The sequence below is a fragment of the Pseudorca crassidens genome, chromosome 15 (genome assembly GCF_039906515.1).
Source record: "Pseudorca crassidens isolate mPseCra1 chromosome 15, mPseCra1.hap1, whole genome shotgun sequence".
NCBI lineage: Eukaryota > Metazoa > Chordata > Mammalia > Artiodactyla > Delphinidae > Pseudorca > Pseudorca crassidens.
In genome coordinates, this window is record NC_090310.1 from 51,037,587 (window position 1) to 51,109,675 (window position 72,089).

General features: G+C 41.0%; 2 pseudogenes; one reads left to right on the forward strand and one right to left on the reverse strand.

Moving 5' to 3' along the window:
* Window positions 1-8,599: 8,599 nt before the first annotated feature.
* On the reverse strand, window positions 8,600-52,102 carry LOC137208033 (thioredoxin-like protein 1 pseudogene; annotated as a pseudogene).
* A 10,341-nt stretch (window positions 52,103-62,443) lies between these two features.
* LOC137208034 (large ribosomal subunit protein uL6 pseudogene) lies at window positions 62,444-64,149 on the forward strand (annotated as a pseudogene).
* Window positions 64,150-72,089: the final 7,940 nt, after the last annotated feature.

Genomic DNA, 72,089 nt, shown 5'->3' on the forward strand with positions numbered 1-72,089 from the left:
CTGGAATTAACACCCTAGCCACGTGGCATCTAACACGTACGTTGCTAGACCATTTCTGTTGTGAAGATTTTTAAACGCATTTCCACTGTCACAGTAGGCTTTTGAGTGAATCTGCTTATCTGCCCTGTTTGGGGTACTGTGGAGAGGTACACAACAAGGAGTAGGAAACGGCACCATTTACTCTGGCAAAGCTCGGTAGGAAGTAAGTCTTGGGCTGCCTGAGAAACAGTGAACCCTCAAGCAGTGATTTTGAACCGATTCTTTTCAGTGACCTTCACCTCCTTCTTTCCTCACTTCTGACCACCCACCAACACTCACTCCAACACACAGACCACTTTTTGACCTTGGCCTGGAAACCTGACCCTCATCCTTGCCTAGTTTTATCAGCTGAGAGGTTGTATCAGTGTCCTGGCCATACACCTGGACCCTGACTGCGTAAAGAGGCCACAGCTGTTCATAGAGGGGGGTAGCCATCTCCCAACATTGGGGAAGGAGAACCATTGATGGCAGCAAGGTGAAAGCAAACTGGGCAGCCAGGAGAAACAGGGAGGCCACAGGTCAAGGCAGCAGCAGGAGTTCTACTCTTCGGACTTAGGGAGATGACTAAGTATACACTGTGGTTTTATAGCCCGCAAACTTTGTCACCTGCCCTAAGTAGCTCTCTGACCAGCCTGTGGTACCCCTTTCCCTTTGCCTGTTTCAGAACATCTGCCATTAGAGCCAACCTTTTGGGTTTGGAAATAAATCAGACAATAGCTTTGGAAGGCCACTGTTAACTGTACCTTTGACATCTGGCATCTGTAGGGGTGGTGAGGGGGGAGCTGCAGGCTTCCTTGGAGTCTTCCTATGTCAGCACCAGGCAGGCAGAGCCCTGGGTATTTTCCAGCCACCTCCAGCTGGATTTGGGGGGGGCATAGAGACTAGATAAGTGTCACTGATTTGAACCCTGAGCTTTGCTGATCCGGAATCATCCTGGCTGTTGGACTGGCACAGGGCTCAGGGTCAAGGGAGAGTATCCAGATGTCTCCAAGCCACGTGAGCAGGTCTGCAGCCTGGAGCTGCTTTCTGGAGGGGCAGAAAGGGACGGTGAAGCCCTAGGGTCCTCAGCCCCTGCAGGTGTAGCCAGGCATGCCCTGAGCTGTACCTGTCTCACATTACTGCACCCAGCTTTCCAGCCAGCTCTGCAGTCTGGCTGGCTTTGTTTGCTGCAGTGCCGTGTCCCCTCTGGCACAGGTGGTGCGGATGCTCTGCAGGGCCCAGCAGAGGTGCACCAGGCAGCCTCCAGTGTCCCTGCGTAGCTGAGAGCACTGCAGTGAGGGCTCCGGCCAGCTCTGGGCTGGCTGCCAACAGCCTCTTGCAGACTGCGTCACAGCACAGATCTCTTGCTTGCAGGCAAGGGAGGAGTATGGAAAGCTTGGGACTTGAAATGTCTCTGGTGCTGCTTCATCCCCCTTTCCACACCCCTCTGCTGTTTCACGTGGTTCCTCATTCCTTTTCCTTTCCTCCACCTTGCCCCCTCCCCCGCCCCCGCCCTTATCACGCTGACACATTTGTGTCCTTCTGACGGCTTTTCATGTCAACCTCCAAACAAAATGATTCACACCATAGTACATCCCATCAGGACAGCGCTTTCTAGGGAGAAACAGGCTGGCTGACCTTATTATGCGTTAGGCATGTCAATGGGTTTCAGCGTGAAGCAATGAAAATTAGCAGTTTCCATCTAGAGGCCTTTCCTGCATGGAACCAACAGGGTTCCCTTGCTACTCAAGTTCACCTTTCTGTATCTTGATTTCCCCATCTGTAAAATGAGAACAGTTACTCCTCCCTTCTTTGTTTTACCAGGCCTTTGAGTATCATGGGGAATATTAGAAGGTTTCATAAACTTTAGTGTACAGGAAGTTACCTGGGGAGCTTGTTAAAATGCAGATCCTGATTCCATAAGTCTAGGGTGAGGCCTGAGATTCTGCATTTCTAACGGACTCCTGGGCTAATGGATGCTGCCGATCTGTGTATCACTCTGAGTAGTGAGGGGCTAGTAAATAAGAGGACAATTTGAACATCATGAAGCACCAGAAAACTGTAACATTTTAATTATTCTATGTGCTTGTCTTTCTAAAAAGCACATTTGCATCTTTAAAAGAGTCTTCACATCTTTAATTCAGATGAATGTCATTATTTTTGGCATCTTAGAGAGCTACTAGAGAGAAGATGTAAAGCTAAGAGGGACTGACTATCATTTCTGTTGTCACTGAAGCTGCCTCTTCCTTTTTTCTCCCCTTTCCTCCTCTCAGAGCTGGGATTGAATATGGATTCAAATGCAATTTCTTACCTAAGCAACCGATTGTCAGCAGGTGAGCAAGGGTGTTGGGTCATTCCCCAGGCCAGATGAGGGACAAAAGAGGGGTTGATTGAAAGCCATTGTTTTCTCAAGAGAAAGAGTATATATGGGCATCAAAAGGCATGCAGAGTTGGCCCTCCATATCCAAGGGTTCCACATGCTCAGACTCCACCAACTGTGGACTGGTAATACTCAGAAAAAAAAAAATACAGAAAGTTCCAAAAAGCAGAACTTGAATTTGCTGTGCATTGGAAATATTATTTACATAGCATTTACATTGTATTAGATATTATAAGTAATCTAAGGATGATTTAAAGTATATGAGAGGGAGGATGTGTGTTGGTTATATGCAAACGCTGTGTGCCATTTTATATAAGGGACTTGAGCAACTGTGGATTTTGGTATCCAGAGTGGGTCCTGGAACCAATCCCCTGAAGATACTGAGGGAGGACTGTATAAGAATGTTTATAGCACCACTATTTATAAAGTCAAAGCCGGAAAGAACCCAAATGTCTAATAGTAATAGAATAGAATAAATAAATTGAGCTGTATTCATACAATGGAATACTACAGAACAATAAAAAATGAATCAACTACTATAACATGTACCCTCATATATAGATCCTATAGGTGAAATTTGTTATCAAACTCAAATTTGGCTGTCCAAGAATCCAATACTGAGAGACAAGAGTTGGGCAAAGGGAAAGGTAGCTTTATTGAGGAAGCTGGCCATCCTGGGGAGAAGGTAGACTCATGTCCCAAAGAACCAACTCCCAACTCCCCAGGTTTTGCTTGGAGATTATATAGGGAAAGGGGGAAGGGGGCTACATGCTGGGGAGGGGGCAATATTCTATTTTCAGAGATAATTGTCTCAACCTTGCAATTCTAAGTAGCCATCAGGTCTTGCTTGCAGTTGGAACATTAGCTGAGCCATAAGTTTCTGGTCAGCTGGGGGGGACCCTGCACAGTCCTGCTCAGTTTCAAAATGATGATCAGGGCTTCCCTGGTGGCTCAGTGGTTGAGAGTCCGTCTGCCGATGCAGGGGACACGGGTTTGTGACCCGGTCTGGGAGGATCCCACATGCCGTGGAGCGGCTGGGCCCGTGAGCCATGGCTGCTGAACCTGCGCGTCCAGAGCCTGTGCTCCACAACAGGAGAGGCCACAGCAGTGAGAGGCCCGTGTAAGGCAAAAAAAAAAAAAACCCATAAAAAATGATGAGCAGACATAAGACATGCTGTATGATTCCATTTACATGAAGTTCAAAAACAAGCAAAACTAACTAACAGGGTTACTTCTGTATGAGGTAGCAGTGTTGACAGGGAATGGACATAAGGGAGTTTCTAGGGGCTAGAAAATGCCTTCATATTGGTCTGAGTTGAACTCTTAAGATTTGTACAAATTACTGGATGCTTATTACATCATGAAAAAGAAAATTTAAAGCTACAAAAGAGAAAGGCTAGTTCTAATTTTACCCCCACATTTCACATTTTTGGGTCCTGCTCTCCTTCTCTCCTTTATGACACATATTTTATTAAATGGAAACCCCTATAGGCCATACTAGTCAACTTCCCTGATTTGCTCTCTGCTGGCTTCCCAGGTACCTCTGCTGGACCATGTAACAGAAGTAGAACCTGCCTTCTCATCACTTCCCCTGTGACTGCACAGAAGGCTTTAGGCTGTGTTGTTTGTTGCTCACAGGTTCTCCTCTGAGCTTGAAGCCTGCCCCTGCCTCCGGTGCTGTGTCCTCTGGTCACCAGAGCCCTTGCTCTCTCTAGGGCTCTGAGCTGCAAACCTGCCTGCCCAAGTCCAAAATCAGATATGCAGAGCTCTTTGTACTTGGAAGTTTAATGCTTCCCTCCCACATTTGGGTTTATCCAAGAAGGGTCTGAAAACTGTGGGGCATCTGTTGTGAAAGTATCTGTTGCCACAATAATGCTGCCTAACAAGCCACTCCAAAACCCAGCGTCTTCAAACAACAATCACTATTAGTTCTCAAGGTTATGGTTCAGGTGGGCGGTCCTTCTGCTTGGGGCTCTGCTGACCTCTGCTGTGCTTGCTTGTGAGTCGGTGGTCAGCTGGAGGATGACTGCTCAAGAATGGCCTCACCCGCATGCTTGTTCGTCAGCTGGCTGCTGGCTGGGGGGATGGCACGGCTGTCCCTCATCCTCCAGCAGACTAGTCTGGATATTGTCACATGGTGATAGCTAAGGGTCTGAGAGAGAAGGGTGCTCAAGGGCACTGGAGGTGAGGCTTGGAGCTGGAAAAACATTCCTTCTGCTCTATTTTACCCATCAAAACAAATCACAGACCAGCCCAGGTTCCAGGGGTGGGAAACACAATCTGCATCTAGCTTAGAGAAACTGCAAAATCACATTGCAATGAGTGTGCAAGGGGTGGAAAATCAGGGCCATTTTTTGTTTTTTTTTTTGTATTCAATCTACTACATGTGGCTGGGGTATGAAAACAGAGGCATTGGAAATCAGGTCTTTTCCCTTCTGCAAAGCATCTGTGGGGTAGCAGCTGCTCTCCAGGCCTCCTGTAGCCTTGACTCTGACCCCACAAAACCAGTCAAACCTGTTCTCCAGCCTTCTTTTATGCTTTATTCCTTTGGGGCTCAGCAGACTTTTAATCCTGCTGGTCAAATAAATGTGTGGAAACCTGAGTGAGCACATAAAAAGGAAATGTTTTACGTCAAGTTTCCCAGAAGAGCCCAGAAAGGGGATTTTCGTCAAGTGATTTGTTGTGGAAAGAATCTCAGGAAAGGGGAGGGGACTAAGGTGTGGGTGTGTTCTCCCACTCTGAGACAAGGAAGCTGGGCTTGTTTGCCCCATATCTGTCAGTCATTGGCTATGGCTGCCCCTGGGTGAGGGGAGACACACATCTCCATTGCTGTGGCTTCCATCAGCCTTGGGAAATTTTCTAGAAGATGTAGTCATGAGCTCTTAATAGCAACACTCAGAGCAGCTGGGGAATGGGAATGTGATCCAGGAAAGGGGGTTCTGGGCTGGACCCCAAGAGCATTTGCTAACAGAGGCACTATTTAGAAACTGAATTCTGAACTCAAAGAAGATCTAGGGAAAATTTAGCAGAGACCTGATAACTGTTTCCCAATTTTGATGAGTTGTAATGACACAAAGAGGAACCCATTCTGTACATTCTGTAGGCAGATCTAAGATCCATAATTGGACTCTCAATAGAGGCAGATTTGGGCTTAACAGAAGGGGAGAACATTGCATAATTTGAGAATTCTGAAAATGAAAAGGAAGGCCCTGGGAGTGGTGAATTTTTGAAAAAGAGATTGGGCAACATTCGGTGGGAAGATAGTATAGGATATTAGTTAGGTTCTCAAAGAAAGAAACCGAGGGATGATGACTAAAATCCCACATCCTTGAGTTCTTGATGTTCTGGTCAGAGATTCAAGATTCAAGATTCAAGAGATTCAGAGATTCAGAGATTCAAGAGATTCAAGGGAAGAGTATAAAGGGGACATTCATTCAGGGCAAATACACTTCTTCTATTAATACAGAGCTTTGGCCTCAATCCGTTGTTTATCACCCCCAGCTCTGCCTGACTGGGCCACATGCCAGCTGAGAGGTAGATTGAAGGGAACTTCATGAAGTCAGAGTGAGCCCTGGTGAACATGCAACATCAGCTAAAAAGGAGAAGAGAAAGGTGGACGTTTAAAGAAATGTCAAAATAGACCCCAAGAAGAACGGTCACCCAAAACAACATTGCCCAGTCCTGCCTTTGAGTCTTATTGGAGGTAGACCCTCACATATTTGGGTGTTTGGCTTAGCACAGAGTCCAGTGGAATTTTCTCATGCCTCTAGTCTGGCTGCACAATAAAATCACTTGGAGACCTTTTAAAAACCTTATTGTTCAGCTTCTCTCCAGAACAATAAAATCAGAACTTCTGGGGGTGGGAGACATATCGGTAATTTTTAGTTAGAGCAGTAATCCTCAGACTTTAGCATGCGCCAGAGTTATCTGGTGGGCTTGTTGAAATATAGATTTCTGAGCCCCAACCTCAGAGATTCTGATTCAGCAAATCTGGGAAAGGCCTAAAAATTTGCCTTTTTAACAAGTACCCAGGTGATGCCAACGCTGCTGGTCTGGGAACCACATTTTAAGAACCCACCGATAGAGACAGACAGAAAGAAGGAGGAAATCCTGTCTGTGATGGTTTCAGTGTAAGGCTGCCTCAAGTGAGGGCTTGATGTGGGTGACTCTTCCATGTCCTTTCTTGAATTCCCTAGTTCTGTGGCTGTTCACACTGGCCCCAAAACCTGGATATTATTTGTATTCAGCTGTGGGGTGCCATATAGTCAGACTCTCAAAATGGTTGGGTAAACATTTTCAAGATATCCTAGGTATTCAACAGTGGGTAGAAACAAACCCATGTTGGGCCAAATAGGTGTTTGAAACCTTATCTTCCCCTGAAGATACCAGGGTATTTCTTGGGAGTTATCTCACATTTGTATTGAGTTTCAGGCCCCAACGACTTCCTTTGGCTGCATCTGCTTGCTAAGAGCTCCCCGCCCCATCCCCACAAAGCTTACTTGAGGGAAAATCTTTTCTCCAATATCAATAAGTTTGGAAGATACTTAGGTGACATTGTCACATATGCCTCTTTTGAAGACTCTCTCTCACTGTCTACTAATAATTGCTAACTTCCCAAAGAAGCCAGGAGAGATTAATTTTCTGTATGAGCTGATTTATGACTGGCCACCTCTGAGAAGATAGCCTGAGTCACTCTCCTTGACTCGTGCTCACTGCAGAATATTCAGGGATAAAAATCTTCTCTTTAAACACAGAAAATGTATGGGCAAACTTCAAGTTCCTCCATCTAAATTCGCAATTAATCTAGAGACTAGATAGGAAAAGCAAATAAAGACCATTTACAGGGCAGCAAAAAGGGATGCCCCAAATATGGGTTTTCTGGCCCTGTTCCCAGGTTGTGACCATGAAGCCTTTGCTTGTCACGTTCCCTTGTTTCCCCAAATAAGGATGAGGGTGACTCTGCTCCAATTATAAGGCCTAAGTAGTTTAAAATTTAAGATGTTTTTGAGAATCCATACAACAGGAGGATAACTATAATATTACTACTACTACTATCATTTATTGAGCATAAGTCACTGTTTTAATGACTGAATCCTGAATTCTTAGAAGTCATTTAGTCCTCCTGATGCCCTTGGGTGATGAATTCAATTACTCCTCCACGTTTTAGGTGGGTGATCTGGGCAAAGAGAGGGAGCTGACTTGAACTCAATCACAGCTGTTAAAGGGGTGAAGCCAGGATTAGAAGCTCAGCAGGCTGACTTTAGGGCTCTTGACCTCATGATGTACTGAACAAAACAAAACAAATCAAAAACAACCTGACACAGGGATGAACTAGTCTCAGGGAAAGTTTTTTTGTTTTGTTTTTTGTTTTGTTTGTTTGTTTGTTTTACTGTCAGGCCTGTGGAGAAAGTCGGGGTGGCATATTTATGAAAGGAGGAAGTTTTGTGGGGGTCAAAAGAATTTAGGTGTCTTCAGCTTTGAAACCAGAGCAGGGGAGGTAAAGGGCTCATTAACAATTACAAGTGACCCTTGAACAACATGGATTTTAACTGTGTGGGTACACTTAAACTTGGATCTTTTTTTCACTGAATAATACTACAGTATTACAAGATTCAAGGTTGGGAATTCTCTGGCGATCCAGTGGTTAGGACTCTGCACTTTCACTGCTGAGGGCTGGGATCAATCCCTGGTCACGGAATTAGGATCCTGCAAGCTGTGTGGCCAAAAAAAAAAAAAAAAAAAAGAGATCCGAGGTTGGTTGAATTCACAGATACAGAACTGCGAATACAGGAGAAATGTGCACATAGAAGGCTGACTATAAGTTATACTTGGATTTTCAACTGCACAGAGGGTCAGTGTCCCTAACCTTGCTTGTACAAGGGTCAACTTTATAGCTTGCCCAATTATTTGTTATAATATTTTTTTTTACCATCTGAACAAAGGCAATGATTTATTGGTAATGGCAATGAATGAAATATTGAAAGTCTTATACACACTACTATATATAAAGTAAATAATCAATAAGGATCTACTGTATAGCACAGGGAACTCTACTCAATACTTTGTAATGGTCTATATGAGAAAATAATCTAAAAGAGTGTATATATATATATATATGTATAACTGATTCACTGTGCTGTATACCTGAAATTAACACAACATTGTAAATCAATTACATATTTTTTTAATTAAATTAAAAAAAAAAAGAAGGTCTCTGGCGAGAATCAAGCAATTATCCAAGAGCTGTAGATCTGATTGCAATATGGTCTTCCAGTGTCTTTTGTACCTTAGTGACTTTCTCCTTTTTTGCAAACTACTCATTTGAAATCATTCATGTTTGCTGCCTGGACTGGAGTTCCAATAAAAGTAAAATATGAAATTCTAGTTGTTTCTTCTTCACTTGATTGGACTAAATAAATATAGTTATGCTGTTAACATTCTGAAACTTAACATATGAAGTGGGACAATACCATCTTCTTTAATACCATCCTCTGAGAGTTCCAGAGCTGGAATTGGTTCACTTCTTTCTGCCTCTTCAAAATCCATAGATAGGGGTAAATTGATAGAAATTTTTACGTATTTCGGATGCTGACCATTATCTGGACCTTGAAATTTCATTGAATAAAGCTTAACAGGCTGATTGAAGACTACAGTAATAAGCAGCTGTCCATCCCAATCAGATTCCAAGAAGGTCATGTCTTTTCATAAACAGTTGTCAAATCCATGCTCCTCACTTTCATTAAGACATTCACAGCCAGATTTGTTAATAAAAAAGCATAAAATCCATATAGCCTTTTGGAATATCTGTGTCCTCATTGCTTCCAGGGCTGTTTTCTAAGTGCTGCTTGGTTTTTTCTTCTAGTCCCACAGCATCTGCTCCTTGATACTGATCAACTCTCACTTTGTTTCAAAAAAACAAAAAGGTAGGTATTGCTGACATATTGTTGGTGGCAGCTGTTCCCTGACACTGATGTACACCTACTTCCAAGGAAACTGCTTGTGGATACTTATTACACATAGAGCTGAATGCTGGGGCAATCCTTAAACACGGTCCACACCCTCGCATGGTGAATTTGACCATGGTGAGTCTGGAAATCCAGGTCACTCCTGACCCGTTTCACACCCACCACTCTCAGAGAGCCTGGCAGGGTGGCCACAACACCACTGGCTTCAAAACTGAAGGAGAAGAAGGCCCTGGAGAGGAAGGGGGGAGGCTCAGGAAGACCTAGGCCTGGACAAAGGAGGTGGTGACCCTGGCGTCTTCTCCAGGGTCCTCCAGTGCCGAGTCAGGCCAGAGAGCGGAGCAGCAGAGGGGGCGGGATGGGAGGGGGAGAGGAAAGATGAGGGAAGAGAAGGCCTATAATTTTATATGATGTAATCATAGATGCATTTATACAATATATAATGTAAGATACAACTAACAACACATTATACGTATGAGATATATAATACACATTATATTGATTATAATGTGTTATACATTTAAAATTATATATAGTTTTTTATATATATTTTATAACATTATAGTGTGTATATATATATGTATATATATAAACATACATATATATTAATTTTTGGAATAGGTTTTGGGATAGTTTTATTAGGCTATTATTCACCTACCACAAAATTCAGTAAAGTCCACAAATCCAAAAAGGGAGTAAATAAAATGGGGCTGATAGAAAACTCTCCTTCTTGGGGTGTCTGCAGATGGCCCATCTGATCAGGAATTTGATTACATGGGTTGATCAACATATGTAACAGAGGACAGGCTATTGAAATGTTTTCTTTCCCAGCTTCTAGCCTATAGGCTAGGTGAGAACGATCATTTTTATTTTTCAAAAGATAAAATTTTAGTTATCAATATTTCTCAATGCCAACTATAATAATTGCATCCAATTTGTTTATTAAATCATTTCAAATTTAGGGCAATATCTCTTTTAATTTTGTGGTTTTAACGTTTTTCTTATAAGCAAAATAAGACAGGATTTAAAAATTCCTGGGCTTGTTTTCTTTGACCACGTCTGACCACATCTGAGTCTGGTTTCTAAGTTCCTAATTGTTTCAGTCAGGTTCTCATTCTCCTTAAATTGTCGTTGAGCTGTTGAAGAGGGTTACAATTTCCTCCATATTTATTTGAAATTGAATGGTCAATTAAAATATACACTAACCCCTAAACTGACTGGACTTCTAAGAGATTTTTCAAAATGTATTTAAGGGAAAAGTAAAATAAATGATGCTTGAATGGTTAAAAGCTCTACAATTCTTTAAAAAGCCCATTTTAATTTAGGCTGAAACCCATGCAATGTGAAAAGTGCTACAAAGAACAGAGTGGGGGCAGTGAGGGTGCTTGTGTTCTTCATCCAAGGGAAGGTAGAAATAGTAAAAGCAGAGAGGTGAAGATTAGCGGAGACAAAGAAAGGGATGGTGGCTTCCGATCTGGCACCCTAGCATCTCCTTAGAATTAAATGGATGTGAGGCCCATGAGGGAAGCTTGGCCCCAGCCTCTGGGAAACCAGTCTCACAAAGTACCCTGCACCCAAGAGTAACAGACAATGAGGTGTCTGTCAGAGCCACCTTCCCTCCAAGGACTATGCACATCTGAACAAGGAGCATACAGGGTCCAAACACCATGGGGGGGAGCCCCTCAAATTCTATGCTGCACACAACTTCTTGGACCCTTCTGGGAACTGGGGGCGTGGGAGCAAAGACTCTTCATACTCACTGAGACTGAATCTTCCTCAACCCAAGTGAAAAGAGGACTGAGAGTCAGCTACAATTTAAGTTTTTTAGATTGAAGAATAAAGTATTGTGCCATACTTTTAAACATGAGAATTTTTGGCAGCAGAAACAAGCTGACAACTTACGTTAAAAGTTTTCTCTTTGATCTCTGCATTTTCTCACCTCTGGGAAATGTGTCAGACCCAAGCTGACATGGGTAAGGCAGGTACTTTGTTGCTGGAATAAGAAGAGATGATGGAGGCAAATCCACAGTGATGGAAACTCTCCCACTTATATTTAACATGGGCCTTCTGGGTTCCATGCTTTAAGAATGGAGGCACTGTGAAAAGACAAAGGACCCAGAACCCAGGGGTTGTTCAAAAATCACTTTACCTTGTCAGAGACAGCACCAGGGTACAGCTAAGAGAATGAGCTGGGTTCAATCTGAGCTTCACCACTACTGCTGTGTGATCTGAGGAATGTTACTTATCTTCTCTGTGTTTCAAGTCCATTATTTGTATATGGGCATAATCATGGAGTATCCTATAATATTATTGAGATGATTAAATGAGCTAATATATCCATAGCATTTAGAACATTGTCTTGCCCAGGATTAGGGCTCAGTGAATGTTAGTATCATCATCATCATCTTTATCATCATTATTATTACATGGGATTATGTCAGGTGACCAGGGTACTAATTTGACTTTATTCCTTTCCTTTTGCAAAACAAAAAGGACTAAATCAAATGGACTAATATCAGCTATTTCTAAACACATTTTCAGCAGCAGAAATAACTTTTCCTAGACATAAACTTCTAAAGAAGCTAAGCATATATGTATTCATTGATATTCTTTTGATTCTAGTTGCTTAAGTCAACAAGCAAAATAAATTTATGGGCTCAAATTACAAAATAACCTAGGAAGGTCCAGCTTCAAGCATAGCTGGATACAGAGGTACAAACAAAGATATCAAGATCAGTTTGTCTGCCTCCTCTCTCCTCTGCTTTCCCTCCTTCTACTCCATTCCCAGGATCCTTGCCTCCTCATCACAGGGTGACCACTGGAAGCTCTCAGAGTAACATCCTTTTAATGTCCAAACTAGTGAAGAAGAGTAAACATCTTTCCCCCAGAATTCCCTGTGAAGGTCCTGACGTTCACTTTGATTGGCTGGCCTAGACCTCATGTCCAAGCCTACAGCAATCATAATGGCCAGAGGAATGTGTTGCACTGATTGGTCACTGGAGTCACATGTCCCACCCCTGAGGCTGGAAAGAAGCCCTGACCCTGAGAACAGAGAAAAGGAAAAGGTTGTTCCCACTAGGCTTGCTCTGCACCCTACCTCCTTGACAGTCCCTTCTCGAAACCCCAAGTGCTCCTAGTTTGAAACTCCTTGTACGTGGGGATCTCTAGCATTCTGCACGTTTGCTAGGATGCAAATCCTATCGAAGCAGTTACTACGGTCAGGGGCCAGAGTAGTGCCCTTGGGGAGGTTCCATTGATTCTTTATCAAATCATAGCCTGCAGACAGCTACCAGCTCCAACGTCCCGTGTGGCATTGCTTTGTCTCTGTGTGCCCACATCAGTGCCGCCTACCACAGCCTTGTATCTAGTGGGGGCAGGAGAATCATCTGGGTTCAGTTCTACATCACATTATGAGTGATGCCTCCTCTTCTAGTTATTTACTGCAATGTAACCAACAACCTCAAAACATAGGGTCTTAAGACAATAATCATTTATTAGTGTCTCTCATGGTTCTGGGGTCAGCCAGGCTCCTCTGGGCACATCTGGCTCCCAGCTCTCGGTGGTTACAGTCAGAAAGCAACTAGAGCTAGAGTCATCTTGAAGTTTTCTATGTTCACATGCATGGCATTCCGTGACCTGGGAAGATGGAATAGCTGGGGCTGGAACAGCTGGGGCTCATTGGCCATCTCTCTTCTCTCTCAGTGGCCTCTCCACCTGGTACCTTCAGCACATGGCAGCCTCAGTGTTACTTCTGTTGCACTCCTTAGGTTGAGGCAATGACAAAGCCCACCCGATTTCAAGGGGTGTGAACACAGACCCTACCCCTTAGTGGGAGAGTGTCAAAGGATGCGTAGCCCTCTTAAACCATCATATCTCCTGGGGATGGCAGGGGGTCAACATAAAATCATGTTTTAGAGTTTATCCTTGGTCATGCTATTCTAATTCAGTCCTGCCCTTGGCAGAAATGAGGTGTGATTATCAGGACATACCAAGAAAAATGGCTTCTTAAACAACTGTGAGCCAAAAAAGAGGCTTAGACACCACATTAAGTGCAGCGGTCTGGACATATTGACCTATTTTGGATAGTTGGGATCCCTTCTAACCCTTGCAGAAATACTGCAATCTTCACCCTAGTGCAGTTTGAGCTTTTGCAATGGAATACAGCTAGAACCAAGAAAAACATTCTCTTTTTCACTTACTGATTAAAAGCAGTGAGCCACTCTTGAGAGACAGTGAATACAATTTGATGTTATTATGCAGAGTTTGACCATTGGGGGGAAAATACAATGTTATCTTTAAGGTAGGCTCTGGTTTTAATTGCAAATTTTAGAATGGGGCTTCACATCCAGGATAAGAAGGAAAATACACAAACTGCTGATTGAATCGATGCTCAACACTCTGCTCTCTGTGTCCTCCTCGTCCTTGGGGTGATTACTAAGCATGTAAGCAAAATCAGAAGTCAGGGAGAAAGTAAGAAAGGAATGCATATACATGAGCCTCCAGAGGAAACCATTTCAGGCTGGATTATGGAATCCTGATTCTCAGTGAATTGCAAGAGTGTTTAAGAAAAGATTGCACAGGTGAAAGTGTGAAGCTATTGTCAAAACATGCAAATGTTTTGTCTTCCTTTTAATTTCTGACACCAAGTCAGTCCTAACCCCTTTTATTGGATCTTAAATGTCTCAAAAATAGGGGGCTTCCCTGGTGGCACAGTGGTTGAGAGTCCGCCTGCCGATGCAGGGGATACGGGTTTGTGCCCCGCTCCGGGAAGATCCCACATGCCGCGAAGTGGCTGGGCCCATGAGCCATGGCCGCTGAGCTTGCGCGTTCAGAGCCTGTGCTCCGCAACGGGACAGGCCACAGCAGTGAGAGGCCCGCGTACCGCAAAAAAACAAAACAAAACAAATGTCTCAAAAATAAAGGAAGAACATAACTTCTCATTATAGAATTGACCTCTTACTGGGAGCTAAGTTCTCCTGAATAAAGAGGTCTAGATAAAATTATTAAACCAAAGCAAAGATGATCTCCAGCCTTCTGCTCCTTAATGTGCTAACATTCGGGTCTGCAAAATCCATTCTCTTCCTAGTGACTCTGGCAGTGCTAACTCTGGGATGCTATGGTCAACTCCTTTCTTCTCAAGGGCCAAGACTCTGTCCAGTTAACAGGCAAATGTTTATAAACCTGGCCATTCAATAGGTTTTCAATTTGCATTTTCTGAGCACCAACCACATGCCAGGGGCTGTTCTACATACTTGTTTTACAGAAATGAATAAGCCAGTCATAATTTTGATGTATGAAACTTACAGTTTGGTACCATGTCTTTCTAGAAGAGCAGCCGTGGGAGGGGGGAATTCTATACATTAATCATAACTACTGTAGAGCCAAGAGGGAGATGAAAAGAGAGTTTTCTAAGCTTTGTAGTTGAATGATGCTCCTCTTCTTTCCCCAGTCCTATACATATTCTCTAGGAAAAGTATGGAGAACCCCAGATGTGGCTGATATAATAGAAGATGTTTTCTGTAAGACTGAGCTATTAGTTAACTTTCTCCAAGATAGAAAATCACAAATATTGGTTCAAAGTGCATGCATATCATTCCCTATCAACACAAAATTTTGTTTTGGGGAACAGAGCTGGATTTATTAACTTGTGGCTAATGCTGAAGGGAAAAGACCATGATGCTGTTGCTGGTGAAAAAAAATCAATGGGCAGGTGGAGTATGGAACCCATTCAATCAACAAATATTTATTAAGTTCCCAGAGGTCCTAGGGTTATCATGGAAAACAAGACAGAGTGACTCCTCTTGTGAATTTTGTGTTCTGGCTGGGGATACAAATAGTAATGAGTGCAAAAAAAAAAAAAAAATCTATAATGATAGTGAAGATGATCCAGGACCTCGGAAAAAGAATGGAGGCAAAAATCAAGAAGATGAAAGAAATGTTTAATAAAGACATAGAAGAATGAAGAAAAAGGAAATAGAGATGAACAATACAATAACTGAAATGAAAAATACACTAAAAGGAATCAATAGCGGAATAACTGAGGCAGAAGAACGGATAAGTGACCTGGAAGACAGAATGGTGGAATTCACTGCTGCAGAACAGAATAAAGAAAAAAGCATGAAAAGAAATGAAGACAGCCTAAGAGACCTCTGGGACAACATTAAATGCAACAACATTCACATTATAGGGGTCCCAGAAGGAGAAGAGAGAGAGAAAGGACCCAAGAAAATACTTGAAGAGATTATAGTCTAAAACTTTCCTAACATGGGAAAGGAAATAACCACCCAAGTCCAAGAAGTACAGAGAGTCCATACAGGATAAACCAAAGGAGAAACATGCCAAGACACATAGTAATCAAATTGGCAAAAATTAAAGACAAAGGAAAATTATTAAAAGCAGCAAGGGGAAAACAACGAATAACATAAAAGGGAACTCCCATAAGGTTAACAGCTGATTTCTCAGCAGAAACTCTACAAGCCAGAAGGGAGTGGCATGACATACTTAAAGTGATGAAAGGGAAGAAACTACACCAAGATTACTCTACATGGCAAGGATATCATTCAGATTTGATGGAGGAATCAAAAGCTTTACAGACTAGCAAAAGCTGTGAGAATTCAGTACCACCAAACCAGCTCTACAACAAATGCTAAGGGAACTTCTCTAAGTGGGAAACACAAGAGAAGAAAAGGACCTACAAAAACAAACCCAAAACAATTAAGAAAATGTTCGTGGGAGCATACATATCAATAATTACCTTAAACGTAAATGGACTAAATGCTCCAACCAAAAGACACAGGCTTGCTGAATGGATACAAAAAGAAGACCCATATAAATGCTGTCTACAAGAGCCCCACTTCAGACCTGGGGACACATACAGACTGAAAGTAAGGGGATGGAAAAAGATATTCCATGCAAATGGAAATCAAAAGAAAGCTGGAGTAGCGATATTCATATCAGATAAAATAGACTTTAAAATATAGAATGTTACAAGAGACAAGGAAGAACACTACATAATTACGAAGGTATCAATCCAAAAAGAAGATTTAACAATTATAAATGTATATGCACCCAACATAGGAGCACCCCAATACATAAGGTAACTGCTAACAGTTATAAAAGAGAAAATTGACAGTAACACAATAATAGTGGGGAAATTTAACACCTCACCTACACCAATGGACACATACACCAAACAGAAAATTAATAAGGAAGCACAAGCTTTAAAAGACACAATAGATCAGATAGATTTAATTGATATTTACAGGACATTCCATCCAAAAACAGCAGATTACACTTTCTTCTGAAGTGTGCACAGAACATTCTTCAGGATAGATCACATACTGGATCACAAATCAAGCCTCAGTAAATGTAAGAAAATTGAAATCATATCAAACATCTTTTCTGACCACAATGCTATGAGATTAGAAATGAATACAGGGGAAAAAAACTTAAAAACCACAAACACATGGAAGCTAAACAATACGTTACTAAATAACCAAGAGATCACTGAAGACATCAAAGAGGAAACAAAAAAATACCTAGAGACAAATGACAATGAAAACACGACGATCCAAAACCTATGGGATGCAGCAAAAGCAGTTCTAAGAGGGAAGTTTATAGCTATAAAAGCCTACCTCAAGAAACAAGAAAAATCTCAAATAAACAATCTAACCTTGCACCTAAGAGAACTAGAGAAAGAAGAACAAACAAAACCCAAAGTTAGCAGAAGGAAAGAAATCATAAAATCAGAGCAGAAATAAATGAAATACAAACAAAGAGAACAATAGCAAAGATCAATAAAACTAAAAGCTGGTTCTTTGAGAAGATCAACAAAATTGATAAACCATTAGTCAGACTCATCAAGAAAAAGAGGGAGAGGACTCAAATCAATAAAATTAGAAATGAAAAAGGAGAAGTTACGACAGACACCACAGAAATAGAAAGCATCCTAAGAGACTACTACAAGCAACTCTAGGCCAATAAAATGGACAACCTGGAAGAAATGGACAAATTCTTAGAAAAGTATAAGCTTCCAAGACTGAACCAGGAAGAAATAGAAAATATGAACAGACCAATCACAAGTAATGAAATTGAAACTGTGATGAAAAATCTTCCAACAAACAAAAGTCCAGGACCAGATGGCTTCACAGGTGAATTCTATCAAACGTTTAGAGAAGAGCTAACACCCATCCTTCTCAAACTCTTCCAAAAAATTGCAGAGGAAGGAACACTCCCAAACTCATTCTATGAAGCCACCATCACCCTGATAGCCAAACCAGACAAAGATACTACAAAAAAAGAAAATTACAGACCAATATCACTGATGAATACAGATGCAAAAATCCTCAACAAAATACTAGCAAACAGAATCCAACAACACATTAAAAGGATCATACACCATGATCATGATCAAGTGAGATTTATCCCAGGGATGCAAGGAATCTTCAGTATATGCAAATCAATCAATGTGATGCACCATATTAACAAATTGAAACATAAAAACCATATGGTCATCTCAATAGGTGCAGAAAAAGCTTTTGACAAAATTCAACATCATTTATGCTAAAAACTATCCAGAAAGTGGGCATAGAGGGAACCTACCTCAAGATAATAAAGGCCATATACAACAAACCCACAGCAAACATCATTCTCAATGGTGAAAAACTGAAAGCATTTTCTCTAAGATCAGGAACAAGACAAGGATATCCACTCTCACCACTATTATTCAGCATAGTTATGGAAGTCCTAGCCATGACAATCAGAGAAGCAAAAGAAATAAAAGGAATACAAATTGGAAAAGAAGAAGTAAAATTGTCACTGTTTGCAGATGACATGATACTATACATAGAGAATCCTGAAGATGCCACCAGAAAACTACTAGAGCAAATCAATGAATTTGGTAAAGTTGCAGGATACAAAATTAACGCACAGAAATCTCTTGCATTCCTATATACTAATGATGAAAAATCTGAAAGAGAAATTAAGGAAACACTCCCATTTACCACTGTAACAAAAAGAATAAAATACCTCGGAATAAACCTACCTAGGGAGACAGAAGACCTGTATGCAGAAAACTATAAGATACTGATGAAAGAAATTAAAAATAACACCAACAGATGGAGAGATATACCATGTTTTTGGATTGGAAGAATCAATATTGTGAAAATGGCTATACTACCCAAAGCAATCTACAGATTCAATGCGATCCCTATCAAATTACCAATGGCATCTTAAATCTTGTATGGAGACAAAAAAGACCCCCAATAACCAAAGCAGTCTTGAGGGAAAAAAGTGGAGCTGGAGGAAACAGACTCCCTGACTTCAGACTATACTACAAAGCTACAGTATTCAAGATGATATGGTACTGGCACAAAAACAGAAATATAGGTCAATGGAACAAATAGAAAGCCCAGAGATAAAACCACATACCTATGGTCAACTAATCTATGACAAAGGAGGCAAGGATATACAATGGAGAAAAGACAGTCTCTTCAATAAGCAGTGTTGGGAAAACTGGACAGCTACATGTAAAAGAATGAAATTAGAACACTCTCTAACACCATACAGAAAAATAAACTCAAAATGGATTAGAGACCTAAATGTAAGACAGGACACTATAAAACTCTTAGAGGAAAACATAGGAAGAGCACTCTTTGACATAAATCACAACAAGATCTTTTTTGACCCACCTCCTAGAATAATGGAAATAAAAACAAAAATAAACAAATGGGACCTAATGAAGCTTAAAGGCTTTTGTACAGCAAAGGAAACCATAAACAAGATGAAAAGACAACCCTCAGAATGGGAGAAAATATTTGCAAACGAATCAACGGACAAGGGATTAATGTCAAAAATATATAAACAGCTCATGCGGTGCAATATTACAAAAACAAACAACCCAATCCAAAAATGGGCAGAAGACCTAAATAGACATTTCTCCAAAGAAGACATACAAATGGTCAAGAAGCACATGAAAAGCTGCTCAACATCTCTAATTATTAGAGAAATGCAAATCAAAACTACAATGAGGTGTCACCTCACACCAGTTAGAATGGGCATCATCAGAAAATCTACAAACAACAAATGCTGGAGTGGGTGTGAAGAAAAGGAACTCTCTTGCACTGTTGGTGGGAATGTAAATTGATACAGCCACTATGGAGGTTCCTTGAAAAACTAAAAATAGAATTACCATATGATCCAGCAATCCCACTACTGGGCATATACCCAGAGAAAACCATAATTCAAAAAGACACATGCACCCCAATGTGCATTGCAGCACTATTTACAATAGGTCATGGAAGCAACCTAAATGCCCACCAACAGATGAATGGATAAAGAAGATGTGGTACATATATACAATGGAATATTACTCAGACATAAAAAGGAATGAAATTGGGTCATTTGTAGAGATGTGGATGGATCTAGAGACTGTCATACAGAGTGAAGTAAGTCAGAAAAAGAAAGACAAATATCGTATATTAACGCATATATGTGGAACGTAGAAAAATGGTATAGATGAACCGGTTTGCAGGGCAGAAATTGAGACACAGAGGTAGAGAATAAACGTTCTCTAATGGACACAAAGGGGGGAAAGCAGCAGGGGGGTGGGGATGGTGGTGTGATGAATTGGGAGATTGGGATTGACGTGTATACACTGATGTGTATAAAATGGATGACTAATAAAAAATATAATTAAAATAAATTAAAAAATTAAAATAAATTATACAATTTCAGAATAAAGTGGAAGAGAATGACAGAGATAGGTCATGTTTTAGATAAATTAATCACAGGAGGGTTTTTAAGGAGTTGATATTTAAGCTGGCCCTGACCAATGAGCAGTAATGAGGCATGCAAGGCTCTATGGGAAGATGGTTCCAGGCAGAGAAGACAGCATGGGACTAAGCAAGAGATCCAGTGGGACAGGCCAAAACAGAGCGGTACAAGGAGCAGGGTGACTGGTCATAGTACTTACCTAGTTTGTGTTGAGCCACCTGATAGGGGAAAGAAATTTGGAAAGAATTTCTATTTGGAAGGAAATGATCTAGATATTTAAACAAGATTATGTACAGCTCAGAGGCAGAGCATTGAGGAAAAATTGATACCATGAAAGCTGGGTAAATTCTTCCTATATATGTAAAAATCAACCCTTGAGATGTAAGTAAAACTGAGCTGACTGATGAGGTCCAGCAGCTGCTGAGAAGAAATGTGAAGACCTTGAAGCAGGAAGGCTCTGACAAGTTTAACTTTGGAGTCCACCGGCTTTCAGAATTGAGGGTCAGGTGACCTTATTCTATGGGGTGAAGGTAGAAAGTGATTGCTTCCTTCTTTGCTTAAGCTGCCATCCTGGAAATGTACTAGAAGACTGGATTCTTTATAAGCTTTAGCCACAGCACATCAGAATAGAGTTAAATTTTTATAAAGAAGAAAAGGAAAATTACCAATCCAATGCTTTCTGTTCTGCGGTAGCCAGATGAGAATAACCCAAAGTCCTCAAGTGTCCATGGTCCCTCAGGGTCCCATGATAAGGAGAAATCCCAACATCATTTAAGTAATACCCCTACCTGCACCGTGATGCTGACTGTTCTCACTCTTGGCTCGTGAGGTCACTGCAGGGCTTTGTGATTCTGCAGGAGGAAACTGTTGAGTAGACTCAGATGATGGAGACTATGAATCCATAGTAAGTCTTGCTTGCTGCTCTCCGTGTTATGTGGAATGCTTTCAGATTTCTCTTCTCTTTTGGACGCTATGGCCAAAGGGTAGAGTTGACTCTTTTTCCAATGTGTTTTTTGCCATCTTCCCTTTCAGAAATATAATGTCTTATGCTTCCTCTCTGATATTCTAGTCTATTCTCCAAAACTGTGAACTTTTCTTTGAGCACGAATTGCTTTCTGCCTCTCAGGAATGGGGACTACTTCCCACTCTTTGCTCCTATCTCTGGCTGGTACATGGTCTGGCCCAGGGTCTTCTTCCTGTACTTCCACAGACCCCTGTTCTTCTTGGACATCCTGGAAGTGGAGAGGTTCCCTCTTGACCTTCCCATGGAGTAAGGCTTCCAGTAGCATCAGTACAAGGTCAACAAAAGACATACTAACCTTTGAAGCCATAGGCCTGCCTCTTATGATTGATTCCCTTTTATCTCTTGTGTTTCTCATAGTTCTTGTCTACTCAGTCTAGAGACAAAAGTCTGCCTGTTATTGGACTCAAGTAAAATTTACTTCAGCCCCACCTTGTGGTCCTTAGTCAAACTTAAAGGAAAGTTGTTTTGGCAGATATTAAACTGGCTCACCAAATCTGTTTCCCTTTCTTCCTGGTTACACAGCTAGACCACATTTCCCAGATTCCTCTACAGTTACTTGTGGCCATGTGTCTGAATTCTATCTAGTAGAATGTGGCCCATGAAGATTTCCCATGAGCTATCTTCCACTTTATTTTTTTCCCTATCTATCAGCTAGATGGAGAGGATTCTAAGAACTAAGATGGGGACTCATGAGATGAAGGAGTCTGGGTCTCACCAACCAGGAGAATCCAGTGGACTTTATATGAATTAGAAATATATTTTTGTATTTTGGGGCTACTGAAATTATAGGGGCTGTTTTTTATAGCAGCTAACATTACTTATCCTAAGTAATACAGTTGGTCACATCCCTTTCACAAGGTACTGTCCCACCCAGACACAATACATTCTCCTAAACTCCCCCCAGATCACCAGACCGTATTTTTGGGTCTTTGGCTCACTCCCAAGAGGCATGGAGTCTAATTAAGAACACATGTATAAGAAGCTGAGGCCCCTCTTTCCCACACCAGATCCCTGATAGCTAATATTTAGTGAGCACAGACTGTTAAGAAAAGCAGATTTAATATGAAGCTAATAAAGTTTAAGCTTGGGGCCTCTCACATACATGGAGCTTTCCCAAGGCCTTGAAAAGGGCCTTAGCATGTTCACATATTTAAGTGTTTTCATAAAATCTGCAAATGCAAAATGTTTTAATTTTTTTTTTTATTTGTGGGAGGGTATATTTAAATAAACTTCAGGCCCCACCAAATCTAGACACAGCCTCGAGGCTGAGTGTCTAACATATATTTTCAAATGTCATCCTCACAGCCCTGAAATAATAGGTACTATTATTTTATGGAGAAGAAATCCGATGCATGAAGATTTTAAGTCACTTGCCCCAAGTCACGCAGCTCTGATTTTCTGGAGACAGAATTCAGGCACAGGCTCTAAAGCCCAAGCCTGTTGCCACCCTCATGGTGTCTCTAGCCCACCCATGGGTCACATGCATGTGGTCCAGGGAATCAAACCAGGAAGCATGAAGCAATAGCAGCAGTGTTTAGTATATTTCTCTTGGCTCCTCTGAATGACTTCCTTTGGACTCATCCTAATTTCTTCAGTCTCGGATAAGGAGAGCTGGAGAGTTTTTCTTCAGGGCTCCCTTAAAGTGTTCATTTCATACAACAAGAAACACATAGGATTTAGCATCAGAAGATGTGAGTTTTAGACTAAGGAAACAATGGGACGTAATGGCACAGATTTTGCCAAGAGTTTGATGTACGTAGCAGCAAGCAACTGGATCAAATGAACAACTATGGGCTGTCCAAGGCAGTGGAACATCTTCAAAGCTCATTACTACCTCAGCTTCCACATGGTGCAAAATAACTGGAAGACGCGGAGGATAAAGAGGCAGGCTCAGAAAGGGGGTTAAAACGCGTAACTCCAGATGAGCCTTCAGGGCCAGCAATGCCCTGAGGATTGTGGGCGCACACCCAGCTGTTACCTCTGTGGTGGTTTGATCCCCAGCTAATACGCCAGCTGGTGGAGTATTATTTCCTTGTTGACTTTTTTGCTGCCACCTGGGGAGTCTTGGTAACTGTAAACAAAGATTTAGAACACTAATAAAGTGTCGGGCGCCAATGCAGTTTACTCTGTACTAAAATCAAGTAAGCTGTGGATGAGCAGCTGGCATGGGGGATCCCAGACATAAGGGCTGGTGGGAAGCAGGAGTCCAGGAGCAGGGAGGTGGGGTGAGAGAAAGGGATCTGACTGCTGCAGCCTGTCAGTTCAGAGCCCGACTTGGACTCAGGCACATGGAGTAGATGCTGTTGCATGGGCAGGGCCCCCAGCCCCTGGCTGCTTTCAGTGTTGGCTGCTAAGGGCTCACGGAGGCCTCCTTCCCCAAGAATTGCCCTTAACTGATGCCTAGGAGGTTATACCCCTATACCCCCCACCAGGAGAAGCCTATAGCAATGACTGACTGATGCAGGGGTACAAAAGGCCAGCCCCCTTGCCTTAAGGAGGGGACGATTGTGTCTCCAGAGCCTTTCATGGATCAGGCCAAGTTTAGATTTTGCCAGAACACACATTGTTGCTTGCCTTCTTCCCCTGTCCTGTCTTCTGTCCTCCCTTAGAGGCTTCTCCTAAGCATCCTTCCTCAATATACCCTGGGCACCTGATTTTTCCTGTCCTGGGTTCTGCTTCTGGGGAATCCGACCTAAGACACAATGAGGGTTTTAGGCCCCCAGTTGCCACAGCTAAGCCTGGCAGGAAGTGGGCAGGGCTTTGAAACAGGAAGTCCCCAGAGATGTGCATTTAGGGCACATCCTCCTGCTATGTATATACGTAGGGAATGGCAGGTAGAAATTGAAGACACATTTTGAGAAGCAAGTGTCAGCTCCCGGGAGAAACGAGTCAGCAGAGGATGGATGTCAGGGCCCTAACCTGGAAAGTACAACTGGTGCACATAGCAAGAAAATCAAAGACTATCCCAGTGCTAGAGCCTGGGTCAGCAAAGCCAGGGTAGAAAATGCTATGACTTGTAGGTTCCATGGAGGTTCAGGACTCATATGTGGCTCACCAAATCCTTCATCTGTTGGTAGCAAGACCCAGCTACTTAGTAGCCTTGTGAATCTGAGCAAGTTAATTTTCTTTTCTAAACCTCAATTTCTTCATTTGTAAAATGGCATACAGCATGCACTAAAATGGTAAATATTTTATTATATACATATCATTCTAAGCCACAGTGAGTAATGGAATTTTTGCCTGCTACAGGGAAGACCTGGATTTCTACATAGGGCCCACCTGTAGATCCAGACTTGGAAAGCAAAGGAAAACAAAGCTATGGGATAAAATATAGGGGCTGAAATAATGGCCACATCAACTCGAAAGGCCATGATGTTGCTTGTATGGCTACCTGTGGTCCTGCATCTTAAGGTCCAGACCTCTGTGGTGCCATTTTTGCATCTTCAGAGCCAGTCTTAAAAGCAAGAGGGAGAGGGAGAGAAAGAGGGAGAGACAGCTGTAAGCCAAGAATCCTCCAGATTTGAATATCCCTTATCTAGAATTGGACCCAAGAGGGACTGTTGGGGACAGAAAGTTGGCCAATCAATTGTTATTGACCTCAAGTCTGAAACTGCAAGAGAATTTTTCTCAAGCTTGGCAGACACTACATTCACAATGCCAGATTCCCAGTGCGTAAATCCAACTGGAAATTCCCAAAGACCAGAGCACCAGGAACTCTGAGCCACTCAAATGTTCTTTCCCTAGGATGACTCTCTACTCTCCCTATACGCCTGTACAGAGTTGTATCGTCTTTATTTTAGCAAAGGGTTCCAAGAAGCAGACCTTGAGATGAGAATTCCCATGCAACTTGATTTATTGAGGAAGTTCTCTTGGGAAAAATTGGGTGTGGAAAGCAGGACAGGGAAGGAAAGAAGCCAAGCCAAGTTCTAGCCTCAGCCTTAACCTTCAGGAGAGGTTGGTAATGTAAATTACACCTCAAATTTCGGCCTAACTCCAAGGCAAAAGAGCTGGGCTTTCCTTTTTCCACTCCAGTCAATCATTGGATAGGGACTACTTTTGAGGAACTTCTGTCTCTCAAGCCAACACAATAGCCCCAGGGAGGTTCTCCATAGAGCATCATAGAGATGGACAATTAGAAGTAAAACAGAAGACAAGGAAAAGCATACTGAAAAGGTCAAAGGGATCGAAGGGAATCTGAGTGGAACACCATTGGAGATGCTACACACTTACACTTATTCTTTTCTTTTCTTTTATTTTTTTGCGGTATGCAGGCCTCTCACTGTTGTGGCCTCTCCCGTTGCAGAGCACAGGCTCCGGACACACAGGATCAACGGCCATGGCTTATGGGCCCAGCTGCTCCGCGGTATGTGGGATCCTGTCGGACCGGGACACGAACCCGTGTCCCCTGCATCGGCAGGCGGACTCTCAACCACTGCGCCACCAGGGAAGCCCCACACTTACACTTATTTTAAGGGTATGGAAAAATCTAGTTTCTGCACATATGCAGTTTATTCTATTGGCTTTAGTGTTATAAAATTGGAAGGGCATAGGATTTAGCCTTAAAAGATGTGAGTTATAGTTGTTGTTCTAACTCATATAAACTTTTTGACCTTGGGTGGGTCACTTAACTTCCCAGAAACTTAGTTTCTACATCTATAAATGGGTTTATTACTTTTGAGCTCTTCAATATACATTGATATTTTCTGTTGGCTCCACAGGTTTTTGATATATGTATTTTAAAACCTTAAATAAGATGGTAGGTTTTTCATTTTGGCTTGTGATTTTGATAGTATTCTTTCTTTATAGTTCAAGGCATAGTGTTAGCCATTCAAACTAACACTGTTATGTGTTAGTTCCTTTCATTACTGTTCCTTTTATTACTATGTTATGTCTTTCTTTATGCTTTTTAGCTTGAATTAAATTATATCTGACATTAATATTGTTATGTCAGCTTTCTTTTAGTTAGTAATTGTCTTTTGTGTTTTTTCTATTTTCAACATTTCTGGACAATTATGTTTTAGATGTGTCTATTGTAAATGACAGATGGCTGGATTTTTAAAAATCTGGCCTGATAATCTTGTTCCTATAGACCACTTGAATTCCTTTATATTTATTTTGATTACTGCTATATTCATACTTAGTTATATGGTCTTATTTTATGTTTTAGATTTATCATGCTCTTTATTTGCCTCTTTTTCCACTTTTTATTCTTTCTGTTTGATAGTTTCAAAATTTTCACATATTTACTTAAGTATAAAATTTTATAACAAAGTTTAAGTTATTCAGTATCTCTACCCTCCTCCCAAATAACCCAAGAACTTAATATGCTTTAATTACACAATGAACACCTCCCTCTTCTATATTTCCCTTGACATTACTTGAATTGTATCTAGTTATGTGTAAAAATACCATTCTTTTTTAAAGAGTCAATAGTAAATTAAACTTATCAACATATTTCACCAAATTCTACACTAAGTATTGTTTCTATATTTCACTCCAACCTATCTCTCAAGATGTTTTCTCCTTCTGCCTAAAATTCTTTAGTAGTTATTTCAGTGAGGATCTGTGCGTAATAATCTCTCCAATTATTTCCATTTCATCTAGAGTGAATTTATTTCCAGTTGTTGCTGTCTTTCTTAGCATTATTTTCTCATATGTTTTGGAATTTTATTACTGAATGGAGACAGAGAGGTTGCACGCTTTTTCTCTCTCTCTTCCACCCCTTGTTTCACAGTCCTGCATATTTATATTTGATTTCTTCCACCACCTCCCAAGAACAGTAATTCCAAAACCAGGTCTTATATTCGTAGTTCAGGGCTAGCAACCTACACTGATATTGGAGTCATTACATATTCAGCAACCAAGTCAGCAGATTGTTAAGCCTAAGTCCAGGATGAAAGATTTCATTTCTTACAGCTTCCCTGCTTTATATAAATGGTAGCTCAGATAGTGGTTTTAAGAGCTTATTTCAGCACCCTTTAATGTATGAGGAAACCTCAAACTTGCTTCTGATTTCAAACAGTGAGTTTGAAGAGTGAGCCTCTTACTTCCTTTGTGAAATTTTTAGTCTTGTTACCCACAGGAACTCAGATTTCTCCATTGGCTTCTGGATCTGGAGTTCAGTGAGTCTGTAAACTCAATCCCAATTACTCCTCTGTTCAATTCCATTTCTGGCTTTCACAGATGTTTATCTCAGTTTTTAGAATGGCCATATTGTCTAAAAGTCTTCTTTTTAGATGTCGTATTCTGTATTAGTCAGCTATTGCTGCATAATACAGTTACCCCTGAAAAGTGAGTGGTTTACTACAATAGTTATTTACTCTCATTCACGTGTCTGGGCTTTGCCTGGGGTTTGGCTAATCTGGGATGGGCTTGGCTGGGCAACTCTGCTTCACTCTGCAGGAAGTGAGATGGGAGAATACAAATTTTGGCTTCTTTATCATCTTGCTATCCAGTCTCCTGTTTGTGTCCCTTCCCCCCACCCCCTGCCATATAGCCAAGTTCAGTAGTAGCCAAAGAACTAGGGTATCATTGATGAGTCCATAAATGTCAGTCCGCTAGGGTACAGAGCTTGTTAGAGAAGGTGAGGGGGGCAACAAAGAATACCTAGTACATATCAGAGGGAAGTCATAGGCAGTTGGTAACTCACTGGGAGACACAGGGCATGTGCAAACAGAAAACCAAGACTCATGAGTCTCAAAAAGGTGTGATTCCCCCAAGACAGATTTTTGGAAAATCACTTTTTTGGCGCTTTTGGAAATTGGCAACTCTTGGCTTAGACTGGGGGATACAGAGGCAGAGGAGTCCCAGTATCTCCAAGTGGGAAAATCCTGTTGCCTTTGAAAACTGTCTTGCACTCAAAGAAATATGATACACTTTGGACTTTTTATCACTTAGGTCTCATTAATCTAGTCTTTTGTACTGAAAAGAATGAAAGGAGGGCAATTTTTTCCATTCAATGGACATTGAAGTGGCAGTCAGGAAAGCTATTGTGTTCCAGCTCTGCCACTGTCAAGTTCTGTGACCTTGGACAATACATGTGGCTTCCTAAGCCTCTGGTTTCCTCCTGCGGAAAATGAGGCGGAAAATGAGGTGGTTGAATCAAATGCCTTCACATCTCTGAAAACTCAGTATCTATAGTTTATAGATGGGATGAGTGGCACTTGCAGTTTTGTTTTCTTTTTATTAAAAAGTATTCAACTCTGCCCATGTTCTGGTCTCTTTACTGAATTACTCGAACTAATGGGAATCTTGTGAAAGAACTTTTTATTTTCTATCTTCCTTTCCCTAACTCTTAAATCCATTATTTTCATCTATGCCTCTCAGGCAAAGGAGAGCCAGCCCTGACAGCCACCCAGGGCAAAACATGGTTTGATAATGATAAAATGAAAAAATTAGATGCCTGTAAATTTAGATCTCCAGCACGGGTACTGATTTCCTGGCCTCGTGGACATCCCAGTAATTATCTAGAATTATGCATAATTTACCTACTTCCATTTTCTAAGAAATTGTCAGCTTTCAGGTCAGGGTTTGACAATTTATTGGTTTGTCCTGTGGAAATAAATTGGGGGCATCTGGGACTGGAGTCTTTAATGTGTGCATTTGGGGTGGTAGATGTGAAGCTGCCTCCTATTTATAGCTGAGCAAGCTTAATTGTTGCTTTTCAATCTAAATAGAAAGGCTCTGTTTACTGCTGCTTTTAATTGTAGCAAGTTGGTGAAAAACCATGCAAGGCCTCTTCAGTAAAGGCAATTCAATAAAAGCATTTTGTCAATAAATTATTATTGCCATCATGAAAACCATGCACAGCCTTCAAATATAAAGCAAGAAACAGCTCAGCTTCTCCCTTTGATGGACTCAGCATAGTGCTTTTAAATTTTCTTAATTCATTCTATTTTTCTCCTGTTTCCATAGAATATTAGAGCTGATAAGGGCATTGTGGATCTTCTTATCTCTAGCCTTCATTTTACAAAGGAAAGTCTGAATTCCCTGTGCAGGGTTGGGACATGATTGTGTCTAGAATCATTAAAAAAAAATCATCTGGGAAATCAGAAAATCAACCTGCATTCTATGTGTGCCTAGTTGGAAGAGGATTGTGCTATACGCCAAACCTGTATTTGAGTTCTCTTTTACAAAGCTCTTAAAAGTTTCCTACCAAGTGTGTCATTTTATCTTCAATTTCCTGGGAATTGAGCAACATTGTATAAGGATCCAACCCAGAAGGAGGTTCTCTGTGTGGGAATGTAGGGATGAGTGGAGGATTATATTTTTCAAAAATGACCATAACAATATTTCCAGGACCACATACTTTTCCAGAACTTTCCATCCTCCATCAGTTCATGTTCCCTTCTCTTGAATGTGGACAGTCTATGAAAGCCTTGATGAGTAGAATGCAACCAAAGCCATTTTGAGTGACTTTTGAGACTAGGTCTTAAAAGGCACTATGTTTCCACTTCCTTTCAGGGTGCTTGGAACACAGCCACCATGCTGTGAGGAAGCTCAGGCTACGTGAAGGGACCCTATATAGGTGTTCAACTGAGATCCCAGCTGACAGCTGGCATTGACAAGAAAGCGACTTTGAGCTGCTCCAGCTAATGACAAATACAATTGAATGAGCTGTTTCTCTTGGGCACTGTTGAAACTGCAGATTCTTGAAGAAAATAAATATTGTTGGTTTAAGCCACCACATTTTGACACAATATGTTACACAGCCACGGAAACTGGAATTTTTTTTCTTTTCTTTTCTCTTTTTTTTTTTTTACATCTTTATTGTAGTATAATTGCTTTACAATGGTGTGTTAGTTTCTGCTTTATAACAAAGTGAATCAGTTATACATATACATATGTCCCCATATCTCTTCCCTCTTGCGTCTCCCTCACTCCCACCCTCCCTATCCCACCCCTTTAGGTGGTCACAAAGCACCAAGCTGATCTCCCTGTGCTATGCGGCTTCTTCCCACTAGCTATCTATTTTACATTTTGTCCTGTATTTATGTCCATGCCACTCTCTCACTTTGTCACAGCTTACCCTTCCCCCTCCCCATATCCTCAAGTCCATTATCTAGTAGGTCTGTGTCTTTATTCCCGACTTACCCCTAGGTTCTTCATGACATTTTTTTTCTTAGATTCCATATATATGTATTAGCATATGGTATTTGTCTTTCTCTTTCTGAGTTACTACACTCTGTATGACAGACTCTAGGTCCATCCACCTCACTACAAATAACTCAATTTCATTTCTTTTTATGATGAGTAATATTCCATTGTATATATGTGCCACATCTTCTTTATCCATTCATCTGATGATGGACACTTAGGTTGCTACCATCTCCTGGCTATTGTAAATACAGCTGCAATGAACATTTTGGTACATGATTCTTTTTGAATTATGGTTTTCTCAGGGTATATGCCCAGTAGTGGGATTGCTGGGTCATATGGTAGTTCTATTTGTAGTTTTTTAAGGAACCTCCATACTGTTCTCCATAGTGGCTGTACCAATTTACATTCCCACCAGCAGCGCAAGAGTGTTCCCTTTCCTCCACACCCTCTCCAGCATTTATTGTTTCTAGATTTTTTATGATGGCCATTCTGACTGGTATGAGATGATATCTCATTGTAGTTTTGATTTGCATTTCTCTAATGATTAATGATGTTGAGTATTCTTTCATGTGTTTGTTGGCAATATGTATATATTCTTTGGAGAAATGTCTATTTAGGTCTTCTGCCCATTTTTGGATTCGGTTGTTTGTTTTATTGTTATTGAGCTGCATGAGCTGCTTGTACATTTTGGAGATTAATCTTTTGTCAGTTGTTTCATTTGCAAATATTTTCTCCCATTCTGAGGGTTGTCTTTTGGTCTTGTTTATGGTTTCCTTTGCTGTGCAAAAGCTTTTAAGTTTCATTAGGTCTCATTTGTTTATTTTTGTTTTTATTTCCATTTCTCTAGGAGGTGGGTCAAAAAGGATCTTGCTGTGATTTATGTCATAGAGTGCTCTGCCTATGTTTTCCTCTAAGAGTTTGATAGTTTCTGGCCTTATATTTAGGTCTTTAATCCTTTTTTTTTTTTTTTTTTTTTGCGGTACACGGGCCTCTCACTGTTGTGGCCTCTTCCATTACAGAGCACAGGCTCTGGACACGCAGGCTCAGTGACCATGGCTCACAGGCCTAGTCGCTCTGTGGCATGTGAGATCTTCCTGGACCAGGGCACGAACCCGCATCCCCTGCATTGGCAGGTGGACTCTCAACCACTGTCCCACTAGGGAAGCCCAGGTCTTTAATCCATTTTGAGCTTATTTTTGTGTATCGTGTTAGGGAGTGTTATATTCTCATACTTTTACATGTACCTGTCTAGTTTTCCCAGAACCACTTATTGAAAAGGCTGTCCTTTCTCCACTGTACATTCCTGCCTCCTTTATCAAAGATAAGGTGACCATATATGTGTGGGTTTATCTCTGGGCTTTATATCCTGTTCCATTGATCTATATTTCTGTTTTTGTGCCAGTACCACACTGTCTTGATTACAGTAGCTTTGTAGTATAGTCTGAAGTCAGGGAGCCTGATTCCTCCAGCTCCATTTTTCGTTCTCAAGATTGCTTTGGTGATTTGGGGTCTTTTGTGTTTCTGTACAAATTCTGAAATATTTTGGGAAACTGCAATTTTGTGATACAAATACTATCCTCGTGCATCTCACTTCTATTTAAAGTGTATCTTTCGGAGAGCTTCAAGGTGGCAGAAGAGTAAGATGCGGAGATCACCTCCCTACCCACAAATATATCAGAAACACATCTACACGTGGAACAACTCCTACAGAACATCTACTGAATGCTGGCAAAAGAACTCAGACCTCTCAAAAGGCAAGAAACTCCCCACGTACCTGGGTAGGGCAAAAGAAAAAAGAAAAAACAGAGACAAAAGAATAGGGACGGGACCTGCACATGTGGGAGGGAGCTGTGAAGGAGGAAAGGTTTCCACACACTAGGAAGCACCTACACAGGCGGAGACTGTGGGTGGCGGAGCGGGGAAGCTTTGGAGCCACAGAAGAGAGCACAGCAACAGAGGTGCGGAGGGCAAAGTGGAGAGATTCCCATACAGAGGATCGGTGCCGACCAGCACTCACTAGCCCGAGAGGCTGGTCTGCTCACCTGCTGGAACGGGCGGGGGCTGGGAGCTGAGGCTCGGGCTTCAGTCGGATCCCAGGGAGAGGACTGGGGTTGGTGGCATGAACACAGCACAAAGGGGGCTAGTGTGCCACAGCTAGCCGGGAGGGAGTCCGGGAAAAGTCTGGAGCTGCCAAAGAGACAAGAGACTTTTTCTTGCCTCTTTGTTTCCTGGTGTGTGAGGAGAGGGGATTAAGAGCGCTGCTTAAAGGAGCTCCAGAGACGGGCATGAGACACTAAGGCTGCTGCTGCCACCACCAAGAAGGCTGTGAGCGAGCACAGGTCACTCTCCACACCTCCCTTCCCAGGAGGCTGTGCAGCCCGCCACTGCCAGAGTCCCGTGATCCAGGGACAACTTCCCCGGGAGAACGTATGGCGCGCCTCAGGCGGGTGCAACGTCCCAGTGGCCTCTGCTGCCGCAGGCTCACGCCACACACCGTGCCCCTCCCTCTCCCCGCCCTGAGTGAGCCAGAGCCCCTGAATCGGCTGCTCCTGTAACCCCATCCTCTCTGAGCAAAGAAGAGATGCCCTCAGGTGACCTACACGCAGAGTAGGGGCCAAATCCAAAGCTAAACCCCAGGAGCTGTGCAAACAAAGAAAAGAAAGGGAACTCTCTCCCAGCAGCCTCAGGAGCAGCGGATTAAATCTCCACCATCAACTTGATGTACCCTGCATCGGTGGAATACCTGATTAGACAAAGAATCATCCCAAATTGAGGAGGTGGACTTGCAGACCAATGATATATATATATATATATATATATATATATATATATATATATATATATATATATATATATTTCTTTTTCCCCCTTTTTTCTCTTTTTGTGAGTGTGTATGTGTATGCTTCTGTGTGTGATTTGGTCTGTATAGCTTTGCTTTTACCATTTGTCCTAGGGTTCTGTCTGATTTTTGTGTTTTTTTTTAACTTAAAAATTTTTTTTCTTAATAATTATTCTTAGTTTTTATTTTAATAACTTTATTTTATCTTATTCTTTCTTTCTTTCTTTTTTTCCTCCCTTTTATTCTGAGCCGTGTGGATGAAAGACTGTTGGTGCTCCAGCCAGGTGTCAGGGCTGTGCCACTGAGGTAGGAGAGCCAAGTTCAGGACACCAGTCCGCAAGAGAACTTCTAGCTCCACATAATATCAATCAGTGAAAATCTCCCAGAGATCTCCATCTTAACACCAAGATCCAGCTCCTCTCAATGACCAGAAAGCTATAGTGCTGGACACCCTATGCCAAACAACTAGCAAGACAGGAACAAAACCCCATCCATTAGCACAGAGGCTGCCTAAAATCATAATAAGGCCACAGACACACCAAAACACACCACCAGACATGGACCTGCCCACCAGAAAGACAAGATCCAGCCTCATCCACCAGAGCACAGGCACTAGTCCCCTCCACCAGGAAGCCTACACAACCCGCCGAAACAACCTTAGCCACTGGGTACAGACACCAAAAACAATAGCTGCAGAACCTGCAGCCTGTGAAAAGGAGACCCCAAATACAGTAAGTGAAGCAAAATGAGAAGACAGAGAAACACACAGCAGATGAAGGAGCAAGGCAAAAACCCACCAGACCAAACAAATGAAGAGGAAATAGGCAGTCTACCTGAAAAAGAATTCAGAATAATGATAGTAAAGATGATCCAAAATCTTGGAAGTAGGATGGAGAAAATACAAGAAACTTTTAACAAGGGCCTAGAAGAACTAAAGAGCAAACAAACAGTGATGAACAACACAATAAATGAAATTAAAAATTCTCTAGAAGGGATCAATAGCAGAATAACTGAGGCAGAAGAATGGATAAGTGACCTGGAAGATAAAATAGTGGAAATAACTACTGCAGAGCAGAATAAAGAAAAAGGAATGAAAAGAATTGAGGACAGTCTCAGAGACTTCTGGGACAACATTAAATGCACCAACATTCGAATTATAGGGGTCCCAGAAGCAGAAGAGAAAAAGAAAGGGACTGAGAAAATATTTGAAGAGATTATAGTTGAAAACTTCCCTAATATGGGAAAAGAAATAGCTAATCAAGTCCAGGAAGCACAGAGAGTCCCATACAGGATAAATCCAAGGAGAAACACACCAAGACACATATTAATCAAACTATCAAAAATTAAACGCAAAGAACAAATATTAAAAGCAGCAAGGGAAAAACAACAAATAACACATAAGGGAATCCCCATGAGGTTAACAGCTGATCTTTCAGCAGAAACTCTGCAAGCCAGAAGGGAGTGGCATGACATATTTAAAGTGATGAAGGAGAAAAACCTACAACCAAGATTACTCTACCCAGCAAGGATCTCATTCATATTTGACAGAGAAATTAAAATATTTACAAACAAGCAAAAGCTAAGAGAATTCAGCACCACCAAACCAGCTTTACAACAAATGCTAAAGGAACTTCTCTAGGCAGGAACCACAAGAGAAGGAAAAGACCTACAATAATAAACCCAAAACAATTAAGAAAATGGTAATAGGAACATACATATTGATAATTACCTTAAATGTAAATGGATTAAATGCTCCAAACAAAAGACATAGATTGACTGAAGGGATACAAAAACAAGAAGCACATATATGCTGTCTATAAGAGACCCATTTCAGAGCAAGGGGCACATACAGACTGAAAGTGAGGGGATGGAAAAAGATATTCCATGAAAATGAAAACCAAAAGAAAGCTGGAGTAGCAATTCTCATATCAGACAAAATAGACTCTAAAACAAAGACTATTACAAGAGACAAAGAAGGACACTACACAATGATCAAGGGATCAATCCAAGAATAAGATATAACAATTGTAAATATTTATGCACCCAACGTAGGAGCACCTCAATACATTAGGCAAATACTAACAGGCATAAAAGGGGAAATCGACAGTAACACAATCATAGTAGGGGACTTTAACACCCTACTTTCACCAATGGACAGATCATCCAAAATAAAAATAAATAAGGAAACACAAGCTTTAAATGATACATTAAACAAGATGGATTTAATTGATATTTATAGGACATTCCATCCAAAAACAACAGAATACACATTCTTCTCAAGTGCTCATGGAACATTCTCCAGGATAGATCATATCTTGGGTCACAAGTCAAGCCTTGGTAAATTTAAGAAACTTGAAATTGTATCAAGTATCTTTTCAGACCACAATGCTATGAGACTAGATATCAATTGCAGGAAAAAATCTGTAAGAAATACAAACACATGGAGGCTAAACAACACACTACTTAATAACGAAGAAATCACTGAAGAAATCAAAGAGGAAATCAAAAAATACCTGGAAACAAATGACAATGAGAACAGGATGACCCAAAACCTATAGGATGCAGCAAACACAGTTCTAAGAGAGAACTTTATAGCAATACAATCCTACCTTAAGAAACAAGAAACATCTCAAATAAGCAACCTAACCTTACACCTAAAGCAATTAGAGAAAGAAGAACAAAAAACCTCCAAAGTTAGCAGAAGGAAAGATATCATAAAGATCAGATCAGAAATAAATGAAAAAGAAATGAAGGAAATGATAGCAAAGATCAATAAAACTAAAAGCTGGTTCTTTGAGAAGATAAACAAAATTGATAAACCATTAGCCAGACTCATCAAGAAAAAAAGGGAGAAGACTCAAATCGATAGAATTAGAAATGAAAAAGGAGAAGTAACAACTGACACTGCAGAAATACAAAGGATCATGAGAGATTATTACAAGAAACTGTATGCCAATAAAATGGAAAACGTGGAAGAAATGGACAAATTCTTAGAAATGTACAACCTTCTGAGACAGAACCAGGAAGAAATAGAAAATATGAACAGACCAATCACAAGCACTGAAATTGAAACTGTGATTAAAAATCTTCCAACAAACAAAAGCCCAGGACCAGGTGGCTTCACAGGTGAATTCTATCAAACATTTAGAGAAGAGCTAACACCTATCCTTCTCAAACTCTTCCAAAATATAGCAGAGGGAAGAACACTCCCAAACTCATTCTATGAGGCCATCATCACTCTGATACCAAAACCAGACAAAGATGTCACAAAGACAGAATATCACTGATGACAGACCAATATCACCAATATCACTGATGAACATAGATGTAAAACTCCTCAACAAAATACTAGCAAACAGAATCCAACAGCACATGAAAGGGATAATACACCATGATCAAGTGGGGTTTATCCCAGGAATGCAAGGATTCTTCAATATATGCAAATCAATCAATGTGATACACCATGTTAACAAATTGAAGGAGAAAAACCATATGATCATCTCAACAGATGCAGAGAATGCTTCTGACAAAATTCAACACCCATTTATAATAAAAACCCTACAGAAAGTAGGCATAGAGGGAACTTTCCTCAACGTAATAAAGGCCATATATGACAACCCCACAGCCAATATCGTCCTCAATGGTGAAAAACTGAAACCATTTCTACTAAGATGAGGAACAAGACAAGGCTGCCACTCTCACTACTATTATTCAACATAGTTTTGGAAGTTTTAGCCACAGCAATCAGAGAATAAAAAAAATAAAAGGAATCCAAATTGGAAAAGAAGAAGTAAAACTGTCACTGTTTGCAGATGACATGATACTATACATAGAGAATCCTAAAGATGCTACCAGAAAACTACTAGAGCTAATCAATGAATTTGGTAAGGTAGCAGGATACAAAATTAATGCACAGAAATCTCTTGCATTCCTATACAGTAATGATGAAAAATCTGAAAGTGAAATTAAGAAAATACTCCCATTTACCATTGCAACAAAAAGAATAATATATCTAGGTATAAACCTACCTAAGGAGACAAAAGACCTGTAAGCAGAAAATTATAAGACACTGATGAAAGTAATTAAAGATTATACAAATTGATGGAGAGATATACCATGTTCTTGGAGTGGAAGAATCAACATTGTGAAAATGAATCTACTACCCAAAGCAATCTACAGATTCAATGCAATCCCTATCAAACTACCACTGGCATTTTTCACACAAATAGAACAAAACATTTCACAATTTGTATGGAAACACGGAAGACCCTGAATAGCCAAAGCAATCTTGAGAAAGAAAAATGGAGCTGGAGGAATCAGGCTCCCTGACTTCAAACTATACTTCAAAGCTACAGTAATCAAGACAGTATGGTACTGGCACAAAAACAGAAATATAGATCAATGGAACAGGATAGAAAGCCCAGAGATAAACCCACACACATATGGTCAACTTATCTTTGATAAAGGAGGCAAGAATACACAGTGGAGAAAAAACAGCCTCTTCAATAAGTGGTGCTGTGAAAACTGGACTGCTACATGTAAAAGAATGAAATTAGAACACTCCCTAACACCATACACAAAAATAAACTCAAAATGGATTAAAGACCTAAATGTAAGGCCAGAGACCATCAAGCTCTTAGAGGAAAACCTAGGTAGAACACTCTATGACATAAATCACAGCAAGATCCTTTTTGACCCCCCTCCTAGAGAAATGGAAATAAAAACAAAAATAAACAAATGGGACCTAATGAAACTTCAAAGCTTTTGCACAGCAAAGGAAACCAGAAAGAAGATGAAAAGACAGTCCTGAAAATGGGAGAAAATATTTGCAAATGAATCAACTGACAAAGGTTTAATCTCCAAAATTTACAAGCAGCTCATGCAGCTCAACATTAAAAAAACAAACAACCGAATCCAAAAATGGGCAGAAGACCTAAATAGACATTTCTCCAAAGAAGATATACAGATTGCCAACAAACACATGAAAGAATACTCAACATCATTAATCATTAGAGAAATGCAAATCAAAACTGCAATGAGATATCATCTCACACCAGTCAGAATGGCCATCATCAAAAAATTTAGAAAGAATAAATGCTGGAGAGGGTGTGGAGAGAAAGGAACCCTCTTGCACTGTTGGTGGGAATGCAAATTGATACAGCCACTATGGAGAACAGTATGGAGTTTCCTTAAAAAAGGAAAAATAGAACTACCATACAACCCAGCAATCCCTCTACTGGGCATATACCCTGAGGAAACCATAATTCAAAAAGAGTCATGTACCAAAATGTTCATTGCAGCTCTACTTACAATAGCCAGGACATGGAAGCAACTGAAGTGTCCATTAACAGATGAATGGGTAAAGACGCAGAGAATGCTTCTGACAAAATTCTGACAGAATTTTGACAGAAGAAGAATGACAGAAGAAATTCTGACAGAAGAAGAATGCTTCTGACAAAATGCTTCTGGCACATATATACAATGTAATATTACTCAGCCATAAAAAGGAACGAAACTGAGTTATTTGTAGTGAGGTGGTTGGACCTAGAGACTGTCATACAGAGTGAAGTAAGTCAGAAAGAGAAAAACAAATACCGTATGCTAACACATGTATATGGAATGTAAAAAAAAGGTCATGAAGAACGTAGGGGCAAGATGGGAATAAAGATGCAGACCTACTAGAGAATGGACTTGAGGATACAGGGAGGGGGAAGGGTAAGCTGGGACAAAGTGAGAGAGTGTCATGGACATATACAGTACCAAATGTAAAATAGATAGCTAGTGGGAAGTAGCCACATAGCACAGGGAGATCAGCTCGGTGCTTTGTGGCCACCTAGAGGGGTGAGATAGGGAGGGTTGGAGGGAGGGAGATGCAAGAGGGAAGAGATATGGGGACATATGTATATGTATAACTGATTCACTTTGTTATAAAGCAGAAACTAACACACCATTGTAAAGCAATTATACTCCAAAAAGATGTTAAAATAAATAAATAAATAAATAAAGTGTATCTTTCCCTTTCCTTTGTAATGAGCCGTTTTCCCTTTTCTGTATTGCTTCTAGGGATGCTAATACTACTTCAAATACCACTGCTACTACATGTATTGCTACTACTGTAAAAAAATAAGATAATTGTTATAGCTCATGTTAAGTGCATATACCTACTATATAGATTTAAGCCCTAACATGTACTAAATTATTTAAGCCTCATATCAACTTATGATGGGTTGAATTGTGTCTCCCTCCCCCACATTTACATGTTGAAATCCTATCCTCCAGTTTCAGAATGTCTGTAGTTGGAGATAGGGTCTTTAAAGAGGTAAAATTAGGTCATTAGGATAAGCTCTAATCCAATATGACTGGTATCCTCATAAGAAGAGGCAATCAAGGACACAGACATGCACAGAGTAAAGACCATGTAAAGACACAGAGAGAAGATGGTCATCTTCAAACCAAGGAGGAACAACCCTGCAGACACCTTGATCTCAGATGTCTAGGCTCCATAAATTGAGAAATACATTTGTGTTGCTTAAGCCACCCACTCTGTGATACTTTGTTATGGCAGCCCTAGAAGACTCATATACAACCTTATGAGTAAAGTAGTATTGACTTCAAGTGAGGGGTTTACAGATGAGGAAGCTGACACAGAAATAAGGTAACTTGCCCAAGGTTACACAACTTTATTTCCTTTCAGAAATAAGGAAACAAGGGCCCAAGACTTTGACTTACATAAAGCTTCACAGTTAGTTTGAAGAAAGATTCAAAATTAGAAAAGTCAAACCCTACCCTATATTTTCACCATTTAGCATCAGAGTTCTCAGAAATATGTCATTTAGTCCCTTTGGCTGAATTAAGACAAAGTGGTCATAGCGCAGGAGTGAATGAAGTCACATTTCTGTCATGGCTGTGGATGCCAAATGAGGAGCAAGAGCATGTCTCTCTCTCCATCTCTTCATTTATTTTTCACATCCGCTCTGATGTCCAGGGCAAAGCTGCATTTAAAAGGAACATGGGTTCCTGAATAACTGTGTGGATTAGAGTCACTCTGTCCACCCACACTGAATGAATGCAAGAAATAAATCTTACTGGGTTAAACCAATGGATTTAGTGCGTGTTTTTTGTTATTGCTGTTGTTGTTGTTGTTTACTGCTGTTGGCCCACCCTTACACACAGAGATTATGATTGGAATTAAACTAGACAAACTATTCCACTGCAGGGCCACAGTAATTGGTTTAGGTTGGGTGCATGCCCCCATCAAAGCCAATGAGATATGAAGAGCTATTTTTTGAGTATTCTGGCAAAAGGAAGAGTCTTCTACTGGAACTATTAGAATTGGTTTCTTTCTTCCACCCCTCCCCCAACCCACCATGTTGAGCAATTCAAGCTTCAAATCTGCAGTAGCTTTTCATGGGCAGGAGACCACTATGTGGAGGAAGGGGCCAGTACTGCAGAGCGCAGAGAGAGGGGGAAGCCAGGTCCTGATGGCATTATTTGATCTGCTGGATCAAGCCTTGCCAGCTGTGGCCTCCTTCAGTTCAGTGAGACAATCAGGTCACTTCATTGTTATAGTCTGTTTGAGTTTTCTCCTCCTAGAAACATACTTAGAGTTACTGAGTGCCAGCTGCCCACACAGCACACATTATCTCCTTTTTCCTTCCTAACAGAAACTCTCTTTTTCAGATGCCCCATCCTCGTGTAGCCCATATGACTTAGAGGAATCCCATCAGCTTCAGGAGTGAATCTGATTGTATTAAGGGTTATCTCACCCCCCCCCTTGTCTGTGATTGGTTGTGAAAAGTCATGTGACCCAGTTCTGGCCAATGACATGTGATGAGAGGGCTGTTGGTGTCATCTGCGGAAGTTTTGCCTTGCTTTTAAGAGCAAGCTATTCTCTCTTTCCATAATTGAATGAAGGCAGATGAATCCACCATTGTCCCTTGGACAACTTAAAAAAATGAAACCAACCATGTGAATAGCAAAGCCAAGGACTGTAGAGAACCTAAGCTCCAGATAACAATATTGAGATTCTGGATCAACCAACTCCTATCAAATTTCCTGTTAAATGAGCTTATACATCCTTTCATTGAAAAAGCTAGTTTAGAAATAATTGAAACTCATCCAGTTATTTGAATAACTGAAAGTTAATTGCTGCATAAAGCCTCCCAGTAGTTCCAAATGCTTCCAATAGATTAAATAATCCCTACCCTCTGTCCCCAAAACAATGATAACCAAAATGTGCTTTATCCTTTCTGTCTCCTTAGGCTATAAATAGTCAAATGGTTTTCCTCTCACATAAACGCCAGGGAATAAACTCTGTGCAATCTCTTCAAACCAAAATAGTAAAAGATATTAAAATATCTTAAAGTGATCTGTGCTCTATGACACAGACTAGGAGAGGTTATTTGACAATATCCTTTGCAGCAGGAGGGGAAACTGTTGGCATATTCCTGGCTCTTGAGTGAGTTATAGGACTGGAAAAGAGATCAGTTTTTTCTCTTCTCTTGTCCAAGATCGTTCTTTGATTATATTACTGGGATTAAAGACTGATGATGAAAATGAAATTAGCTGTTAGTCTTAGTGAGGTAATTATGTTCCTGAACTACCAGGAGAGATGGACTTTGAGGCATCTATTTATATAATGAAAGATTTCAAATGCCTAATATTTATATATAGACTTGGTTCTTATATTTGTAAAGTTTCTTCTTCAGTTAATGTTAATTTACCTCTACTATCAACTCTGGGAGGTAACTGTGGCAGGTTTTGTCAATTTCATTTTACAAATAAATTTGAACAAGGAGAGTGACTTGATTTCTAGGTTGATTCCATTGTGTTAGAACACACTGCGTATGATTTCAATTCTTTTAAATTTGTTGAGGTTTGTTTTATGACCCAGGAAATGGTCTCTCTATGTTCTGTGGGCACTTGAAAAGAACGTGTACTCTGCTATTGTTGGGGGGATGCTTCTATAGATGTTGATTAGATCCTGTTGGTTGATGGTGTGGTTGAACTCTCATGTATCTTTGCCAATTTTTGTGTCTAGTTGTTCTATCAAATATTAAAAGAGAGGTGTTGGAGTCTGAAATTATAATTGTGGATTATACTTCTTTCACTTTTATCAGGTTTGCTTCACATATTTTGCATCTCTGTTACCTTGTGGATACACACTGAGCATTGCTATGTCTTTGTGGATTGACCCTCTCATCAGTATATAATCTCTCTCTCTGACTCTGGTAATTTTCTTTGCTCTGAATTCTACTTTGTCTGTCATTCATTAGCCACTCCTGCTTTCCTTTGATTATTGTTTGCATGATATATCTCTTTCCATCATTTTACTTTCAACTTGTGTGTACTGTTATATTTTAAGTGAGTTTCTTGTAGATGATATACATTTGGATTATGTTTTTTAGTTCACTCTGCCAAGGTCTTTTAACTGGTATATTTAGATCATTTAAATTTAATGTACTTATTGATATATTAGGGACTAAGTTTGCCATTTTATTTTTCTTTTGTTTATTCTCTGTTTTCCATTTATGATTTATTTTTTGCCTTCATATGAGTTACTTAAACTTTTTTTTTAGAATTGCATTTGAATTATCTGTAGTGTTCATCAACAGTGTATCTCTTTGTGTAGTTTTTTTCTACTGGTTGCTCTAGGTATATATATAACTTATCACAGTCTACTGTTGTCATCATTTTACCCATTTGAATGAAGTGTAGACGAACTTACCTCTCTTCATGTCCATTTATCCTCCTGTTCATAATATAGTTTTCTTAAACATTTCCTCTACTTACTTTGATAACCACATCAGACAATGTTATAATTTTTTCTTCAACCATCAAATATAATTTAGAAGTCTCAAGAATAAAAGGCAATTCTATTGTCTTTACTCATAATTTTGGTTACTGTATTTCCTTGTTTTTGATGTTCTAGGGTTTCTTCTTTTAGCATTTTCTTTCTTTTTAGAGAGTGTCTGCCCAACTGAAACCAGAACATCCCAGCTCAACTCAGTCCCAATTGCAAGCCTCAGATTCATGAGCTAAAGAAACAGTTATTGTTTCAAGTCACTAATTTTGGGATGGTTTCTTATGCAGCACTGTTGTGGTAATAGGTGACTGATACAGAATGAATGGGAAGCCCTGTACACAACACACACACACACATACACACCCCTCCTGCAGACCCTGAAGTGTAGAGAAGACTGAGATTATTTGTAACCCTTGCACAGAGCAAGCCCAGACCAATGGCTTCTCAGTCTGTGCTTAAGGACAATCTTTTCCAGATTCAGAGAATCCCAGATAAAACAAGATTCCGAGGAATGCTGCATTCCCTTCTAAGACTTCCCTCAGCTTCCCAGGCAAGATGTAGAGAGGCCAGAGAAGCCTTCTCTCCTAGAGGTCAGGCTCTGACTCCTCATTTAATAGATCACATTCCATATCTTCCACTCTTACTGGCCCATTATGTCCCTCTCTCTCTCTTCTCCTCATGGTATTCTGTGTTGTTAAGGCTGGCTATGGGCTTTCTCTAATTTGTATAAAAAAATCAAGAATCCTCATTACACTCAAAGGAGAAATATCTCTTTACAAGTCCTACCAAGGCACCTAGGTCTGTTCTAGAACTAGGTTAGTGCCCCTTCAAGGTAGAAGATTTTAAAGACTTGAGAAAATTTAGAAAATACTTATTGCTAAATTCCAGAATCCCTGTCTCCACAAGAGGGGGTTGTCTCTCTCTAGCCATTCCCGCAAGGGTTTTCTTTTTCTTTTTTCTTAGACCAACGCTGTCCCTGGACTCAGAGGAGTCAGGATAAGGCTTTATTTAAGATTTTTCTGTTTCTAGCCTTATCTAGGTAACTAGCCAATTGTCTTGTTTGACTCCATGTGAGGGGATCCTAATCCATGCGGCGCATCAGGGGAGGGATAAAGGGAGCAGTGAGCATTTTCTGAGGGACCATTTCCTTTGGGGTACCACGCTGGGCAGTAGGGTATATCATCTGAGGCTTAGCCCCTGATGTTGCTACTATTATTATCTTCATTTTATGAACAAGGAAATGAAGGTTCAGTAAGGGGAAGTATTTATCAAATGTTACTCAAGAAACAGATCAGTGTTACTTCTATAAGCCTACCAGACCTTGCTAATTACAGGAGAACATCCTCTGCCCCCACCCCGCCTTGCCCCCAACACGCTTTTTTGAAATTTAAGAAAAAGTAAAGGAGATGATGATATGGCAACTACCTAGTATCTATTACAAAGAATTGGTCAATGCTGACATTTTGTCTCATTTGTGGTAACTATTTAAAATAAAATGTTAAATAACTTGAACCCTCACTTTCAACATCATTTACTATCCCCTCTCCACTCCCACCTCCCAAAATAAATCTCTACTATAAGTTTAGTGTTTTTCCTTTCAGCCCATTTTTCATACAGTTCAAAGACCTTTCTGGGGGTAGAAAGTTTCATTCTCCCTACGGCTTCCTTACAGGGATTTTGGGAATCCCATACCTTAGAAAATGTCCGTGACCTCTGCCTGCCCTTTGTGCTTTGGCCCCCCATGGTTTGTGACGTTGCTGCACAGGGCAAGTTCAGACAGAGTGATGTTCTTGGTAGAGCTGAAGTGGTCCAGCACTGCTACAGCAGACACGACTCTTTGTTCTCAACTCATGCTGTGAATTGTTCAGTTCCCTTTTGTTTCTGGAGCTGCAGGACAACTTGATATGACGCTATCTAGTGTTCCAACCAAGCCAGAAAAAGAAATGAAGCATCACCTCAAATAAAGCAAATAGACTTTAAAACAGGGAAGAAAAGATGTTATTACCAGAAGAACTTAAAACCAAAGCTTGAGGGGTTTTTTTCTTCTTTTTTTTAATCACCATTGCACTGCAGGAGTTACTGTTGGTGTCCCTATATCTCCCTACACTTACATCTTCGGTGCACAGCTACCAGGACCTGCATACCTCTGGGACCACTCTGCCCAGTCTGGGAGGCTGAAGTAACGGGGAACCCCTGTGCCCTAGGAGCAGTCCTCAACAAATGACTGCTAGGAATTGATGTATAGATATCTTAGCTCCTTCTCTCAGGTAGGATAACAAAAAGGCATGTGTCCAACACTCCCAGAGTTTTCCAGTGGAATTCAGCTCCATCTATGAGAGTGCTGGCTGGCCGGGTTACGCACACTTCACCAGATGCTTTCCTCTGGATCTCAAACCCTACGCCCCTACCAGTATTTCCTTCACTTTCCAAGTAACCATTGAAACCACTGGCTTTGGAATCTTTGTCTCAGGGTCTCCCAAACTCAGAAAACTCTTCTGTGGTAGATTGCAAAATGGCCATAAACTCCACCTTCCTCTACATCTTTACTATGTGATGTTACAGCTTCTCCCATCCAGCAGTGGACTGGTCTTGGGTCTTGCTTTGGCCAATAGAATATGGTGGAAGTGATGGCATGCCAGTTCCAAGCCTAGGCTTCAAGAAAATATACAGTACTACTTTTTCTCAAATATTCATGAGCATTAATAAATGGTTGTTCTAAGTATTGGGTGATTCGTCAGATAACAGAAACTAACTGATCTAAGTCCTTATATGAGACCACCTCTTGCATGTATTTCCTTGAATGAGAGTATTGTTTACCTTAAGGAAAAGCATCTTCTCTGGCACAGAGAGTAAATGACCTTCTCAGGGTTGCCCCGCAGAATGTGAGTGCCAGTAGCCGTCAGTATCCTGGTTTATTACTTTGTTCCAGGGCCTCTGTGCTGAATCACCTTGTCTGGGTTTGCCTGCTAGCTGCTGCGTTTTCTCTCCACCATGGCTGCCAGCCTGGCTGCTGGTTTTTTCCAAAGCCCTCTTTTCACAGAGCCGTGAGGTAGGAGGGCCCTGAGTTTTTATGGATTTTGCCAATGACATATGTGTCTGATAGGGATTCAAGTGCTTACAAAACTGGCCTGAAATGCAGAGCTCACCATAAACACTGTAATTGCTAGAGGCTGGAAAATTTATGGAGCTTCAGAGCCAGCAGGATGCAGAGGAACAACATTGAATAGAGTAAGTCTGGCTGCTTCATCCTGGCTTTGCCTTTGGTCTATGAAGTTATTTTCAGCTCTAAGATGCCAGGATGAAAAAAAAAAAAAAGATGCCAGGATGCCAGGATTTGAGGACTAAGTAGGGCCTCATGAAAATGCAAAGCCAAAAGGCATGGGGTTAATTGTCTAACTGAAGGAAGTTCTTATAGGCTAGAATGGTGGTTCTCTATAGGGTCCCTATACCAGCATCACCAGGGAACTTGTTAAAAAAGAAAATTCTTGGGCCCCATCCCAGACCATCTGAATCAGAATTCCTTGGGATGGGGCCCCAGTAATCTGTTTTACCAACCCTCCAGGTGATTTGAATGCAGACTCAAGTTTGAGAATTATTGATCTAGGGGCATGTTATTCCAAATGTAGCTCACGGTGTTGGCATTGCCTGGGAGCTGGTTAGAGAAGCGGAAGCTCAGCACCATCTCCTCAGCCTTCCTGAATCAGAATCTGCATTCAACAAGACCCCCAGGTGATCTGAGTGCACATCAAAGCTGAGAAGAGCTGGGTATACATTTCTAATCTCAAACCTTGAAGTTTGTGATTCACTGGGTCTGGGGTGGGGGTCACTAATTTGCATTTCTAAGAAGCTCCCAGGTATCGCTGATGATGCAGTTTTGGGGACCACACTTTGAGCAGCAAGACTCTAGTTTTCAGGCCAGGCTTAGAATCTGGTCATGGGAGGGTTTCAAGCCAATCCAAATTTGAGCCACTCTGGACAGACCTGCAGGCTGCACACTGCTCAACTCCAGAAGGCACCATTCACATAGACTCTGAGGCAAGGATCTGAAACCCAAAGCTAAGTAAGATAAGAGGCAAGAGTTGGGTAAAGAGTGGGCCTTAAAGAGAGTCAGAACCGGGTTTGAATCTTAACCTTGCCTCTTACATAGTTATGTGATCTTGGGAAAACCATTTAACTCTGTGTCTCAGTGTCCTCGTCTGTAAAATGGAGATGGTCATACCTGCCCCACTAGATGAGATACTTAATGGTCAGTACACAGAACAAGCCCAGCAAATATTCGTCTTTTCCTTTCAGCCAAGGGAATAGAAGTGGCAGCAGATGTGCTGTCTCCTCCTCCAGTCTCATCCTGGTCAGTGGCTTATTTGTCTGCTTCGGGCTGAAGGCCAGGTAAGTGTGATGGGCTTTTCTTTAGCGCTCCTAGGGGTCAGATGAAGGTGATACAAGAATAACGCAGGCTATTTATATTAGGAACACTTCCCATGGGTTTGTAAAAATCGATTCATAAAAATGACCAATGTAGCCAATTTCAAACCACACCTACCTACCAAAGTCAAAAAAGACAGCAGCATCCCTGGTCCTGCCAAGGCTCACTGTGATGCCCCTGGAGCCTGGAATCACGCAGAGGCTTTGCGAGGGCACCTTGGTGTGTCGGGCAGGGAAATCTGCCCTCCTCAACTTAAAGGATACAGTTAAGCCATTCCTGTGTTTCTTTCTTTCTTTTCTTTTCTTTTCTTTTTTTTTTTTTTGAGAAAAAGACACTCAGTGATGCTCTGAAACAAACATAAAGACGAAATAAAGTATATATTGGGGGCAAGGGGAAAGCCATTTGGGGTACAGAGCAGGCAGCAAGATGCTATCAAAGTTTTAAAACACAAACCAACCAGGGCAATGTTAAGAGGCCAGGTGAACCTTGACGGTGTCAGAAACTAGACATCCCTAAACTTTCTTTTTTGCACTTAGGAGAAGCAGAAGAAAGGATATGTGTTTTTTCTTCCTTTCTTTTTAAATTCAGGGCTGGTCGTATTTTTAGGAGGAGGTGGAACGGCTGCCGACTTTAGGCAGGATTACAGCCTGAGACAGCCACTAGAGGGCGTCAGAGATCCAGAAAAACTCCTGTTTCTGAGAGAAGCCCCAGGGAGGGAGCTGAAAGGTCTGTTCTGGGTGGGGTGTTTGGGCATAAGCTGATTCCTGAGAACCTTCTCAGCAGGTGTTCACCTTCCCACGAGAAGGCAGTAGCCAGCTCTGTAGGGAAGTTAGATAATTAATTGACCAATTTATTCACTGTAAATGATTTCTGCATGCAAGTCTCTGTCTGTCCTTGGTGTGAAAGTACAGATGAGGGTGTAGGACTTTTTATGAGAGTCTGTAACTGAAAAGAAGCCTAGTTGTAGGGCTCAGGGGTGGTATCAGGAACAAGCTTGGAAGCTGTGGACCGTCGTACCCCATTACTTCCATGTGCTGCCCCAGTAAACATAAAATCAAAATACAAACAGCATGTTTGTAGGCAAATAGAGTTTTGAACGAAGTTCCAGATTGCCACCTGTTAATGTGTCCCGTATAGAAAATTCTAGCGCTGTCCTGATTGGGGATTTACAGTGTGCGCTGAAGCAGGGGTAAAGCTGATTCCTCTACTGTTGCTCAAAAGGCCCTTTAAGTGTTCACTAAGACAAAACACCGTAGAACTTAGAAACTCACCTTTCCTGGAGAGATCTAGAACACAGGAGGGGCTGTCTCAGTAGGGGGACATGGTAGAAAATGGCCTAAAAAGGTATGATCTAGCCAGAGGAACTGCTGGTCATGGGAAGCAATGGGGCAGAATGGGCACCACTTGGTCCACCAGCCTCTGCTAGGGAAGAGATCCCTCAGACCCGCCCTTATGCCTCTGCAGCCCCCTCCAGCAATGAAGACCCTTTGTCAGCATGACATATACTTCCTGCCCTCGCTCCCACCCCACCACGGCTGGCAGCAACTTTTTTTTTTTTTTTTTCCGGTATGCGGGCCTCTCACTGTTGTGGCCTCTCCCGTTGCGGAGCACAGGCTCCGGAAGCGCAGGCTCAGCGGCCATGGCTCATGGGCCCAGCCGCTCCGCGGCATGTGGGACCTTCCCGGACCGGGGCACGAACCCGTGTCCCCTGCATCGGCAGGCGGACTCTCAACCACTGCGCCACCAGGGAAGCCCCTGGCAGCAACTTTTGTGAGTTGGGAAGGTTACAGATCAGGAAGAGGTGTTCCTTAGAGCAGGAGTGGGGTCTCCCACTCCATGGGTGTGCTCCAGAAGGGCTGAGTCCCAGATGACTTGCAAATATGGTCTCCTTCCTGTGGAGAGCTTCTGGGAAAGGAAAGAAATTGGCTGGGCTTCAGTATATTTCCTCGGTTGTAAGAGAAAGATGGATAAAATAAATGAGATGAGACCAATTCTATCAAGTAATATAATGATGCTTCCCTTTCTAATAGAAATTTCTTTTTCAGAGGCTAAAAATTCCGTGAACCTCTAAAATCCTAGTTCACCATGGATACAAGGAAGAAGGTCCTCCTTGTCAGACTCTCTCTTGCTGTCTGGATCACTGTGGCCAGCCTCTCTGGCTCCCCTCCTTCCCAGGGGTAAAGTCAGCGGCATCAATCCTCCTGTAGGTAATGCCTGTCTTTTGGCAGTCTTTGCTCCTTAGTTCCCATCACATCAAGTCCAAGAATCTTTACCCGGCTTCCAAGGACAGGCCATCTCTTCCACTTAATACCTATCTGATACTCTCATCTTGCTGGTCATCTCACCATTCAATAGAAGGATCCCTGACATGGAGCTCTCTGAGCATTTGTGTGTGCTGTTCCCCTTCCGTGGGAACATTTCCTTGTTGCTGGCATAAAACCTGAACCCAAGCTACATTTCCTCCAAAGCGGCTTTCCTGTCTACTTCGCCTTATTGATTGCCTCTTCCTTTGAACTCTCACATGTTCCTATAGACACTGGGGGACTTGATCCAACAATGTTTTGTTTTGGTTTTTTTTCTCTCTGTTATTTTAGGAAACTTGATTGTAGGCTGACAATTAGATGGCTATGTCTTTGAGGACAGAGGTTTGAACGTAGCGTCCCAAGACCCCAACGTGATGACCCCATGCGCACATTAGAAATGCAATTAACATTTGCCCGGTTAACTCCTCTGCACCCTTCAGATCTTAGGTTCAACCTCACTTCCTAAGGGCAGCTTCCCCGTTGGATCTAAATCTCCTACTATAGTTTCCCGGAGAACTGGGACCTCATAGAATTCCCACAAAAAAACACTCCTGCACAGTGCTTCTGAAAGACAGAATCTTTAAATTTTGCTTTATTTTATTACTCAGTTCCTTCCATGAGGGCTGGGACAATGTCTGGTTTTGTTTAGTGCCTAGGGCAGTGCCCGGCACACAGCGGGGCCTCTGTATTTTCTTAAAAGAATGAATGCATACTGGTGGGAGGGAGTGTGACATGGACATCTTGGGGAATGAGGAGGACAGAGCTGAGGATGCTAACCTCCTGGGAGCTGGTACCCTTGAGCTAAACAGAAGTTAACAGCAGAGACTCAGATGGGTCAAGTCAGCAAAATCATTTTGGAATCATTATTGGTAATGAGTGACATGTTTTCTCAAAGATTTTGTGAGGAACTTATAAAAGTGATGCATGTTCATCATGGAAAATACGTAAAGTTTAGACAATTATAAGGAACCCAAAAAAGTAACTCCAAGCCTACCAACCAAAGCCTTTTATAAAAATAATATTTTCTTCCAACACTGGTTTAGTGACTTTTTTTACATAGTGGAACAATTTGGAGGTGGGGTCTACACAGAGCTCCCTGCCAGGACCAAGATCCAGGTACACACAGGTGTAACTTACTCATTAACCCACCCATGTTCGCTTCCTTCCCATCACCGCCATTTCCACAATCTCCCCTGTGTTTCCTGGAATCACTTCCCACATAAGCCATTTGCCCTGCTTCTGGGGAACCTAGTCCGAGACCGTACCACCCCACTTCTTAACTATGAGTTCAGGCACTGCCCAGATTAAAGTTTCCCTCTTCTTTTTAACTAAAGTGGACGCTAAAAAGTCTAAACGATCCAACATATATTTTAAGGCACAGGATAGAAATGCAAAACCATGCCAGGTTGCTGACTCTTTGTCATCAGAACTTCTGATAGGAACATTCCCAAGAGGGAATAAATTATACAGACTCTGGTCTCTTCGGAGGTGACTTTGGATTGTTCTTTATTTCTCCTCTCTTTTGTCCCCTCATTTCTTTCTTAATCTGCTTCCTCTATAGTAGAGGGTATTCTAAACCGAACTGTTTTTGCTGCCAATCCCTAATTAGGTTTCCAGATACACACACAAACCTGGATGTGATGCTAGGCTTGCTATAAAGCAAGTTCATATGCATTTTATTTGATTCATAGTTACCACTAGTTCTAAAGGCCTGATGCATGCCGACCAGTGTCTACTAGGTTCTACAAGAGATTCTGCAGGGGCTACTAAGACACTATCCTTGTAGGGAAGATAAGACACATACACAGCAAGACTCATGCAGAGCCAAGTGTGATGTGTCAACTGAGGGGCACACATAGGCTGAAATAAACAAGCAAGCAAACAACTCGAGGAATTCAGAGAAAGTAGTGAGTCATTCTGGATGGAATTCGAGAAAGCTTCATGGAACAGGCTAAGAACGATGGGTGGGTTGGATTTTAATGGATCAAATGGGTCAGGACAGAGAGAGAAGTAATCAAAGCTTCCCCTGTCTCAGTTCCTAGGGGACTCCTATCTGATGTCAAAAGCTAAGACTGCTGCTTCCCTTTCCTTCCCCACAATGGTTACGAACCTTTGGAGTTTCCTTCTATCTCAGCTCCTCCAATACCCAGTGAGGAAGCAGCATCATCTTTCTGATGTAAACAGACTGGGCCAGACCCAAGTCCAACCAGAAAATAGGCATATCATCGGGGAATGCATTTCACTTTAGATATCAGAACCCCAACTAACAGGGGTCTAAACAAAAGGGACACTGATTGTATCTCACGTTAAAAGAAAACCAGAGATAGGCATTGGTTGCTGCTGGTTCAGCTATTCAGCAATCTCACCAAGCACCCAGGATTTTTTCCTCTTCTTCCTGCCTTCCTCAAGCTGTTGGTTTTTCAACCTCATGCTGCTCACCTCCTGGTTGCAAGTTGGCTGCTATGGACTCGGGCATCGCGACTGCCTCCGAGGCAGGAAGGAGGGAGGAGGGCGGCACAGGAAGTCTCTCTTGTGTTCAAACAGCAAAAGTTTTCTCAGGAGTCCCCTGCCAATCTCTACTTCTATGTCGTTGACTAGAACTGGCTCAGATGGCCCAGCTGTAAAACATTCTGGAAACTTGGGCATTTCACTTTTTAGATTTTGTAATTACAGAAAGCAAGGAAGGAGGGATAAGGAATGGCTGCAATGATGATGCTACAAATTCTGCCACCCCTGCAGAAAACTTCACCTGCTGTGGCCAAGACTCTCAGAGCCTTCCTTGCTCCCTCTTGGCTGGTAGCTCGTTTACCAGTCAACTATAACTGAGCCATACTATGTAACAAAGCAGCCCAAATCTCAATGGCTAATAATAAACATGCATTGTCATGCTCACAGTTTCGCTGATTTGCCAGGGTGGCTCTGTTCCATACATGTTTCACTCTTCTGGAGCCAGAGGAATGATGTGGCAGAACTCTGCACAAGAGAAGCAAGCAGAAAGTGTGCTGCCTCTTTGTGTGTAGGCTCAGAACTGACTCACTGCCATTTCTGTCCATGTTCCACTGGCCAAAGTAAGCCCACGTGGGACCAAAGCAAGATTTCTAGTGGAAGGACCTGCAAAGCTATTTAGGGAAGGGTATGGGTACAGTGAGGGGTGAGGAATGAGGTGATCTAATAATGTTATCTGTGTGACAGTGGTGGGGGGCCAGGATGTGAATGTGTGTCCTTGCAGGTGGCAAATGTGCTTGGAACAGGCAAGGGTCTACTGAAGGCAGTGCCTAGGCAGTGAAGTGGCCTCAGGGTGGTCATGTTAGACCAGGTGTGAGGGAAGGGATGGATACAGGGGACTAGTCCTTTAGGGAAGGCAAAGCATGTTGTACCTTGAATCACCTTTCGTGGGTGGCTTTTACTGATTGAACGCATCCAGCAAAAAAGGATTTTGAGGCTCACCTCCTCATCAGATATCAACTCGGCATTTTCAGGAGTCTCGGTCTCAGGCAATTCGTAACCTCAATCTCCCTCCATGTCTGGGTGTTTTCATCCCCCAAGTAGGAACTGAGTCCTGCTTTCCCCAGCAGAGGTAACTGGAGATGGTCCCTTGATTTCTCAAGGAGTATTTTCCCAGATAAACCCCATTTACCATAATTCTTATAACTTGATTAAACCAAGTATTGGGACAATAAGAATAGAATAGAGATGGAGACAATTCCTCATGATGATCAAATTACCCAGATTGTTCCTTGGTGCCATTACATTAACCAGAGTCAGAGTGTCTTTGACAGGAGGAATGCACTGGTTTAAATTTAATTAAACTCTGACATATGCTCCTAAGAGAGAAATCACAATACAGGCAAACTGTATTTAAGGACATAGGTATGCCTTTGAAAAAAAAAGTATATACATCCTTAACTCTGACAATAGGATTCATTCATTGATCCAATAAACATTTTCCGTTGTCTCTCCTCTCTCTGAAACCTACTTTGACAGAAAGAGCCATATATGAACTCATTTGAGAAGGCAATGGATCTTCTAAGGGAAGTATATAATATCACATTTTTGCATGTTTATTTAGTGGAAAATTTTAGAACTTGTCATCTGCCAGACTCTATTCATAAATTGTCTATCTTATATTTCACACATATTAGCTTATTTAATTTTTATTATAAATGTGATAGGTAGGTCCTATTATTGTCCCCATTTTACAGATGGAAACTCTGAAGCACACTGAGGTTAAACAACTTCCTCAAGGTTAAGTAACTTGAAAAAGGTGTGGACTCCCAAAAGACTAATGGAAAAAGGAGATGGAACGCCTGACAGATGATACAGTATTTCTAATGAAGCCACATAAAATCTGAATAACCATAATCATTTTGGGGGGAACCAACTAGCCTCCTCATTGCCAAGCGTTTTGATTAGACGTACAAAAGATTTTTCCTGCCCAGCACGCTTCTCTCTCTCCCTAGTGACAGCAACCTGATTTTCCCTGGGAACCACGCTCCCTCATTGAGTCCATGTGGTTTGAGTGGGCAGATCCAACGCTCCATCTCCAAGGTTGGAAAGTCAATCAGGCCTGGGGATTATTTAAGAAATGATCAAGTGACCTAAGCAGAGGACAACGACCATCAGCCCTAGGACTTATGCTGGGTCTTTTAGGAAAGAAGCATCCTCTCTGGTAGGGATGTGAAGAACAGGACATGAGGTTGGGATAGCTGGCAGCCATCTTGCCACTGTTGGAGAAACTCTGAGATTGAAAGTAGTACAGTGGGCACTGATGTTGAGAGACTGAGATAAATCAATTCCTAAGGATATTATTTGAGCCCCTGGGTTCAGCCATGCCTGAGCTTCTCATTACAGAGCCTGCAGACTTTTTAGTTCCTTAAGCCCACAGAGAACCTTCATTGTCAAAGCCAGTTTGAATCAAGTATCTGTCATTTGTGACAAAGAGCCCTGTCTGAAAGTGAACAAGGTCACTTTCCAAGCCCATTCTTCTGCTCTGGGGGCCTCCATTCTTTCTGTCCAGAAGACCCTGGAGAGTTAGGCTGCTTTTCTTTCTTTGATGGCCTACAAACATCCTCTCACTCTTACATGAAGCTTCCCTTCTTCTCTAGCCATTGCTTCCTTATTGACACCAGTAACAAGAACACAGGTACTTTTTACTTAAAGGCTTCAGATTAATCCTTATGAAGAAAAAACAGGTCACCTCTAAAAGTAGCATGAAAAAGTTATAAAGGTGAAAAAAACCTCAGGCTTTGACAAGTCCTTGTCTCTGATGGAGTGTTTTGCTGTTCAGTATAGGAGCTGTGAGCCGCATGTATCTGCGGAGCACAGAAACTGCGGCCGTGAGGAGTGAGAAACTGAATTTTTAATTTTATTTAATTTTAATCTAAAATTAAAAACTTATACTTGATTCAGTTACTGAAGAACTTTTTTTTAATGTATGCTTGGAACCACCAGAGTACATGAATTTTTCTTAGCAACTGTATGTTTTATAAAGTCTGAATACAAATCAAGTATTTCCAATAAAAATTTAGTATCTGAATTGAGACATGGAGAAAGTGTAAAACGCATGTAAGATTTCAAAGATTAGGTTTGAAAAAGAGCAAAATTATTTTATTTTTATATTGATTACATGTTGAAATGATAATATTTTTGATATACTGAGTTTAAAATATTCTTAATATTAATTTCACCAGTTTTTGTTTTTGTTTTTCTTCAAGAGCCACTCTTCTAGCTACTTTCAGATATGCAACACAGCATTATTGACTATAGTCATGCTGTACATTATATCCCCATGACTTATTTCATAATTAGAAATTTGTACCTTTTTTGACCCCCTTCACTTACTTCGCCCACCACCTTTTATTTTTTTGAACATGGCTCATGTTCTATTTCTATTGGATGGTGCTGGTCTATAGTTTGTCTAAATAGTGATTTGAAGACCCAACTTGTACTCTATAGGGTGGAGCTTATCAAACCTCTGAACCTGAGAGCTTTCAGGATGTGAGCTTTTACGCTGAAAAAACATTGAAGAAATGTGTCAACAACCCCTCTGATGTTAGTTTTCCTTATAAAAGTCTGGAACAATCTAATTAAACAGTTTTGATTATTATTCATGTTATTATTTGATCAGTGAACAATCCTTTGGTTTGTTTTCTTGGTCTATGTGATGCTCTTCTAGTTGAAGGGTAAAAAAACATGAATTCCTGAAAATTTTATTTTGAAAAGAAAAAGGGATTTCCCCGGCAGTCCAGTGGAACTCCGCGCTTCCACTGTAGGGAGCGTGGGTTCTATCCTTAGTCGGGGAACTAAAATCCCACATGCTGTGTGGCAAGGCCAAAAGTAATAATAATCAAAAATAATATGACCACCTAGAGGGGTGGGATAGGGAGGGTGGGAGGGAGGGAGACGCAAGAGGGAAGAGATATGGGAACATATGTATATGTATAACTGATTCACTTTGTTATAAAGCAGAAACACACACCATTGTAAAGCAATTATACTCCAATAAAGATGTAAAAAAAATAATAATCAATCAATAAAATAAAAAGGGAAATATCCTATTTAATGCAAAATAGGAGATATTATAGATTGTTTCCAGAAATCTTTTCATATTGCATATTTTTGTTGCTGTCTTGTCAATGTTTTCATTTATATATGTCTGATATTTTTATTGAAATAATCTGCCCACCCTGGGAAGCTTCATTTTTGCTTCATTTCTCCCACTTTCCAGAAATCATGACTCTAGAATCCTTCTTCCCGCTCAGAAGCTGGAAGATACAGTTACAGCAGAAGGTAAAGAGGGCTCAAGTCTCAAGGGACCTGCCAACTGGGGGGCTCTGGTCCCACTGGGCCCCCTTCCCCATGGTAGGGACTTCTTCAGAATTTCCTTTTAAGCATTCAAAGGTCCTCTGGCACAAACAGGTAACAAAACAAAAATATATGACCCTCATTCTGGAAAGCTGAAAATTGTAGGGTTTTTAAAGGACTTCATTGTAAGTCTAGCATACACCCTGCAAAGCATTTGCCAGCTTGCTTTCAGCTCCATTCTCCACACTTCCCTGTCCTCTTCTGCACTGCAGAGGGCTCATCCTGCAAACTACATTTCTCGGACTTCCCAGCCAATTGGCTTCTGGCTGGATTTGGCCTGTGAGAAATGTGGCCAGGAGACAGGAGATAGAAAGCAAAGGGAAAACAGGGAGAAGCCAGGGAGTTATCAGCTAGACCTCTCTTTCTTTCTTAAGATGCATCATCTTTGGTAGTGACTTTGTGTCCTGTTTTCCAGCTTTTGTCAAATAGCCCTTAATTCTATGACATTATATGGAAAAAGTTAAAGTGCACACTAATGATTATACATTTATATATAATATTTTTAATAGATTATAAAAATATATGTTAAAATATGATTAGGATTGGTGGAGTGGGTCAGGGAATGCAATTGGCGTTATGGCTAAAGGGGACCTGAGGTTCAACTGTAATGAATATTGTACTTTTTTACAAAACAGAACGAAAGGCCACAAACACAAAGAGTTAATAGCTATTAATCCTGGATGGTGGCAAAGGAAAGAAAAAAGGAAAGTCACACTTCTAGATATTTTGGGGGAGAAGAAATTACTTTACCATAATATATTTTTTTCTTTTCTTACTTAAGTTTTTCCAGGAATTATTTAAGTATAACTCTATTAGTTTTTTATTGCTGCTGCAACAAATTACCACAAACTTAGTGGCTTATAACAAACACACATTTATCATCTTATAGTTTTGGACATCAGAAGTCTGATACAGGACTCACTGGGCTGAAATCAAGGTGTCAGCAGGGCAGTGATCATTTCTGGAGGCTCTAAGAGAGAATCTATTTCTTGTCTTTTCCAGCTTCTAGAACCAGCCACGTTCCTTGGCTTGTGACCTCTTCCTCCATTTTCAAAGATAGCAAGATTACATGCCTTTGGCCATTCTTCTGTAGTCATATTTCCTTCCGACTACAACAGAGAAAGATTCTGTGATTTTAAGGACGCTTGTAATTAGGTTGAGCCTACCCAGCTAATCCAGAATAACTCTACATCTCAAGATCCTTCACTTCATCACATCTGCAAAGACCATTTTGCCATGTAAGGAAACATATTCACAGGTTCCAAGGATTAAGATGTGGACATTTTGGGGGAAGGGTCCATTATTCTAGCTACCATGATAATGTGCAGAGGGAAAACATCCTTCATTTGTAAACTAAAGGCTTTTAAAAGCCCCTCATCCATCTAGCATGCCATCTTTCTGAGAAGACAAAGTTTTTATTCAGGTTCAAGTCCACAGCAGTGAGGGTGTTCACCTTCTGATTATGCATAGCTGAGCAGGAAACTTGCTGTACATTTTTACAATAGAAGACAATGAGAAATTCACTAGTTCATTAAGATGGCTTTCATCAGGATAGCGGGCAGATCTCAAATTAAAGTTATGACAGAGAGCTGTTCTGTAGATCCCCCTCAATGAAAAGACAAGCATCATTTGGTCTAATTGTTGCTTAGCTATAGCCAAACGTTGGGACTGTAATGACAAAACAGTTCAATGAGATATTACATTTTGCACTGGTTGCAGTGGTTCTGCTGAAAACAGGTTCTGGTTCTGCTGAACCAGGATTTTGCTGAACTGGTTAGTCGTCTAGAAACTGGGGCTTGGAACTAATTATTAGGAAGTGCTAATGTTCTCTGACCTATGATGAATAAGCCTTCCTTCCTGAGTAGATTAACTTCTCTTTAAGGAAAGAGCTAACGAAATTTAGAACCTCCCAAAGAGATCATAAGTAGACATTTGATTAAGCAAACAAGTTAAAGCAAGAACTTGGTAGATTATCATGAAAACGGTCCTTGCCAAGTTCTTTCGCATTTCATTGAGCAATTGCATTCCTCCAGCAAACAAAGGACTAGCATGTTAGATGTTCAAGAACTTGATGGTTATGCAATCGACCATCAGAAATGTTCAAGCTGCCCTTCCAGTTGATCCAGGGTAACTGCTTTTTCCCATCATCCTTGAAGTATTTGTATGGCTTTTGTCCGCTTCATTTCTGGAAAACTATTTTAGCAGGTAGAAATTTTTCCAAAATTTAAGATGCAAGAGAGGGGACATTTTTCTGATTTTATAACTCAAGTCAAATGTAGTCCATCAAGGTTAGCAAAAAGTCTAAGAGTAGTTATTATTTTTCCTCGGTTCATCTCTGTTATGTATTAGTGGAAACCAGGAAAAATGGGGGTCTGGCTTCTGGGCTGCCAAGATATATATCACCCATCCCAAATTGGGCCAGTAAACTGTGGGCAGCTGTGTTGTCAGCACCTGCCTTCTCTAGACCTAGCTGGGTACCATGAACTTCACAGCTGCCCCCAAGGATACAGTGCTTTGTGTTTTAAACTGATTCCCATGAAGCCTCTCCTTTCTGGGTATTTCCACTTTTGAGGTACAGCATGGAAATTGAGACTTCTATCCTCCCTGGGCTTGAGAAATCCAACCCTGCCCCTGGCCTGGCTTCTCGGCCTGTGAGGGGGAAGGCAAAGTCACCTTTTCCTTCAATCATGAGTATTTATTGAATCTTGTCTTAGTGTAGGTCCCCTCTCTTGTAGCAGACCCTTAGACAAGAATTCAAGTGTAAGTAGTTTACGTGGGAGGCGGTCCCAGGAAACACTAGCAGGGAGGTGTGGAGGTGACACAGGAAGGATAGGCAGCCTAATGGAGCAAGTTACCACCGTGAGCGACCAGAGCTCAAGCCCAGTGGGAAACTCTGGGAGCTGATGTACAAGACTCAGAGTTGACTTATGGAGGGAAAGGGATTTGGGTTATATATCCACCTGCCTCTAAGCATCACTGGTGGAAGGCTGCCAGCGGTTAACTGCCCAGACTGTCCAGTCTACTGTGTCTGAATCCAGGGTGGCTTCCTGCTGTTTGGGAGGACACCCTCTGGTGAGAGATGAAGATACAGGCAGTTGGTAGTAGAGCGAGCTCACATTGCAGTGGTACCACCTGAGGGGCGGTAATTCAAAGGCTTGTTATTCCAGCTATGAGGAAGTCACTGAAGTAAGTGCCGTACAAAAGCTTAGTTACTTCAGTCAATACATGAGGCAGAGTATCTGTGTGTTGCTGACTGTATGCTTAGAATGATGCTGTAGGGGAAGCAATAGAAACAGGAAGTATGATGTCCCACTGATTTGAGGGGCTTACGGAATAGGGAAGATAACCTTGCTTCTACCATGCAACACGGGCAAATGGACAAAGTATAAATAGTGCATTGGCATTAGGGGAGGATTGGAATTCTTGGGAAAGGCTTCATGGAGAAAGTAGAAAATAAAGGAAGGATAGTGTTTGTAGAAACAAAGCCAAAGCCTGCATCATCTGAGGACCAATGAGACAGATGGCATGGAGATGGAGTTAGCCTAGCATGTTGATACGTGGTGAACAAGCCCATGGGACCGAGGTTGATGGAACATATTCAAGTGAGTGGGGATCTCTATGCTTGACAGGGTAGGGCAGGGCCAACACTGAGACGTCTGAAGGCAAAACAAAAAAGTCTTGGCTTGTTATTGTCCTAAAGATGTCAGTCATTGCCTTGAGCCTACAATCCCTCTTGAAAAAGCCCACCCATGTCCACGGTACTGTTGAAGAAGTGGCTGTGTTGGGGCAGGTGACCCTGCTTCTGAGGCAACATCTGATTGTCATGGAGCAGACACCTGCCCCAGGTGGGCTAATCAGATTCTGGTGTTTTGAATTTTCCCCCTGGCATTTGGACCTAGGGCACTAAGAGACTGAATTATTTTGTTCTCTGTAGAGACAGGGCAAGGCTTCTGTTCCCTTAGTAAGCTGCAGCCATGTGCCAACACAGCACATTAGAGTAAAGCATCATAGAAAATATTAACTGCAGCAAAAAAGATGAGTACAAGTGCTAGGAGAATCAGAGAAGAGAGACTGTGTGGCCCCAACACATTTAAGGTGACTTTCTAATTCCCCCAAGGCCACAGTGTACCTCTGGAATTTAAGTCTTTTGTAAACTTTCCATCTAAGTTAATGTGAATGGGTTTCTCCTCCTTGGAGATCGAGAACCGTTAACTAAAACAAGATGGTAACCACTAACTTGCATATTTCCAGTGCTTTGATTCTCTTTCCTCTGGGTTGAAGTCATTTGGTGATCCCCAGAAGAAAGCCTTGAGACGAGAATCATGTTCAAATGGTTTATTCAGGAAGGGCTTCAGGGAGACCTTAAAGGAATGGGGGAAACTTGAGGGGGAAGGGAAGGAAGCCAAGCTGGTGGTGAATTCACATCCATCGATGGGGTCTGCAGAGGGCGCTGCAGCGGAAGTCCCGCCTCAGGGCTCCTCCTTCTTCCCTACTGAAACGAGCCCGGCTTCCCCTCTCCCTTTACTGCCCTGCACTGTCGCGGGCAGGCAGAGGTAGATTAGGCAAGATCATGGCCCTCCACTCGTGTACAGTCCAGTTGAGGGAGACAAACTTGCAAACACGTATAGGCGACTAGAAAAATAGCTGCTGGTGGTGGAGAATAAGAAAATCTACATCCAAAGGAAGTTCTCTGCAAACAGTGAATGATTTAACATGGATGGGCCGTGCTCCCCCTCAAACATATTAGAATCACTCAGCAACATAAGCATGGTTGATTTCCTCCCAGGTACTATTTTTAAAAATCGCTTCCAGAAAACAGAAGTTCCTGGGAAATGACTGTTGAAGGAAAGTGGTTATAACCTGGCTGGAGCCCAGTTTATACTCTGCAGCCTTGACCCGAGAAAGAGAGTAGTAAATATCAAACCCAACGGCTTGGTAATATTCCATTGTACATATGCGCCACATCTCCTTTATCCATTCACCTGTTGATGGACACTTAGGTTGCTTCCATGTTCTGGCTATTTTAAATAGACCTGCAATGAACATTGTGGTATATGTATCTTTTTGAATTATGGTTTTCTCAGAGTATATGCCCAGTAGTGGGATTGCTGGGTCATATGGTAGTTCTATTTTTAGTTTTTTATATATATACTACCAAGACTAAAATAGATAGCTAGTGGGAAGCAGCTGCATAGCACAGGGAGGTCAGCTCGGTGCTTTGTGACCTCCTAGAGGGGTGGGATAGGGAGGGTGGGAGGGAGACGCAAGAGGGAGTGGATATGGGGATATATATGTACATATAACTGATTCACTTTGTTATACAGCAGAAACAAACACAACATTGTAAAGCAATTATACTCCAATAAAGATGTTAAAAAAAAAAAAAGCAACTTGGTAAGATTGTTGTATGTTTTTCTTTTCCCCCTGAAGGTATGTTTACTCTTTCAGTGACTAGGAACTTAACTGTTTAAAGTATGTTTGGTCCCGGGGTCGAGCTGCCAGGAAAACAGTGGGCATTTGCTTGTGATAATGTTTTTTTTTTTTTTCCCAGTATGGTCTCTATTTAGTGCAGGGTTGGTGAAAGTGTGGACCAGTATCCACAAGGCTTTCAGGAACCTTAAACTGATAAAGCACAAAGCTTTCTCTTTATTATGAGCAAATGATGTACCATATGATATCATTTCATATTTTATACATATAAGCAAGTGCTACATACTAGTAAGTGACTATATGAGGAATTAACTATTACTAAAATTTAGTATTCATACTTTTTTTTTTTCTTTTGGCTGTTCCTCGCGGCATGCAGTATCTTAGTTCCCTGACCAGGGATTGAACCCGTACCCCCTGCATTGGGATTGCAGAGTCTTAACCACTGGACCACCAGGGAAGTCCCTCATATGTTTTAAATAGCACGATATTGGAGTTTAATAAGAACAGTTAAGTCAGGGTTCCAATGGAAGTTGGCTTCCATCGAATTTTTCACAGCACTGGAAAACGTGCACTGCTGCTGTGCACAGGCGGGGAGTACAAACTCCCACAAGGCTTGGTGGAAACACTGATCAGTGCACCATAGTTGGTGAATTTTCTTATGTGGAAAAATGCTGTTTTAGTATGGGTTTCCCCAGTAGACTCTGAGATAAGGATGTGAATGCAAGTAGTTTATCTGGGGGACGATCCCAGGAACCACTGGAAGGCAAGTGGAGAAGGAGACAAGGAAGGAAAGAAAACCAATCAAAGGGTGTGCAAATGAGCAGAATTCCTGATGTGGGCAGCTGGGACTCAGGCCTCTGGGGACTCTCAGGAGACTTTGCATAACATGCCTCAGTGTTGCCCCACCTGAGAGGTGAGGTTTGGGGAATTTATCCGACATTTTCCATTGGATGACTGTAGAGGGCTGCTTCTGGAGGCATTGATTCACAGATACCTCCAGCCTGCATGCTGGATCATGCACCTGCAACCAGAGAAAGCCCTCCAGGAGAGTGGCAAGAGATTTATAAGAGGCTGTCAGTGAGGAGAAGAGTTGGAAGAGAGGACCAGCAAGAACTGGGCAGGACACAGATGCTCTGACAGCGTCTACCTGGGATGCAAATGTCCATGAACAGTATTGGGGGCCCATCGGTGTCTAACCACTTGACTTTAGAACACACATGTGTTGCATTCAATGCACTATATAAGCCCCAATTGCTAAGTCGTCAGGGAGAAACTTATGTTAAGAATGCAATCTTAAATTTGAATCCCAGAGGATAGGAAGAAGCCAGCCATATGAAGAGGGGAGAGTGGTCCTGAAGTCTTCTGCATCAGTTTTCCCATTTAAATTCTGAGTCTAAACAAGGAAATTTAAATCCTTGATTGCTTGAAGAGTGATTCTTAGCAATCACATTCTCATTCAGAATAAAATTATTTTTAGCCCTCCTGCAGGATAAACTTTCAGATTTTCTATTTGCTACCATTTCAACATCATGTTTCTCTCCTCTAGTCAATTTCTCTTTGTCCACCCATTAGTCCACTGTCCTAATCCCACTCTTTTTGCCGCATCTACTGCAAGAATGAAGACCATTCTCAGAATCAGACTGTCGACATTCCAGAAAATGTCGACATCACTCTGAAGGGATGCACAATTATTGAGAAGGGCCCAGAGGCACCCTGTGGAGGGACTTCAATCATATTAATGTAGAACTCAGTCTCCTTGGAAAGAAAAAAATGAGGCTCCGGGTTGACAAAGGATAGGGAAATAGAAAGGAACTGGCAATGGTGCACACTATCTGTAGTCGTGTACAGAACATGGTCAAGGGTGTCACACTGGGCTTCCATTTACAAGATGAAGTCTCTGTATGCTCACATCCCCATCAACGTCATTATTTAGGAGAATGGTTCTCTTGTTGAAGTCTGAAATTTGGGGGATGTGAAAAATACATCCACAGGGTTCAAATGAGGCCAGGCATTGCTTGTTTAGTATCTCAAGCCTAGAAAGATGAGTTCATTTTTGAAGGAAATGACATTGAACTTGTATCAAATTCAGCTGCTTTGATTCAGCAAGCCACAATACTTAAAAACAAGGATATCAGAAAACTTTCGGATGCTATCTCTGTTTCTGAAAAAGGAACAGTTCAGCAGGCTGATGAATAAGATCTACATTGTCCAGCTACAGAAGCAGCAAGATGCCAGATGATACTTCGGACTCATCTGTGACATTTTAAAGATGCAATAAAAGCTCTTGATTGGGGGAAAAATCCTAATCCTATTTTCACCAGCTGCTGCTTTGAGAGTTCCCATCTTCCATCCTAGATTTTTCTAATCTAGTTCCTTAGAAAAAAAGACATCTCATTGGAGAAACAGAAATTTTCAGCCCCTTCTAAAGACAGTGGGGATGACAATCCGGATACCTGGGGCTGGACTTCTCAAATTTTTTGAGTTACCAACTTCCCCACTTTGTCCTGCCTCTCAGCTGAAAGGTAATTCCATATCTCTCAGACACTAGTCCTGAAGTTTGTCTTAGTATCTCAATATTCTGTAAGTAATTGTGTGGCATTGAAAAGGACTTAAATGAGTTTATGATTTTTTTTCTTGCTATGGAGTCACTGTCAAAATTGTCTGAGTTACACTTCTCTTCTTTGCAATGTAATACACTCCCAAGGGACACGGGGCTTCATCTTGAGCACGTGCAGTAAGTAGTGCCAGAAAGAAGTCTAAAAACTAAACAAACAAACAAACAAAAAAAACAAAAAAAAAAAACATGAAGCCATTTCAGATCTTACTCTTAACAGATTTCCTGAAATCTTATCAATGGAAACAGCATCACTCATCAACATGCAATGGCAGGGTTCCCTTAAATCATACTCCTCCATTGATGGCATGGCCCTTTTGGGGTGCCTCTGATACTTCTAACTTTTGAAAGAATCGTTTTCTCCCATATGTATTTGGAGTTGTTGTCTTGTTTGCACATGATTGTATTCTATCTTCCAGAGATTTCTCACAATTTTTGTTCCTCTGATGGAAAACCTTATATTTTTCTGCACTATGATGGATTATTTTCATCAAGTTTTCTTTCATTGCGTGGGCTGTATGATGGAAGTAGACACCTGTACTCAGTTTGTAATTTGATACAATTTTAAATAGCCCTTTATATATGACCTATCTGTTTTTATATCCGGCAACACAAAGTTAGCTCTCAATTAAGGCTGAATGAATTAAATATTTAAATCATTGCCTTGTAAGAAGGTCCAACTTAATCATCCATATGCAAATTTTAAGTATGTGTGTTAAAGGAATTCTAGGTATCTGGTTTTCTGACCTTGTATCTTAAATCTTTTATCAACTTAGTTGAATTTGTTTATGTAGTGCTGAGTAACAAGGAAGAAAAAGTACAGTAAGTCCCCTACATATGAATGAGTTCCATTCTGAGAGTGCTTTCATAAGTCCAATTTGTTCGTAAGTTCAGCAAAGTTAGCCTAGGTACCCAACTAACACAATCGGCTATAAAGTACTGTACTGTAATAGGTTTATAATACTTTTCACACAAATAATGCATAAAAAACAAACACAAAATAGGTTTACAATACTTTTAACACAAATAATACATAAAAAACAAACACACACAAAAAAACATTTTTAATCTTACAATACAGTACCTTGAAAAGTACAGTACAACAGCTGGCATACAGGGGCTGGCATCAAGTGAACAGGCAAGAAGAGTTACTGACTGGAGGAGGGAGAGGAGGTGGGAGATGGTAGAGCTGAAGGATCGTCAGCAATAGGAGATGGAGGGCAAGCTACAATGTCACCCATGCCTGACATTAGTGCCACAGATTCTGGTTCCTTGCTGGATTCAATTCTATCTATCCTCTTGAAGAAACGATCCAGTGATGTCTGGGTAGTAGCTCCTTTTTTTCCTTGTCATAGATGACACGGTAGCACTGGATTGCATCTCCTGCATTATGAATCTCTTCAGTTATTCAGTTACTATAAGAATGAGTGACATCTACCATCTTTTCACCTCTCTCCACTCTCAATTATATTCACTTTTGTTTCCATCGTTATCGCTTAGTGCTTCTTAGCAGTACCAGCTACATCACCGCTGGTTTTATGCTTGCTTCCGCACATCCTGGACTTAAAATAAAGATACTGTACTACTGTACTTTATACAGTACTGTACAGTAAAGTACATGAAAGCACAACCACTTGTAGAGGATGCACATATGTGACAATGTACACCAGACACGTGTACTAACTTACGTGTTTGGATATATGAACTCACGTTCACATCTTTGGAAGTTCACAGCTTGAAGGTTCCTATGTAGGGGACTTATTGTAATATATAAACATATCATCCCATGACAACAACAGAAAAATAAAACCGTCTAAAGCTATAAACCAGTATTTTAATCTGCATATAAATCCTCCTTAAAACTTGTCCTCCAGTGTTTTGTTTTTCAGCCTTTTAAAAAAATACTTCTAGTGACAGCAAACTCATTATCCCCTCACGAAGCAATCCAAACCAGTTTCAGAAAGTTCTAATCATTAAAGGAAAAAAAAGTCTTCAGCAGCCAAATGATAGACAGGTGTAAGCACTGTGCTAAAAAATTTGGATAGCTTTCAGTGTCAGTCACCTTGATTGGGAAAACTCTGTAAACCACATTAGTAATCCCAGTCGACAAAAAAATTGATATTGAACTGCTACATACCTTGGCATTTGTAAGTCCTCATCCCCTATCCAACATTTGTTTATTCAGCAAATGTGTACCCATTTGGGTAACTGTCTTGTTAATATACTATGAATGACTATGATTCAGTGAGTACATTGTTCAGAATAGATTTATTCTACTTTCAACTTGCAGCTCAGATAAATCACCATGACCCAAAGTATTTTTCTAGTTCTTCCGCAGTGGTCATGTTGCCCTAAAAGGGTCTTCAAGCCATTCACTCTCCATGAGTGATATAGCCTATGTCCCTATTACCTGACTTCAATTATAGTGTTGAAATCTTACCCAGGTTTTATATGATGATCCCTTTGGAGCAGGATCCAAAATATATCCTTATTTGTCTTGTTCAATCTCATATCAAAGGAGATCATCAAGGTAAGTCTTGAGATATTGTCTTATCAACAATTTGGCTGGCATGATCAATATCCAAGTTTAATCCCCAAGTGGCACATGGAGGGGTAAGGAATATTCTAAGCCTCCTTGACATTCCTGACATTGATTGCTACCACTGCCTTCACTCCAGTCCTCTCCATGTCTAATCTGGATGACTGCCATAGCTTATTGTGCCCTCAGCCTTGCCATATCTCCCATCCCTTCCCACTGCAGCCAGAGTGCTCCTCTTAAATACACACTGATCATGTCAACTCTGTTGCTTAATTGCCTTGTTACCTTCTCCATAAAACTCAGACTCATTATGGAATACAAAGCCTGTGCCAACTTCTCCCACCTCATCTCTTGTCTCGATCTTTCTATCTTCCAACAATGTGGGATTATCATTGATCCTGGATAGTGGATGCTCCCTGCTGACTCTCCTCCTCCCCGTCTTTGGCTGCACCCCTACCTCAGAGTGAAGCCCTACTGCGTAGCCTCCAGGAAGCTTGTTTTCCTGACTCTTTCTCCCACAGCAGGATAGGTTTTTGTTCTGTCCAACCAGTTCTGTTGCAGACTGAGCTTATCTCAAATGCTAGACCTAATCACTCTGTATTGTCATTGTTTTCTAGTCTATATCCTCCCCAAACCTGGAGCTCTTGGTGACAAGAGGCTGGGTCTTTTGTATCTATAACATCAGGATGTAACAGGTAGTTGTCTCCTACTGCAAATTCGTGATGAACGACAGTGATCCAACTCAGAAGTGAATAAAAATTTGGAAAACATAATCGTGCTGCTGAGGACCATTTTAGGGAATATTTCTTTGAGTGAGCTCTGAAGTAGCTGAGTAATGACTGCTTTTAATGGAAGCACTACAATATGAATAATGGTAATCTGATGGGTTTTCCCTGGTTTATGTTTTTGCCTTAATTTTTATATTTTCAGAATTCTCTATAGGGAGCCATATAGGTTACATTTATAATCAAGAATGAAGGCTAAAAAACAGTATATATTATTATTATTATTTAATTTTATTGAAATATAGTTGATTTACAATGTTGTGTTAATTTCTGCTGTACAGCAAAGTGAATCAGTTATACATATATATTCTTTTTCATATTCTTTTCCATTATGGTTTATCACAGGATATTGAATATAGTCCCCTGTGCTATAGAGTAGGACCTTGTTGTTTATCCAAAAAAACCAGTATATATTACTTTGTATTATATCTTCATGGCAAATGTATGCAGAGCAAAAGAACTGGAATAAAAAGTCCTCAAGAGGGTAACTGGTTTTCTCTAGGGCTGGAATAATGGATGACATTTTTTCTTTTTCTCCTAATTTGCAGGGTTTTTTTCCTGTATGATTATGTATTCCTTTTATAAGAAAAAGATTATTAAAAATAAATATAAAAATTAAATAAATGACATGATGATTGATAATATGAGCAAATAATCAAACTACTGCTTATCAAGAGATCACTGAATTTAACAAATCATACTTATTGTCAAGGCATTTAGCTATTATTTAGAGAACCCATGGAAAATAATATAAATATTGCAATCTTTTAAAATGGAGGAAAATATGACTCTGGAAACCATAACTGGAAAATTTGTTTTAGACCTTTTGGAAGTTAAGCATGTCATTGGTTTGGGAGCAGAACCTCAGTCCAGTTATGAATTATAGAGGTGGTTTTTAATGGAACATAACTATCCATTTCTGTTGCCAAATCTATTATCCTTTAGTGCACAATACACCAGAGATTAAAATCCCACACATTCAGCAAAATACTTACTGTGAAGCAGTGTAAATAGATTTAGTCATAATTTATACAGGTGCATATTTATAGGTAGAACATAAATGTTTGAAAAAATGGCAATGAGAGAAAGGAAGAAGCAACATTATTTTAGAATATTATTTCTTTTGAGTTTCTTCTTTAAATCCTTATGCTTTGCATTTATTATGTGTTAAAACTAAACACTCCTCCAATATTTATAAACCAGTTTAGCTTTCCCTCACTTGATTTGGTAAGAGCTGAGTAAATCAGTTACATGTGGTTATTTATTAAAAAGAAGATTAGATACAGTTTTTGTCATCATTATTTCACTTTTGTGAGCAAAGTAATGTTAAGTTCTTAGAGATTCTTTTATATCATCAATAATCACGAGATGAAAATATGATTTACTAACTTGCTGATTAATAATTTTCATGTATAAGTAAATGTCAGTGTCAATACTTCTAAAGGTAGCTTGTATCATTCAATCCTGGCCTGAAAATTAAATCCTGAAAGCTACACAAATGCAAACATTTAGACAGAGAAGGCCAGTAATACTTAACTGAAAGATGGAAAAATATATGTATTTAGCACTTTATAGTGTGACAGACAGTAAGTAGAGCAATTGCCTACAATATATTATCCCATTGAGTCCTCACCACAAACCTACAGATAAGTCTATTAGGGTAGTCAACAGTCTGTAATCTCAGCTGTTTATAAACCACCATATCCACTGATAGGCAGCTCTGGGCCCTGTTCCATCTCTCCTTGGCTGACAGCGTAGCCAGCAGCAGAGAGAGAGAAAAAGACCTGGGGAGTCTCAAACCTGCAACTCAAAGCTCGAGCCTGGAAATGGCAAACATCACTTCTGCTCCCAACTCATTGTTCACAGCTAATCACCTGGAACCACCCAACCACAAGGGGGCAGGGCAGGGAGTGCAACCCCACAGTGTATCCAGAAGTGGAGGGAACAGGCAATATTTGGTGAATAGTACTAATCACTACTATAGTAACTGCGTGCCCTTATTTTACACACAAAGAAACAGGGGGAAGTCAAACAACTTGTCAAGTCACATAGCCAGTAAGTGAAAGAGTTAAGAAGTTATTAAAGAACTAAACATGAAGTGAACAGTATTTTTATGGCAAATTCTGAGCCTACCAATTCTATGTCACATAGAAAGACACAGGAATATTAGAGAGTGAACAGGGATTAGCAGATTTCCCTTGCTTTCACTTTTGTGAACTTGAAATCCTTTGGCTATATTTCCAGCTGCCTACCTCAAAAGCTAGAGATCAAAAATATTGCCTTTCCATTACCAGAGCTGAGTTCCTTATGAAATGTTATGGTCCTTGGAGTTCATCGGATAACTTATTGAAGATAAAGAGAAATGTGACTTGCAATCCCTTGGAAGATGTTAGCAATGTGAAGCCAAATAACCTTCAGGAAGAGGCAGTACTGTCAATCCAACCTGCCTCAGTTGTGTGCATTCTTCATGAAGATGAATTATAGACAGGGCTGGTGCATGCACAACTGCAGGGGGCACTGCTCACATAGTATTCTATGTTGATGCTGCCTCCTGGACTTATGAAATGCATTGGTCAAAGAAAATCTTTCCTCCTAGGAGACAAATGTCATACTTTTCCTCCATTTCAGCTCCTCTCCTCAGCAGAATTTCACTACTTATGAGTAGCTGTTGGGAGACAATACATTATCAGCGAAGTCTTGAGGAGTCTACAAAGTTTGAGCTTCCACTGAGGGTTCAGCCAATGGAAACTCTTCCTATCATTTTCCTTTTAGCATTTGACATCTTGTGATCTACAGCCCTTGCTTGTAGGTACTAAAGAATCTCTACTTCCCTAGATATTCCAGCACCAAATAAACAGCAAATTTACATTGCTTCTATATAACACCCAGAGATGGTCTCTGCCTTGCTGTACATTAATACCCTGGGGTTCTTTCAAAAAATCCCCTTGGGACTTCCCTGGGAGTCCAGTGGTTAGGACTTCACCTTCTAATGTAGGGGATATGAGTTCAATCCCTGGTCAGGGAGCTAAGATCCCACAAGCCTTGGGGCCAGAAAACCAAAACACAAAACAGAAGCAGTGATCCACCAGAGGGCAGACAGCAGAAGCAAGAAGAAATACAAACCTGCAGCCTGTGGAACAAAAAAAACATTCACAGAAAGATAGACAAGATGAAAAGGCAGAGGGCTACATACCAGATGAAGGAACAAGATAAAACCCCAGAAAAACAACTAAATGAAGCTGGAGATAGGCAACCTTCCAGAAAAAGAATTCAGAATAATGAGAAAGAAGATGATCCAGGACCTCAGAAAAAGAATGGAGGCAAAGATCGAGAAGATGCAAGAAATGTTTAACAAAGACATAGAAGAATTAAGAACAAACAAACGGAGATGAACAATACAATAACTGAAATGAAAACTACACTAGAAGGAATGAATAACAGAATACCTGAGGCAGAAGAACAGATAAGTGACCTGGAAGACAGAATGGTGGAATTCACTGCTGCAGAACAGAAGAAAGAAGAAAGATTAAAAAGAAATGAAGACAGTCTAAGAGACCTCTGGGACAATGTTAAACACAACAACATTCACATTATAGGGGTGAGAAGAGAGACAGAAAGGACCCGAGAAAATATTTGAAGAGATTAGAGTCAAAAACTTCCCTAACATGGGAAAGGAAATAGCCATACAAGTCCAGGAAGTGCAGAGAGTCCCATACAGGATAAACCCAAGGAGAAACATGCCAAGACATATAGTAATCAAACTGGCAAAAAATAAGACAAAGAAAAATTATTGAAAGCAGCAAGGGAAAAATGACAAATAACATACAGGGGAACTCCCATAAGGTTAACAGCTGATTTCTCAGCAGAAATTCTACAAGCCAGAAGGGGGTGGCAACATATATTTAAAGTGATAAAAGGGAAGACCCTACAACCAAGATTACTGTACCCTGCAAGGATCTCATTCAGATTCAATGGAGAAATCAAAAGCTTTAGAGACAAGCAAAACCTAACAGAATTCAGCACCACCAAATCAGCTCTACAACAAATGCTAAAGGAACTTCTCTAAGTGGGAAAGACAAGGGAAGAAAAGGACCCACATAAACAAACCTAAAATGATTAAGAAAATGTTCATAGGAACATACATATTGATAATTACCTTAAGTGTGAATGGATTAAATGCTCCAAGCAAAAGACACAGGCTTGCTGAATGGATACAAAAACAAGACCCATA